The 72,089-nt window shown below is 39.0% G+C and overlaps 1 protein-coding gene across 2 annotated transcripts; it reads right to left on the bottom strand.

The window, feature by feature from the left end:
• Positions 1-41,708: 41,708 nt before the first annotated feature.
• Positions 41,709-71,659, bottom strand: TBX18 (T-box transcription factor 18). Of its 2 annotated transcripts, none has more exons than XM_057528188.1 (8): positions 70,926-71,659; positions 69,510-69,714; positions 67,234-67,335; positions 63,909-64,080; positions 55,675-55,842; positions 52,277-52,341; positions 46,560-46,654; positions 41,709-44,707 (listed from the first exon to the last, which is right to left on the bottom strand). In XM_057528188.1, exons 1-8 carry the CDS (start codon positions 71,230-71,232, stop codon positions 43,983-43,985), a joined length of 1,839 nt encoding a protein of 612 aa, XP_057384171.1. In that variant the 5' UTR covers positions 71,233-71,659; the 3' UTR covers positions 41,709-43,982. The 2 variants fall into 2 exon arrangements, with proteins under 2 accessions (XP_057384171.1, XP_057384172.1); XM_057528189.1 differs by lacking the exon at positions 41,709-44,707 and adding an exon at positions 44,730-45,478.
• Between the last annotated feature and the right edge of the window lie 430 nt (positions 71,660-72,089).

Genomic DNA, 72,089 nt, shown 5'->3' with positions numbered 1-72,089 from the left:
TTAAAAATAATTCTAAGAATTCAAGGTTTAACATGAGAAAATTTATCAAGATATTTGGCACATTACTGGAAAAAATGAGGAAGTCATATTATTTTAATAGAGAAAAACATTCAATAAAGCTTAGCATACATTTACAGTTTTTTTAAAAAAATGAAAATAGGAATAGAAAGGAATGTTTCTAACAAGACAAAGCCAATCTACCCAAAAAAGTAGATCAAACAATATAAGTAATAAGGAAGTTTTAGAAATATTTTCATTAAAGTTAAGAATAAGATATGGATAGCCATTATTATTTACTATAAAACATAGAAACAACAGAAGTCCTCACATAATATAATCAGAAAAGGAATAGTAGTTATTTGCAGATGTGTAGATATTAACTCTACACAGGGCTCCAAATAAAATCAACAGACATTAGATTTCAGTAATGTTGTCAGATATAAGATCAATTTACAAAAATTTACTTTTATATCTAGGGAATTTAAAATGCTTTCTTTATAGTAAAAAGTTTTAAGTCTATTCAAGGACATAAAAGAAATCCAAGAGTAAAGAATTCAAAGTCACTCTCATACACTGCTGATGTCATTGTAAAATGGTGCAACCCCTTTTCCATTAGTTTGGCAGTTTCAAAAAGCTACACATGCATCTACCATATGATCTGGTCACTCCATTTCTAGTTATTTACCCAAGAGAAATAAAACATATGTCTATACAAAGACTTTATTTGTAAAAACCAAAAACTGAAACAACTCAGGTGTCTTTCAACAGGCGGTTGTTTTTAATCTACACAAATGAATACTACCCAGCAATAAAAAAGGAATGAACTACTGATACACACAACAAAATGAAGGAATCCCAAAATATGCTCAGTGATTGAACACTTCAAAAAAAAAAAGAGTAGATATTGGACTTCTTTTCCATTTTTATAAAACTCTAGAAAACACAAACTAACCAATAGTGATAGAAGACAAATCAATTATCACCTGGGAGTTGGAGGGGTAGCAGGAAGCAGTGGGAGAGTGTGATTATAATGGGGCACAAGGAAACTTGGGGGAATGATGGATGTATTTATTTTGATTGGGATGATGATTTATATAAATGGCAAAATTATCAAATTGTGTACTTAAAGTATGTGCAGATATTGTAGATCAATCATATCTCAATAAAGCTGTAAAATAAGACATCATAGCTAGTTTTTTTTTTCCCCAGGGGAACGTGACAAAGTGATTCTAAAATTCATGGGAAATCTTTGAAGAAAAAGAAGAGATTCATTCAGCCAGATTATTAAAACACCTTCTGAAGTCATGGTAATAAATACAATATACTACTGGCACAGCAACAGATTAATACAAAATTAAACTCAATAAACAACTTATAAATATGTAATTCAACTTGCAGAATGATGGATGTAGCATCACAAAAAGTGGATGACTCAGTATAGATACTCTTATGAAAGCTAGATGGAGGAAAGTAAAATTGAATCTCTAGTTATTAATGGTGAGCTCCAACCAAATCAAAAAATAAATGTAAAATTTAAAAGCTATGAAGGTAATGGAAAAAACATAGAAAAATGCTTACATTGGTAAGAAGAAGGTCTCTTAAGACAAAATCTTTGAAAACATGTCATTGGAGGAAAAATCAATGTACTTTACATCAAATTTAAAACAAAAGTAACAAATCTTTAACAGACTGAGAGAAGATATTTGTACCTTCTAAAATCCACTAGGATTGATTTGTAATAAACAAGAAACGTCTACCAGTTAATAAGAAAGCAAGAAATTATTTTAAAATGGCAGAAGAAGTCTAATCTGACTGGCTAACAAATATAAGAACCTCATGTTCAATCAGAGAAATTCACATCAGAAACAACAAAATATATTTCTTCACACCCAACAGATTTGCAAAAGTCCGAAAGTCAATACCTATTGTTGGCAAGAGTATGGGGTACCAAGAAACCTTACGTTATGGTGAAATATAAACTAGAACAGCCATTCAGTTCTCAATGAAATTATCTCTGCAAATGTCCAGTGACTCAACAATCTCATTCCTGGATATACTCCTAAGAAACTCTCACAGATTCATAAGAAGACATTTATGAGGATGTACATATCATACTGTTGTTTGTGGTAACTAGTCGGTAGGAACAACCTCCACATTCATCAGTAGGTGAATTAATAAGTAAAATGCATACTATGAAATACGATGTAGTGGCTAGGAGCACTGAATTCCATATATATACAGCAACATGGGTAGACATTAAAAACATAGCCTTGATTATGAAAAGGAGAGTAAAAATATGTAGAATAACATCATGTATTAATTAAAATGATATACTCCCAGAAAACAGCGTTATATATGTTTCAAGGATGCTTGCATATCCAAGGATATATATGCTAAAGCATCTGTCAAGTAGAAAGATGGGACTAAGAGTGGATTTCATGAATGATGGGGGGAAGCTAAGATAATAAAATTAAACAAGAGAAAAGTTGCACACAGACCAATAGCAACAGTGAGCCATGAACTAAGGAGTAAGGTTAGCTCAGTTTTCTCTGCATCTGAAGTCCAAATAAAATCATTTCTATTCTGCACTGGTGAACATCATATGAATGAGTAGAGCGACTAAAAATAATAGTCCTCACTATTTTTCTTCAGTTAATGTGTTAATTTGGGAAAGCAATATCTAGAAAATAGTCTTTTAAAAAATATTGGTGATTCAGAAAGTCATTCTTAAGAAGTCCCATGAAAGCAGGGACCATGGCTATTTTCTATGACTCTTTTTAACTGCTACTAGCGCAATGACTGGCACATAATAGGTCATCTATAAATATTTGGGAATGAATAAACAGAACAAAAAGAAATGCACCTGAAGTGCTTTATGGGATATGTAATTACAGACACTGAAAGAACTCAGTCTGTTGAACATCGGAACCTGTGATGCTTGAGTCACTTTTCTGCCCCCTGGGAGATTTAAGGAATAGGAGACAGTGTGGATCAAATTCTCTTTGAGATATCTCTTTACTAGACATGGTGGGATTAACTACACACACACACACACACACACACTCACACACACACACACACACACACACACCCCTCTATGCCCCACTGCCCTATTTTTTGTTTGCTTGTTATTACTGTTGCTTTGGCATTTGTTTGTTTTCTCGAAAGGAGCTTAATCCAGATCTTAATGTGAATGGTGTCATGCAAGTCCCACTTGAGTCTGGAGCATGGTCTACCCAGGATTAATGGCGAGAAGCTGTTCTCTGCAGCACTTCACTGCGTGGAGCCTGGGAAGACCCTGCCTCTGCGCTCTTTGAAACAGGCTCAGCCTTATCATTTATTTTGTATCCTCTTAAAGCACTTAACCCAGAGTTCTACACACAGCAGGTGCTCCGAAAACGCTCTTTAACATTTTGAAGCATGAAGAACTGCAGCTGATTTTTACTACATGAACCTGATTCGGACTGCGGAACTATTGTGTCCACTTGACAAACTGCACACTGAAGATCCAATGAGCACAGACAGAGTCCAGCCTACTTCTGGAAGATGGTGCTGGGAAGGACTGCTTTGTCAATTCAACAATGTATATGGACATCAATAAGAAAGGAATACATGCATACTTTAATGAACCAGCAAAGATAAACAGAATGGGCTAGAGAGTCCTAAATGTTTAGAGAATGAAAATCGGAGTTGGAACACCTAGGCTCAAACCAACGGTACGACTTCAAACAGGGTGACCTGGAACAGACCACATCACCTGTCACAAGTTCAGTTTCATCTTTAAAATACATGTATAATACGCACACTTACACTAGTCATTCACTAGTGAATCATTCACTAGTGATTTTTTTAAAAACATAAAGCAATTTAACACAATGTATAATGTTTAATTAAATTATAGAGCTTATGACCTGATCTGAAGTAGGTCACATCATTTCTCTAAGGCTGTTTCATCTTTAAAATAAGCATATAATATATATATTCATATTCCCTCTCACTGGATTCTTAAAAGTACCATGCAATTTAATATATCTAGTACTTAATTAATGTTATAGAGTTTACAGAGCAGTTTCATATAAATTATTTCATTTTAATCCTGAAAACTTCACTGTGAGGTTCCTATTATTATTCCCATTTTTCTATTATTCACTTTCCACTAGATTGTAAGTTCCTTGGGAGCCTGGACTTTGTCCTGTGTATCACTGTATCCCCAGAACCTAATGTTCTACCTGAAACATTGTGGGCACTTCCATTAAACAAAAATAAGTAAAAATTAAGGCTCAGAGATATCATGACTTGCTCAACCTGGGACCCATGGGAAGAGCTTTTTTATTGACATATCATAGTACAGAATAATATTATGGTCTAAAGCCTTTACTTCCTAAAGAAAGTAAAACCATCTTATTTATTCCATCCAAAACTGATTTGGGTAATCTACAATCAAACAGCAAGTAGATAATGCTAGAGGCTCTATTAATATTCTTTAATGAAATCACTTTGGGAATTATACAAGGAAACAGTAATGTTTATTCAGAGATTTCTTTTTCCTCTTTAAAATGTATTTGGAACACATAGTTCCCAGGCTTAACAAACAAAGGATATCATTTTTAACAGTGTTTTGAAAGTTTAGAGTATTATTGAAAACAAAAACTCTGGTGTTTCCCTTAGGAGAGAATGAATAGAGAGAAAGTAACAAAATCTGAAAACAGAGGCTGAGTGGGGAAATTTCCTTAAATAAGTAACTGGGAAGCAATAGATCTCATAACAAGCAGGGGAAAATTGCTGAGGGAATTTTAATTTTAAAGCTTGCAAACAGCTTATGAATAATCTAAGAGTAACCTGTTTGTAGATAAGACAAAGTTCGTACTTGTTTTGTAAGATGTCTTGAGAATAAAGGAGGAAACCAGAAAAAAGTTAGTGGTTATTGTGCAAACTGAGTAAGAGTGAACACATTATGCCTAAATACTATATCTTAAAAAAAATCTTGCTGTACACTTCCTTTGTGTTTATTTCATCTCTTACCAACTTATCTAATTTGTAAGAACATAGAAACGAGCAGTTAATTTTTCTAAAAAATAACAGGGTTCATTCATATTTTTATTTCCCTTCTTAGTTGCCTTAACCAAACTGCAGCAGCTCCTTTATCCACCTGGTGGAAATGCCTGAAATTGCAGGAATAGTTTTCAGAAATGCAAACCTCTCCAGTACATAAAGGAAACCCAGATGTCCTTTCCTGTGTTCAACAAACAATTATTAGATACTAAAAAAAAATGAGATATTAGAACATAATGATGAATGTCAGTGACAACAAAGTTCTTAAAAGTTTAAAAGTACATCATATACTTGTTAGCAAAGTTTAAATGTAACTGTGAAGTACCTAGCATATATAGCACTCAGTTATTGAATTTAAAATGCTACAGTCTAATGAATGTTTACTCTGGTTGCACATCTATCAGCACTCTAATTAAAACCATGTGTTTTACAACAGGATTCCAGTTCCTGTGAGACAAATTCAGCCCAATATACATCTCACGAAGATCACTTGTCTACCCCCGATTGTACTGGGCCAGTTTGAGTACCTGTTGCAACTGAAAGTTGCCAAAAAATAAAAATGAGTAAAACTAAGAGAAAAACAATTACGTGTTCTGATGAGTAATTTAATACAGGATGAGTATTATTCATTTTTCTTGGATACTGCTCAATTTTCTCACTCCTCAGGGGGAAAAGAAAAGCCTAAATTTGCTTTATTTTGCAACAAAATCATCTAAAACACTATGACCTGTGAGCTGAAATGCCTCTTTAAAACCTGTTGAAAACTATGACTTTGCTGACTAGTTCAAAACAGTTGCAAATACATAGTATATAATTTAGGGCACTGAGCAAATTAAAACTATTTTCTAGCCTGCCCAAGGCCACAGAACTTGCTGTAATAGGCTCTGGAGTCAGTTTGCAAGGGAACTAGTAGATACATGAAAGCCTTTAAAAAATACCCATTTTCTTTTGTTTATCTCTATATCACTCAGGGATGCAGAATGAGCCGAGAGCCCATACACTCCGTCTCTTGATTAGGAGGCAAACACTTGATTCAGAGATGTTTTTCTCTCTTTGGACCCAACTCTGGTCTTGAAATAGGATGTGCATGTCTAGGTGTAGACTGCCTCCTGACTAAGGTGATGAAATGACCACACTGGAAATTCATTTCTAAGCCATCTGTTTGAACAGCTCCAGATAAACCCATCCATTATCCATATTAATTCAAAGGTTTTCATTTTTTATTCAAACATTTATTTACCAGGTACCGTATACTTTGTTGGTTTTTGGGATACAAGGAAGATGAAAATTGAGCTCAAAGAACTTACTGTCTAGTGGCCGAAAGCCTAAATTTTATTCTTGCTGAGTTTGTGAACAGTGCCTTCACTTCCCTCCAGGACTGCCCTCTGAAGCACACTTTTTAGTTAATAATTTGCTTGGCTTCCAAAGGGTATATAAAACTTAAACCCTTCAGTCAGTGGGAGAAGCTTGCTCAGGGGAAGGATTTCATTCATTCCATCCTATTCCCTGCCCACCTTTATAGAACTAGAATAGAGGGGAGGTGTTATAAGGGAAGCGTGTTGGCACCAGAATAGGGAATAGCATAGAGAAAACTCCATTCAGCAAGTCATAAAGGGGAAGAATGGCTTTGCTGAATTTTTCTCCTCTCAGGGCAAAGTGACCCCACTTTAGGAGACAAATCTCTGGGCATACATGCTCCAGGTACCTCAGTACTCAGCAAACTTTTTAACTCTATAAACCACTTCCTTGGAGCTGAAGCAGGTCTCTGGGTAAAAATGATGGGTCTTAGCCAGTGGATGAGAAAGAAGGAGAAAAATCAAGAGAAAGGAAGTAGAAAGTAATGAAGTTAAAGAGGAAATGAGAGGGAGGGGTAAAGAAAAGGAAAAAGAGCTCAAGACAAAAGACAATAGAGAGAATTCCAGTTTGGACAAAAAGAAAGAGCTTACATGTGAAAGAATGATGAACTATTATACTAACACTGCCTTGGATGCACTACTCTGACACCCACATTCAGACCACTACCCTGTGATTTATTCTTTTCATAGTGTTGGCTTGCTTTTATTGAGATAGTCTAAACATAATAGCAATTGTGATGCAAGTAGGGACTTGGAAAGCACTCGAGTTTGCCTTTTCTTCTTGCTCTTAGAACCCATAAGAAGAAGTTTGAGCTAGCCTGCTGGATGATTAGGAAAACATGATCCAATCACTACTGTTGCCTCAACCAACAAAGAGCCAAGTGTCACACATGGGCAGGAGACCGTCCTATATCTACCAGCTGACTTCAGAGGCAGGAGTGAGTTGAGCCGAGATTAGTTAAGCTACCCAGATCAGAAAAGCTGTCAAGCTGACCCACAGAAAATTTTTAAAAATCCATTTGGAAGCATTTATGTATCTTCCCTAAAGCATTCATTGCTGAGGCAATAGGAGTTGGGAAGTGTTATATGGACACAGAAGGCCAATTGTTTTCTGTTATGTCCACAGAGGAAGATCTCTCTTTCAATGGAATATGCAGGAATTTGTCACCTTGGATGAATTCCGGATCCACTCCACCCTAGTTTTTGATTCCACTAAATAAATATATTTTGAAAGGGTAACAAAAACTTTAATAGCTATTTTTAGGAATCTCCTCTCTTTTTTTTTGTGCATTTGGCTCTCAACTTCCTTTGGAACTGCCTTCTACATAATATACTTCCTATTTGTTACTTAAATGTTCTTGTTTCTTCAAACAAAATGTAAAAGTAAAGGAGTTTGATCAGCAGGGCAAAGTTGCTCTCTGCAAAAGGGCCCAAAACACAGTCTTGAAATCGGAACCTTCCAAGTCTTTTCCTCCACTGGCCCTGGAGTTAACCATTTTTTGGACCCAGCTGCCTCGGGAGGAATGAGGACTGAAGGAATCAGAGTTGGCAAGAAAAATGTCTCTCCTCTGATGCTTCCAGCTGCACATTCACTAAAGATGGGACATTTGAAGTAAGAGCATAATCTACCTGTCAGAAACACTTTCGTTTTGCTTAAACACCAGGCAAACCGACAACCACTTTTCCCATAACTGAGAAGAATCTCCTAACATGAGAGGCACTTGAAGATGTGTTAAAATTTTTGCAGCTATTAACACATTCCTAAGAAAAATACTGCTGGAGACACAAGAAAGCCAAGGATAACAACCTCCTCTTTCCCATGAAAATGTTCTGTCTGTTTGATTAAAGGAGGATAAATGAAGGGTCTAGGCAAGCTCACCTCACATTTTGTACTACAGTTTGGTTCGCCTTCAGACCAAGTGGCCTAGCTTAGGAAACATACAGTCTGTCTTCACGTCCCTGCATTCCTGGAGTGGAGGATCTCACAAGGAGCCACTTACCTTCAGCGGAAGAGCCCAACATTCCCTGGCAACCTCTGCCGGGGGAGGCGGGAGAGAGAAGGCAGAGCAGAGCCATAAATGCATGTGTCCTTACACTTATCCCTGTTTCAAGGAATTCAAAGTGAGCCGCAAATTGTCCTAAGAGAACATGACCCTCTGGACCAAGAGAGCTGAGCTCTGACCCCAGCCCTGCAATAACAGTGACTTCGGACAACACTTTTCTTGTCTCTGAGCTCCAGTGTTCTCTTCTAGTAAACAAAGGGGTTGTTCTAAAGTAGTATTTTTCAAGCTGTGAGTTGTAGCTGTTAGTGGGACATGAAATCAGTTTAGTGGATTGCAACAGGCAATTTTTAGAAAGAAAAGGATAGGATAGGATAGGATAGGATAGGATAGGATAAAAAAATTATACTGTATCACATATTGTTTCATTAGACTTTTGTTTCAGTTATTTGGTTGTGTGTGTGTGTGTGTTGTTAAATATAGTTCTCACTATGTATTGTGTTCTTTAAAAAGTTTTGACTGTTTTTTGTTGTATGCTAATCTTTATAATTGCATCCTTTTTAAAAAAAAAAAAACATTTAAAACTTAGTATTCCATGGAGGTCCAAATCTATTGTTTGTTCTTTCTACCACCTCTGCTTCGTCATGGTCTTCCTTCTAGTGTGTTTGGTAATCCTTGCATGTGACTTTATGGCTTGATTGTATTTTGTGGAACTCCTACAGCCCTAATTTGGGGAGACATTCCTTCAGAGAAAGTTTGGTTCTGCCTCAACTGGTCATCAATGAGTACCTATGGCCTGGAACTACTTCAGCCTTTCTAAGCAGTTTTAGCTCAGAGCCAGAGATCCAGTTCAACTTCTCCTCACTGCTATTCCAGTGCTTACTATCCTCACCACAGAGTTGCTGTAGTAACACAGCCTCAAAGGTATAGGGATTCTTCCCTCCAAGCTACTTGCAGGATCTGGTATACTCCCTACTGCTCTGACACCCTGTTGTTCCAATCCCCCTATTGCTTTGGCCCAAGTCCCCACCTCTGCAGTGTTGATCTTAGTCACCCATGCTCAGCCCAGCTCACCAAGTCTTCTGGCTGCCCTGAACCAAGATCAGGGATGCTCATGCCACATGTTTCAGGGAAGGCAGAGAAAGTAGCATACAAATAAAATGCATTAAATTGGGCAAAGGGCAACTCCCTCTGCCTGAAATGGTCTCCTGCCCCAGCTCCATGCCTGACTCTCATCTACTTGGAAGCTTTCAAAACTCAGCTTAAACTTCGCTTTTAGAAAGACTTTGATGACCATATTCTGTTTGTTCTCCTACCTACACCAGTAGGATTTAAGACTGAATCCTTCCTTGCTCCTAGGTGGTATCCTTTCTGTTTTTGTTTGTCTGTTTGTTTAATTTTTAATTTGTTTTAAAAGAGGAAATGCTCACAAAATTATGGGCAACTATGCCTAAGATTAATAACAAATTTGAAAAACTGCTCCCATATGCAACAAAATTACCAATATCATAAAAAGAAGTAATTGGGAATGTTAACTTCTGACCAATTCATTATTTTACTAAATATACCCTTAATTTATTTCCTACCAAATTGCTTTGGATAGAATCATCACCTACTCTCTTGTGACTCTACTGGATCCCACATGTATTTTAATCATAGCATCTTCAATCTTTTATTTCTGTATTTGTTTCCTAAAATACTAAATTATAAATTTCTTGGAGGTAGTCACCATTTACCTCTATTCCCAGCACATAGTAGAATGCTTAGTATTTATTTCTCACTTAATATGATTAAAGTAATGAATGAATTATGTCCAGAATGATCCCTTTCTGTCTAAATAAAGTATACTAACTCTGTAAGAAAATAGTATACATTTTGTACACTCTGCTTATGACATAACTTTGGGTGCATGTATTAATGTTAAGTAATTGCTTATGTATAAAAGGTCTTTGGACTATTGTGAAATGATGATCATGAAGTTTAGAATCGTGATCCTGTGTATAGTTCATAGATTTTACAAAAGAGAGCATCCAAGAAAGAGAAAGCTGGTTTCTCTTCACCCAGATTTGCCCTCTTGAGGATCACAATTCACTTAATTATTTATTATAAAAGTATCTATACCCTGCCAACTATCAGAACTTGGTGAGATGAACCTAACAGTGACTGGTCAAGTTCTAAAATGATGAAAATGAATTCTAAAGCTCAGAATTTATAGTATTTCACTTGCTTTGCTAAATCCTCCTTGAATTTATTTGTTGCCAATTTTCTTAATTGAATGCTTTTTTCGGATGGAGGGAAAAGGGAAGGCTGTCGTTTTTCCCAGAATGTACCTCAATAAATGTTTACTGAATTAATTATTATTAATCTTATTCATCTTCTTTCATATTGATTTTTTTTTAGCAACTGAATGGAACAATTTAACCTATGCATTCTATTAAAAGCCATTAAAAGCTGAACCTAATAAACAGGACTCTCCAAGTATTGTCTATCACTTCCTATAGTGATGGATTTGGATTTCTGATACTGCAAAGACTCTGTATTTTATTTCAACATCTTGATAAGCATGGTTCATGACTTTGTCTGGGTGTATTTCTTTAAAATATGTGTAACCCTTTCTACACTGAAATATCCAACTCATTGAGCAGAGGAAGCTTAATTTCATTATTATTGATCCCATTTTTAAAAATAAGTAAGGTGGTCAAATAAATTTTGAAGTAAAAACTGAAGCCATCTTAGATTATATACTAATGTTAGCAAACATGACAGAACCTTCAGATACAAATCCATTTGGGAAGCAACTGCCAAACATTTTTTCAATTCATTGATTTTCTATTTTGAAAACACAGTTTCCATTTTGATGTTATATAGTGGGGAGTAAAGTGATAAATGGTGACAGATCACCTTTCCTGGGGATTCTCAACTGGATTCAAGGGGAAGGGGTGGGAGATGATGAGGGAGGCCCTCATCAGATTGATCTGTGGAGGTTTTTTTCACAATATACCTGTTGGACCCCAAGAAAATCTGACTATGGGACATGTAAGAGAGATGGCTACCTGTGTGTATATCTCCACCTCCCATGTTTGAGAGCTGCCTATGTTCAAAATCTAAGCTATCCTGGGTAATACTTATGCACACTCCATATTTTAAAGGCCCTTTGGGAGATTGGGATTGACATATGCACACTACTATATGTAAAATAGATAACTAATAAGGACCTACTGTATAGCACAGGGAACTCTACTCAATACTCTGTAATGACCTATATGGGAAAGGAATCTAAAAAAGAGTGGATACATGTATAACTGATTCACTTTGCTGTACAGCAGAAATTAACACAACATTGTAAATCAACTATACTACAAAAAAAATTTTAATATAAATAAAGACCCAAATGAAAATTGATATGCAAAGGAATACCCCTTTACAATGAAGATACAATGGTCTCAGACATAATAGTTTCCATACTGTATATTGTATAGTTGGTATAATGTCAACTTTTCCCCCGACCAACTCTAGTTGGTCAAAAACAGCCTAGATACAGCAGAAACTAACACAACATTGTAAAGCAACCATGCTCTAGTAAAAATTAATTTAAAAAATAGCCTAGAAAACTTGATGGTCATTTTTCATGTCTAATGGCATCCAAACTTCTCCTTTATAGAAATTCTGTTGGTTGGTACATATACTTAAGTTAGTGATGCTGTGTTTACATAATGCTGATTTCGTACAGGCACTGTTCTAACTGCTTTACATATATGAGATGATTTAACCTCACAACATCTCAGTGAAGTAGACACTACTATTATCCTCTTTTTTTTATAAATTTATTTATTTATGTATTTAGTTTTGGTTGCGTTGGGTCTTTGTTGTTGCGTGCGGGCTTTCTCTAGTTGTGGCGAGCAGGGGCTACTCTTCGTTGCGGTACACGGGCTTCTCATTGTGGTGGCTTCTCTTGTTATGGAGCACGGGCTCTAGGCACGTGGGCTTCAGTAGTTGTGGCACTTGGGCTCAGTAGTTGTGGCTCGTGGGCTCTAGAGCACAGGCTCAGTTGTTTTGGCACACGGGCTTAGTTGCTCTGCGGCATGTGGGATCTTCCTGGACCAGGGATGGAACCCGTGTCCTCTGCATTGGCAGGCAGATTCTCAACCACTGCACCACCAGGGAAGTCTCTATCTCCTTTTTTACAGATAAAGAAACTCAGAGGAGCTATGGAACCTGTGCAAGGTCTCAAAGCTAGAAAGTGTAAGGACCTGAACATGCACTTGCAAATTTAGCACAAAGTCCCTTTCATAAGAATGTGATAAAGAAACCAAGTGATTTTTTCTGTACCTGTAGAACCCAAAGAACTATCCAAGAATGTCAGATGAAAAACATGATAATTGAGGTCATTTTAAAAACAGGTAAGGAAGTCAAAGCTCAGGAGAATTTAAGTTATGTGGACTATCAACTTTCCTTGATTTTCTTTCTCTTACGGGGTCTTCCATTCTCTATTTATAAGAATAGGAAAGCTGAAAGTATCCATAAAAAATTAAAAACAAAATACACATTCCCTGTTGAAAGTTGGGGTGAAATCAGGTATCTTATATCATCATTATTCTTCCCACAGAGCTATTTCAGAATGGGTCCTGAATAATTGTATGTGAATAGCATAGAGTAGTTCAGGAGCCATTAACCTAATTGTAGGTATACTTTAGGATTTTCAGAGATGAAACAATGTATCTCCATACAATTGGACAATAGCTTCCACACACCAGGTAAACCTCTGTCCCACAATAGTTTTATGCAAGAGGAAAGAGGCAGGGTGGGGATGCTTAAGAACAATTCAAATACCATCAAGATATGTTCTATATATATATACATTTTTTTTAGCCAAATATTATCATTATTATTGCTAATGTTATATTGTCTTGCCCCCTTCTTTCCTCACCCAATGTGAACATGAAATGCTTGCCACCAATAGGATTGGCTGGAAAGGAAAGGCTAAACTGATGACACAAAATTGCTCATCTTCATAAGTGTGGACCTATTCTATAGAAGCATCAATGTTGGAATATAAGAGTACAAAAATCACCTTAGAGGCAACATGTGTGACCATGCCTGGTAAACATCCTGTGATGTTGAATTTCTGTATCAGTCAATGTGTATATTCAAGATGACAAAGCTATAAAAGAAAACATGTTTATGGATCTCAGCCACAGATTGATCATGAGGGAGAGAGGAAAGGCAAACACTCTTTAGACAAGACAAAAAGTAATGAAAAAGTATTTCTAGCCTAACAATATTTTGAGGGAGTTGAGGTGGGAACTGGATTTCTGATGGACAAGGATTTGGGTCAGTCAAACAATCAACAAGACGTAATCTGGTGAGGTCACTTTGTCCTTCATTCCATTGGAGGCAAAATCGTGTTGATGTATAAATGTGTCTCCTGGCTTCCAACTGTTGTTCTCACTCAGCAGTGAGGTATGAAGCCTGGGAAACCACAGATATTTGGATCTAAGAAGGTATTTTATTTCCCTTCTCCAGGGCTGTAGAGTGGAAAATACACAAGGGTACTTTATCTTAGTCCTGTGAGTTCTCATAGACCTATAGCTCTCTTCCTCTGAGCTTCAAGGTTATTAACTTGATCTGTATGTAATTTTATTATCAAGAGGGCTCCGTGATACACACATCCCGGGCCAGGAAGAAGATGAGTGAATTTCTTCCCTCGTCAAAGGCCACACACCTTATCCTTCTAGCTTTTCAGTGCCAGAAACAAACCACTGTAAAGCAAAGTAGGAACAATCTCTTTGCCTAGTTATTTACACTCCATAGGCTTTGTCTGAGTAAGCTTCTCACTGAAAAGGAGAAAAATGGTCCTCAGCCCTCCCAACACACACACACATGTGCACACACGCACACTTCTTTTCCTGAAATCTCCATATCATCTTAATCCCTTCAGGACCTAGTCAATCCCAGTGTCTTCTATGGGAGGGGGGTGGGGGGAGTGGGCGGAGGGGAGACAGAGCAGTGGATTCAGGGCTTCCCAGCATGGTTTTTATTTTCCTGAATCCATAGAGACTTCCCTCCACAACTTTTTCCCAGCTGTACTTGGAAGCAGTAACAGATCCAGAGACCATTTTAGAACCTCATTTGTATTATCCTGACACTTAGGAATCCAGTTTCTGTTACAGGGATGTCATCAAAGTTGGTGGGCTCAAAACATGACCTACTTTTTAAAGCCCATCTGTTAGGAGCCTATAGATTTTCTTGGTTTGTTTGTTTCTGACTGTCTACAGAAAGGGCAACAAAAATGTTCTCACTTTCCAAGCCCACTCCCAAATAGCAGTCAACTAAATGAAGGAGATGAATGCCTTCCAAATATGCAGGAGGCCAAAAAAAAATCCAGAAAACAGTGATTTTCCTTAATCCGGAGGGAGAAGGGTGAGGGCAGGAAGTAGTATTCAGTTTAATTCATGCATATCTAGGCTATTTCCCATCAAAAATTTACTCCAGACCAAAGAGCAGTGTTTGAAAGTAGAGCACGAGATCTACCAGTTAGCTTGCCAAGCTTTCACCACCGTGGGGTCATGAGGTTATAGTTCCAGCTAACAGTGAGGTTCCGAACATCAGGGAGCCAAAGAAGGGAGATTTGGGGACTGTAAACTGATGTTAATGAACATAACATAACATAAACCACTAATGCCTTTGGATAGTATCTCTTCGGTGTGTCCTATCAATCGATTTTTACCCTAGGTCGATGGCTAAATGTACACATGTGTGAATACACACACACACACACACACACACACACGTGTATGTAATGAAATCTCTAAGTTCCCCAAAGTGATCATTCCTGGATTCGAATAAAGCTACAAATAAGGAGGGTGAAGAGGAAGGAGGGAGGGAGACAGAGAAGGAGGGGCAAAGCAAGAAGGAAAAACAGGACTTTCATATATAGTGACAATTCAGCTAAATTGTTCATCTCTATCTAAAAGTCAGGTTCCAGATTCTATTAACAATCAATTTTACATCAAGGGCACCCCAACCTAGTTTTAGTTAGTGATTCAGGTGTTCACCATAATATGGTTCAGGATCCTGGTTTAGAGTCTTTTGATTAAAGCCCAGTCTCCTCACGTTCCTACCTCCGACCTGCAATTCTGTAGCATCTCCCCTCTCTACAGCTGACCCTACATGCCACTTTACCCTTGTGACTCTTATGCTTAAAGCTGTCAGTGGTTCTGTCTGGCCCCCTGGGAAATGTCCACAGTTCATGGTCTGACATATAAGACCTCTGCATCTTGCTCAGATCTTCCATTTTAAACTTATTTTTAGTGTGCCTTGATTTTGATGTTCACAAAATGTATTTTCCACTTCTGTGATTATATCTGTGTTTTAAGTGAGCAGAAGAATAAAAGTTGAAGGGAATAAGAAATCAAAGGTGGCACTTGTGGCACAAAGGAAAGCAAAACTTTTTCAAGTTTTTTCAAGCACATCAATTTATATCTTATTGGCCTGAAGTCTTCACATAGTCAATAACAGCTGCAAAGGAGTCTGGCAAGGCAAATAATTCCCAAAAGAAAACTGAAGTTCTGATAGTGAGGAAGAAAGACAGAATGGTTACTGGGTAGGCAACTTGCAGTGCCTCCCAAAGAGCCCAAAGCCAATAGTGCAAAGAGGTTACAATATATTTTGGTAACGGAAATTAGACAAATACATCAATCAAGCAGGGATAAGCTCTGCATAGCAGCCTACGAAGTGACATAGGATTTTGTTATAACCAGTCAACTCTAGACAGATGGGATGTAAAGAAAATTATTACATCCAAATATAAATATTTTTACAATCTTTTTGTTCTCTTTTCTGAATTCTGAGACCAAATCATGAATTGCTAAGAAACAGAAGGTGGTATTCCCAATGAGCTAAGTTACCAGAACATTGACTACCCAACTATTCTTTCTAATTAAAAGAAACCTAGTCCAGGAATAAAAATGAATATCAAAATCACTCAGCATTGTAGCAAACAGCTTGAGCTCAGGCACATTGAGGTGATGGATATTTTTGCATTGAGCCAAGCAAAAATTGTATATTTATATAGCATCAGTCTGAAGGAAAAGAATCAGAACGACAGTAAATCAGTTTCTATATGAGAATTTGCATTAAAATGGAAAATAAATGCAAGTGTGGTATTAAAAAAAAAAGTATCCTCCATCGCTTTCAGATAGGTCAACTCTAGACGTCAGGGTGGGCAGAAGCAATCGTTTTTGTGATCTGGCCTGCAAGCTCAAGTGAGTCACATTCTCTAAGAACTCTGGTAGACGATGCTGAAATGTGACCTGGAGGAAAAAAAAAAATGGAGTTTTTTCATAACCACCTTGAACTATGTGTAAGCATTCCTTAAAGGAACTCTGGAGAAGTCTTTCCTGGGTGTGGCAACAGCAGGAAACCTTCCCATCTTTCTTCCATTCTGTCACCAGTAGCTGCTAATTTGGGCTGGGCTTTCTTGCTGGTACTCTTACTTTGGCCTCAGCACTATCTTCTCTTTAAAATATAAGCTCCCAGATGTCAGGGTTTTTTGTTTTGTTTTCATTTCAGCAAGCTTCTAAGCCAGCCCCAAAGGTAAGTGTTCAATGCCCAGATCTGAAGAAACGCAGGCACAGCCCAGGGACTCGGCTTCCAAGCTGCACTTTGCGACTGACTCACCGTGTGGGCTTCAGGCAATTCATCTCTTTCCTTCCATTCACTCATCTCTGCAGTGGGAATAATAGCAGCCGTCCTCACTTACAGCGCTGTTTCCTTTGTCATTAAATATTTATTAAGCATCCACATGCGTGACACAAAGTTGGAGCTGTACAGGCTAAACCAGACAGACTCCGTCCCTGGCTTTAAAGAGCTTTCGTGATGCAAAGCACAGGCGGAATCTGAGCACTTAAGTACAGGGCAAGAGTGTGCAGATTTGTGTGACTGTGTGTGTGTGTGCGTGCGCACGCACGCGTGCTTGTGCACTAAAGAACAGTACCTGGAGCTACATCTCATTGGCCATCTTTCTAACTCCATGTGTTTGCCTTGATTTTAGGTTATCGTTGACCATTAATATATGGAAATATATTTGAATTTCCAAAGCCCTGGATTTCACAGGAGAGAATAACCAGATTCTGCCTCCTTTTTTATTTGCCCAAAGGGCATTCACAAAGATGTTCCCAGAAGGTATTCACATAGCAAGTTCGCAAGATGACCCTCAAGGAAGAATAAGGACAGACATTCACAGCACCAATGAGATTTCTCACGTGTTGGTGTCACCTAAGTGCATATTACCACAAGGACATTATTCTGTGTGATAGATGTCAACATGAGACTGAACTATAACAGCTGTTTCTGCTAAGAAAATACTTTCTCTGGGCAGAAGTGGGCATTTAGAGGAGTGGAAACCAAGAGGGTGCAGAATGGTTGTTACTATGTTAATATGTCTCCAGCTACGAAGCTCCAGTCCTTCCCATTAACCTTGGGTCCATCTATTTTAGCAAGAGACAGTCAATTACACGAGGTACGCTATCATTCTTTTTTTAAGCGAGTAGTTGGAAGCCTTCATCCGGGCCCTAGCTGCGTTTCCCCTGTTTGCTTAATCTAGGCTTCCGCTCTTCCTGAAAGATGAAAGCCTGCCATTTTAGCCTCCATGCCTCCTAATATGTGCGTTAAACCCAGCACCGCCTCATTATTTATTAATGTCAAGTTATGATACTTGAATGGAGGATGGGAGCTGAAGCCGCAATGGTGACAGATGTTCCAACAGATCAGCTTATATAATGAGAAGTTGGGCCAAATCTGAGGAAAGGGGTGTTTTTTAAAAAAACACACTGACTTCAAAGAAATGAGTTGTGGCATCTGTAACATCTAGGGCGCAGCGCCAGCGGAGGCGAGCGGGGCTGCAGCCGGGGGGAGCAGCTCGTGCGCTGATTGGAGCTTGCGGCGGGGCTGGAACAACATCTGGGCTGCAGCACGCCGGCCAGGACGTTTTAAAAGAGCTCCTGTGGTGCCTCAAACTTTGATTTTACAGAGCTGCCAGGAAAGAAACAGGCTGCGTTCAAGAGCTCGTGTGTTTTGGCTCACACGTTTGTCCTCGGACACTGGGACGGGCAGGTCCGCTGGGGAATCAGGGACGGGCTTGGACCGTCGTTCTCTGTCCACTCTGCTTGCTCTGTGGGTCTGTGCCGGGGCCCGGGCAAGTGATCCCTGCAAAGGGTATAAAATAAGAAATACCTCTTGCCAATCCATGAAAATTACACTTATTCTTTCTCAGCAAGAAACTGCTCAAGGGATGCATTTGTGCAGGAACTTGACACCTATAGCTGGTTTTGGATAGTGCGCCAGTTGGAAACGAAATAGGGTATTGTCTGCGTGTGTGTGTAGTGAGGGAATGAAGACCGTGTCCTACAGCTGGGAATTAAGAATATCCATCCATTCCCACAGCATACCTGTATCTATTCCCAGTATCGCAATGTTCAAAAAAAACTTTTTCCCTGTCTCCTTTCTAGAATATCCATTTATTCAACACATATTACTGTGAAAACAACCCAGTGTGACATAAAGTACACAGAGTCCTGGACAGGGACAGGACCTGGGGCTGAATCGCAGCCTTGCAAACCCCCTGCTCTGTGAGCCTCAATCACTGCTCAGATGCTTTGGAAACCCTGACGTTCTCTAACATAGCACAGGTGGGGGGATAGCACGGTGATGAAAAGCATCATTTCTGGAGCCAGAGTCCTTGGGTGCAAATCCTAACTGGGTACAAAACCTACAGGTTGTGTGACCTTGGACACATTATTTGATCTCTCCTTGATACTCAGTGCACATCTATAAGATGAGGGTGACAGTAATTGTAATAACAATAACCTATTACAGAGGTTTATTCTTATGACCAAATGTGTTAATACATATGATGCATTTAGAATTTTACTTGGCACGTAGAAAGTCTTATGTAAGTGATTGCTCCTTTAAAACACACATCTGCACGCTCGTGCATGCACACACACATACACACACACGCAAAAGAAAGGTGTTATTTCAGAGCTGAAGCCATCAGATGAGAAAATCAAAACTTTCCTTTCTTGTTTCTGCATCCTTCTCTTTTCACCCCTCACTTGGCTCAATTCTATCCTAGATTTCCTGATTCCCTTGTTTTTACAACTTTGTGTGTGTCTTTTAATCAATGTAAGCTTCCTTTGCCAACTTTTTATGCATTATAAATTTTGGAAGCTTTCCATTCCCAAAACACAAGCAGGAGCAGAACCCAAAGGGCATGTTGTACGTATAAATTAGGAATGGAAAAGGAAGCACAGGAGCCTGGAGAGAAGGCAGTAGGTAGAGGAAGAGGCTGGGGCCAAGGAGACTGAAGTTTAAGACTCTCACTTGCTATTCCCTCCTACATTTAAGAACCCTTGATAAAGTGGGCTTTGGAGAGAATCAGACCTGGTATGAGTCTTGTCTTGAATATTCACTAGCTGTGTAACCTTGGTAAATTTTTTAATCTGGTTGAGTCTTAGTTTCCTCATCTGTAAAATGAGGGTAATGATATTTCCTCCCTCCTAGCACAGTTACATAGGTTATATGATATAAAGTAGTGGAAGGGCTTAAGAGAGTATCTGAAACATAGAAAGTATACAATTAAGAGCAGCTATGACTATTGCCACTGGCTACCCCTTAGTCAGGGAGGAGCGTAGGGAAGGAATTGCCTCCACCAGGAAGAAGGAAGAGAAAGGAAACCTCCCAGGTCTCTGCCTTTCTTCCTTTCAGATACTGTTAAGCAACTGAAAAAGCCTTCTCCTCATGCTTGATAGAAAAGAAATGAGCTAAGGAGAAACCCCAGGCTGTTTGCTCAGGAAAAGAGACTTACCTTTAATAGAATCAACATGAAGACCAAATTTCAAAGAACTTAGGAAGAAAATATTGTTTTTTTTTTGTTTTATTTATTTATTTATTTATTTATTTTTGGCTGTGTTGGGTCTTCGGTTCGTGCGAGGGCTTTCTCTAGTTACGGCAAGTGGGGGCCACTCTTCATCGCGGTGCAGGGACCGCTCTTCATCGCGGTGCGCGGGCCTTTCACTATCGCAGCCCCTCCCGTTGCGGGGCACGGGCTCCAGACGCGCAGGCTCAGTAGTTGTGGCTCACGGGCCCAGCTGCTCCGTGGCATGTGGGATCTTCCCAGACCAGGGCTCGAACCTGTGTCCCCTGCATTAGCAGGCAGATTCTCAACCACTGCGCCACCAGGGAAGCCCCGAAAATATTGTTTTTTAAAGGCCAGTGACCTCAGTTCTTTGTGCCTGCAACAAACAAACAAGCAAAAAACCCAAGCCAAATAGCCAATAGAGCGGCAGAGCAGGAGGAATTAAAGAATGACTTTAATAGGATCATAATCTTCATGAGCTATTGCATTTGTTCCATTCTCAGAAAGTGACACTCATCAGGGTTGCATGGTTCAGGTTCACATGCTTCAAGGACTTACAGAATCATCCCAGTGTGGAAGCCCATAAATGAGTCACTTTGGGAACAGCACATTTTTCTCTTCTTCCTACAAATTCAGCAAGAGCAGAAAGAGATCATAGTCTCTAGAAGCTACAGTGATAATCCTCCTTATCCAACCTATTTTCACTTCATGAGGAAAGATGGTGTTGAGACCCAGCAGATTTTTCTTGAAGTTTATGATGGGTCAGCTAAACAGACATAAAGTCCAGCTTCCTCTATGATAGCTGCCTTTTTTCCCTTATCTAATGCCAACTCTACTTTTTATTGGATTTCCATTACTTCAGTTTTCGTCATGGAGACTCAGCTCCTGTAACTGTTACAGCTGAGGGTATTTTAGTACTTTAAACATCATTAATTAACTCGCTGCATCGTGCAGGCTGGACACATTTCCATCAAAAGTTATCATCTTGTCCTCCAGCCTTGTCTTGGCATGGTGCCCTCTCAGAAAGCCTGGATTACATCTAAAACCATGTGGCAGAGATAGAAGCCAAAGATGGGCTATCCTGGGAAGATTCAGGCTGGGAACAAACCTCTACCGTCCAAACAATAGGGAATCAGAATCAGCCACACTCAAAACAGCTCCACTGGCCAGCCCACAAATTTCCACATTTCTCTGAGCAATTTTACTTGCTTCCATACCAACTGCCCCATCGTGACCCCCTCCACTTCTATTATAGTGGCAAATAAATCCAAAATCCAGTTTCAACTATGTTTTCTTTCCAAAATACATACCACTCTAGCATACCAGGTATACCTAACACTTGTCATAGCCAATAATCATTTTCATGGAGTATAAAAGAAATTCCTCTTTTCTGCAACAATCTTCCAATGGTTGTCTTTATGAGAATCTATCCTGAGTCACAGCCATTAGCTACCCATTGGGATAAATAAGCTTGTTTCTATCCTTTTACTGATTAAGTTATGCATGGCTACTACAATGGATATGAGAAAAGAAGTAAAGGGTGTTAACGCTTAGTAAGTACCTATTATGTGTCAGTTCCATTCTGTGACTTCAAGGATCTTACATTCATACTATTAATATAAGGCTAACAAATTCACAGTAATGGCTACTGCTTTTTAAGCCATCACTTACAGTGATCCTGTGTTCTGCTTCTATGAGTTTCTCTTTTCAGCCTTTACTTCCTAAAGAAAAGATGCCCTTTTAGCTCCAAGTCCCATTCAAGGCCTCCTGGGGATCACAATGCTCATACTTCTCATTTTTCCAATAACTTGGCTATAAGACTGCATATGTTCAAGTGTTTAATAGAATGAAATTAAATTCCCAAATCACAGAGATCTGGCTCTCACTGAAGCTTGAGGATTATGCTGTCCAATATGGTAGCCACTAAACACGTGTGACTACTGAGCACTTGAAATACTGCTCATGTAACTACAGAACTAGACTTTAAATTTTGCTCAATCTTAATTAATTTAAGCTTAAATTTAAAAACAGAAGCAATGTAAAATATTTTTCCATTAAACAAAACTTTAGTTTTGGAAGGGCTGCACTGAAAATTTAGCATCCAAATTGAGATGCACTGTTAGTGTAAAATAGATACTGGCGTTCAAAGACTTAGTCCAAAAAAACCAGAATGTAAAATGTCCCATTAATTGTTTTTATATTAATTACATTTTAAATGATAATATTTAGAATATATTGGGTTAAATAGAATGCTTAATTAAAATTAATTTCATCTGTTGATTTTTTTAATGTGGTCGCTAGAAAATTTAAATATCCACATGTGGCTCATTTTATATTTCTATTGGGTAGTGGTGTTCTGGAAAAGAATTATAAAGAGAATTGAAAGAGTAGCTTCTACACTGAAATGCAGGGGGAGAAGGATAGAGGAGGGAAAAATGAGAAACTATTAATTTAGCCCATCTAACTTTATGATAGGAAAGTAATTTTATTTGAAACACCACCACTGGCTCATAATTCCCTGTAGGGTTAATTTTCCATTCCATGTTCCTAACCAAAACCCTTCACTGGCCACTTCTGAGTGCTGAGATTGTTCTGTGTGACACTGACTAAATGCCTGGACATGACATGTCCCCTCCTCTTATCAAAGTGTTTCAAATGGTATAATAAACACACAGCTTACAGCAATGGCATGAAATGTTTCCCTACAGGGTATCTGTGTGGAGCTTGATTAGATGGAAGGATTACAGGAAAAGTTTGTGTCATAACGATTCTTTAAAGTGAAACCGTAGATCAAAGTTCACCACTGCCAAATATACAACTTGAGAACAAACTCAAGAGCTGCTATTAATCATGGTTTCTGGGGATTTGATGACACAGATTAAACTGCTGTAAAGAATACTGCTGTGCATCACGTTCTTGCAACTGTCATCAACGCTTCTGCCAAGTGTTCACAGAGCAGGAAGAAAAGCTGTTCAGCCTTTGCTGTAGGGGCCTCTCTCACTGAGATTAGTCAAAAATCGGCAGCAGGTTTAAGTTCATGACAACACCTCAAGGGTATCTGCAAAGCCTCTGCTTTCCTAGAAGGAGAGAAAAGTCTTGGACAGATTGAGAGACAAAGTGGAGGTGGAACATAGGGGGACAAATCAATTGAGATCAGATATCACATTTAATTTCACTTCCATTGAACTTCCAGTCGGATATAAGACTTTCCATAGAGATTCTATAACATGTTTTAAGTAACTTATAGTAGATCATATTTCAAAGATCTGAGGATATATAACTTTTTTTTCACATTTTTAACATCTTCCAAACAGAAATACTTCTTCGAATTGATGGCATCTTATAATCGCTGTAGCCAGGCAGCAGCTGCGATGAAATCATTGTTGCCTGCACGCCGTGTGCCCATTCAGTCATACTGGTTTTATTTTAATCACTTTCTTTGAGTTCTTTTTTTTTTAAGAATTATTTTTTAAAATATTTATTTATTTATTTGGCTGCACCAGGTCTTTGTTGAAGCGTGTGAGATGCTTCGTTGTGGCACACCGGATCTTGCAGTTGCAGCATGCAGGCTCTTAGTTCCGGCATGTGGGATCTAGTTCCCTGTCCAGGGATCGAACCCAGGCCCCCGGCATTGGGAGCACAGAGTCTTAACCACTGGACCACCAGGGAACTCCCTCTTTGAGTTCTTTGCACTGTTGGTGCAACAAGGGCTGAGTTTAACTGCAAAATAAAATGTCTCTAAGAAGATTACATAAGGATACTGTGTTGAAACAAAAGGCTATTGCAGGCCCCCGTGCCGGTTCTGCAGGCACATCAGGCCCTGGACCCTCTCCAGCTGCTCATGCCAGAGGTGCAGGAAGGACTAGGCAAAGAGCTTCAAGGTCACATCGTCACGGTCAAAGTAGAAGGCCATGGACAGAGAAGAAGATACATTCTTTGTAGGAATGTCATCTCCATGATACCTGAAACTTGCCTTGGAGCCTTCCAAAGGAGGTGGACGGGTCTATCTACACCTGCAATTTGGCAGTGACAGCTTATATAATGTTCATTTCAGAGAGTGCAGTGTGGCTGACAGGGTCTTACTGCTCCGGCTGGGTGTCAGGCCTGTGCCTCAGAGGTAAGAGAGCCGAGTACAGGATATTGGTCCACCAGAGACCTCCCGGCTCCACGTAATATCAAACTGCAAAAGCTCTCCCAGGGAATCTCCATCTTAATGCTAAGATCCAGCTCCACTCAATGACCAGCAAGCTACAGTGCTAGACACCCATTGCCAAACCACTAGCAAGACAGGAATACAAACCCACCCATTAGCAGACAGGCTGCCTAAAATCATAATAAGGTCACAGACACCCCAAAACACACCACTGGACGCAGTCCTGCCCACCAGAAAGAGAAGATCCAGACTCATCCACCAGAACACAGGCACAAGTCCCCTCCACCAGGAAGCCTACACAACCCACTGAACCAACCATACCCACTGGGGGCAGACACCAAAAACAACAGGAACTACGAACCTGCAGCCTGTGAAAAGGAGACCACAAACACAGTAAGTTAAGTAAAATGAGAGGCAGAGAAACACACAGCAGATGAAGGAGCAAGGTAAAAACCCACCAGGCCAAACAAATGAAGAGGAAATAGGCAGTCTACGTGAAAAAGAATTCAGGGTAATGTTAATAAAGTTGACCCAAAATCTTGGAAATAAAATGGAGAAAATATAAGAAACGTTTAACAAGGACCTAGAAGGACTAAAGAGCAAACAAACAGTGATGAACAACACAATAAAAGAAATTAAAAATTCTCTAGAAGGAATCAATAGCAGAATAACTGAGGCAGAAGAATGGATAAGTGACCTGGAAGATAAAATAGTGGACATAACTACTGCAGAGCAGAATAAAGAAAAAAGAATGAAAAGAATTGAGGACAGTCTCAGAGACCTCTGGGAAAACATTAAATGCACCAACATTCAAATTATAGGGGTCCAAGAAGAAGAAGAGAAAATGAAACGGACTGAGAAAATATTTGAAGAGATTATAGTTGAAAACTTCCCTAATATGGGAAAGGAAATAGCCCATCAAGTCCAGGAAGTGCAGAGAGTCCCATACAGAATTAATCCAAGGAGAAACATGCCAAGACACATATTGATCAAACTATCAAAAATTAAATACAAAGAAAAAATATTAAAAGCAGCAAGGGAAAAACAACAAATAACATACAAGGGAATCCCCAAAAGGTTAACAGCTGATCTTTCAGCAGAAACTCTGCAAGCCAGAAGGGAGTAGCAGGACATATTTAAAGTGATGAAAGGGAAAAACCTACAACCAAGATTACTCTACCGGTAAGGATCTCATTCAGATTCGACGGAGAAATTAAAACCTTTACAGACAAGCAAAAGCTAAGAGAATTCAGCACCACCAAACCAGCTCTACAACAAATGCTAAAGGAACTTTTCTAGGCAAGAAACACAAGAGAAGGAAAACACCTACAATAACAAACCCAAAACATTTAAGAAAATGGGAATAGGAACATACATATCGATAATTACCTTAAATGTAAATGGATTAAATGTTCCCACCAAAAGACACAGACTGGCTGAATGGATACAAAAACAAGACCCGTATATATGCTGTCTACAAGAGACCCACTTCAGACCTAGGGACATATACAGACTGAAAGTGAGGGGATGGAAAAAGATATTCTATGCAAATGGAAATCAAAAGAAAGCTGGAGTAGCAATTCTCATATCAGACAAAATAGACTTTAAAATAAAGACTATTACAAGAGACAAAGAAGACATTATATAATGATCAAGGGATCAATCCAAGAAGAAGATATAACAATTGTAAATATTTATGCACCCAACATAGAAGCACCTCAATACATAAGGCAAATGCTGAAAGCCATAAAAGGGGAAATCGACAGTAACAAAATCATAGTAGGGGACTTTAACACCTCACTTTCACCAATGGACAGATGATCCAAAATGATAATAAATAAGGAAACACAAGATTTAAATGATACATTAAACAAGGCTGACTTAAGTGATATTTATAGGATACTCCATCCAAAAACAACAGAATGCACTTTCTTCTCAAGTGCTCATGGAACTCTCTCCAGGATAGATCATATCTTGGGTCACAAATCAAGCCTTGGTAAATTTAAGAAAATTGAAATCATATCAAGTATCTTTTCCGACAACAACGCTCTGAGATTAGATATCAATTACAGGGAAAAATCTGTAAAAAATACAAACACATGGAGGCTAAACAATACACTACTAAATAACCAAGACATCACTGAAGAAATCAAAGAGGGAATCAAAAAATACCTAGAAACAAATGACAATGAAAACACAATGACCCAAAACTTATGGGATGCAGCAAAAGCAGTTCTAAGAGGGAAGTTTATACCAATACAATCCTATCTCAGGAAACAAGAGACATCTCAAATAAACAACCTAACCTTACACCTAAAGCAATTAGAGAAAGAAAAACAACCCCCCCCAAAAGTTAGCAGAAGGAAAGAAATCATAAAGATCAGATCAGGAATAAATGAAAAAGAAATGTGGGAAGCAATAGCAAGATCAATAAAACTAAAAGCTGGTTCTTTGAGAAGATAAACAAAATTGATAAACCATTAGCCAGACTCATCAAGAAAAAAAGGGAGAAGACTCAAATCAATAGAATTAGAAATGAAAAAGGAGAAGTAACAACTGACACTGCAGAAATACAAAGGATCATGAGAGATTGCTACAAGCAACAATAGGCCAATAAAATGGACAACCTGGAAGAATGGACAAATTCTGAGAAAAGCACAACCTTCTGATACTGAACCAGGAAGAAATAGAAAATATAAACAGACCAATCACAAGCACTGAAATTGAGACTGATTAAAAATCTTCCAACAAACAAAAGCCCAGGACCATATGGCTTCACAGGCGAATTCTACCAAACATTTAGAGAAGAGCTAACACCTATCCTTCTCAAATTCTTCCAAAATATAGCAGAGGGAGTAACACTCTGAAACTCATTCTACAAGGCCACCATCACCCTGATACCAAAACCAGACAAAGATGTCACAAAGAAAGAAAACTACAGGCCAATATCACTGATGAACATAGATGCAAAAATCCTCAACAAAATATTAGCAAACAGAATCGAACAGCTCATTAAAAGGATCATACACCCTGATCAAGTGGGGTTTACCCCAGGAATGCAAGGATTCTTCAATATACACAAATCAATCAACGTGATACACCATATAAACAAATTGAAGGAGTAAAAACATATGATCATCTCAATAGATGCAGAAAAATCTTTCAACAAAATTCAACACCGATTTATGATAAAAACCCTCCAGAAAGTAGGCATAGAGGGAACTTACCTCAACATAATAAAGGCCATATATGACAAACCCACAGCCAACAATCTTCTCAATGGTGAAAAACTGAAACCATTTCCACTAAGATCAGGAACAAGACAAGGTTGTCCACTCTCACCACTATTATTCAACATAGTTTTGGAAGTTTTAGCCACAGCAGTCAGAGAAGAAAAGAAATAAAAGGAATCCAAATCAGAAACAAAGAAGTAAAGCTATCACTGTTTGCAGATAGCATGATACTATACACAGAGAATCCTAAAGACTCTACCAGAAAACTACTAGAGCTAATCAATGAATTTGGTAAAGTAGCAGGATACAAAATTAATGCACAGAAATCTCTTGCATTCCTATACACTAATGAGGAAAAATCTGAAAGAGAAATTAAAGAAACACTCCCATTTACCATTGCAACAAAAAGAATAAAATACCAAGGAATAAACCTACCTAAGGAGACAAAAGACCTGTATGCAGAAAACTATAAGACACTGATGAAAGAAATTAAAGATGATACAAACAGATGGAGAGATATACCATGTTCTTGGATTGGAAGAATCAGCATTGTGAAACTGACTATACTACCCAAAGCAATCTACAGATTCAATGCAATCCCTATCAAACTACCACTGGCATTTTTCATAGAACTAGAACAAAAACTTCCACAATTTGTATGGAAACACAAAAGACCCCGAATAGTCAAAGCAATCTGGAGAAAGAGAAACGGAGCTGGAGGAATCAGGCTCCTGGACTTCAGACTCTACTACAAAGCTACAGTGATCAAGACAGTATGGTACTGGCACAAAAACAGAAATATAGATCAATGGAACAGGATAGAAAGCCCAGAGATAAACCCACACACATATGGTCACCTTATTTTTGATAAAGGAGGCAAGAACATACAATGGAGAAAAGACAGCCTCTTCAATAAGTGCTGCTGGGAAAGCTGGACAGCTACATGTAATAGAATGAAATTAGAACACTCCCTAACACCATACACAAAAATAAACTCAAAATGGATTAAATACCTAAATGTAAGGCCAGACACTATAAACCTCTTAGAGGAAAACATAGGCAGAACACTCTATGACATAAATCATAGCAAGATCCTTTTTGACCCACCTCCCAGAGAAATGGAAATAAAAACAAAAATAAACAAATGGGACCTAATGAAACTTAAAAGATTTTGCACAGCAAAGGAAACCATAAACAAGAGAAAAAGACAACCCTCAGGATGGGAGAAAATATTTGCAAATGAAGCAACTGACAAAAGATTAATCTCTAAAATTTACAAGCAGCTCATGCAGCTCATTGTGAAAAAAACAAAAAACCCAGTCCAAAAATGGGCAGAAGACCTAAATAGACATTTCTCCAAAGAAGATACACAGATTGCCAACAAACACATGAAAGAATGCTCAACATCACTAATCATTAGAGAAATGCAAATCAAAACTACAATGAAGTATCACTTCACACAAGTCAGAATGGCCATCATCAAAAAATCTACAAACAATAAATGCTGGAGAGGGTGTGGAGAAAAGGGAACTCTCTTGCACTGTTGGTGGGAATGTAAATTGAAGCAGCCACTATGGAGAACAGTATGGAGGTTCCTTAAAAAACTAAAGATAGAACTACCATATGACCCAGCAATCCCACTACTGGGCATATACCCTGAGAGAACCATAATTCAAAAAGAGTCATGTATCACAATGTTCATTGCAGCTCTATTTACAATAACCAGGACATGGAAGCATCCTAAGTGTTCATCAACAGATGAATGGATAAAGAACATGTGGCACATATATACAATGGACTATTACTCAGCCATAAAAAGAAACGAAATTGAGTTATTTGTAGTGAGGTGGATGGAGTGAAGTAAGTCAGAAAGAGAAAAACAAATACCATATGCTAACACATATATACAGAATCTAAAAAAAAAAAAAAAAGGTTCTGGAGAACCTAGGGGCAGGACATGAATAAAGACGCAGAAGTAGAGAGTGGACTTGAGGACGTGGGGGGGGAAGGGTAAGCTGGGACAAAGTGAGAGGGTGGCATGGACATATTTACACTACCAAATGTAAAATAGATAACTAGTGGGAAGCAGCCACATAGCACAGGGAGATTAGCTCGGTGCTTTGTCACCACCTACAGTGGTGGGATAAGGAGGGTGGGAGGGAGACGCAAGAGGGAGGAGATATGGGGATATATGTATATGTATAGCTGATTCACTTTGTTATACAGCAGGAAGTAACACACCATTGTAAAGCATTTATACTCCAATAAAGATGTTAAGAAAAAAAAAGCTATTGTGCTCATAAGAAGCATCGAGAGAGAGAGGAAGATGGGGCATAAATTGATATTAGTGAAGTCATCATTGGAGGAATGAGGTCAAGTCCACCTTCTCTTACAAAGCAACATCTAAGTGCTTTGTGGAACTCAACAAGCAGAAAAAGCCACCTTCTAGTTTGCTGGAGACATGTACAAAACAATATCCTATTGCATGCCAAACAATGCAGTGGAAGGCAGAAGAAATTGCGAAGCAACAAGAGACTGGTGTGATTGATTCATGTGTTGCCCAGGACGATGGATAATGCCTTGTGTCAAGTTGAACTGGCATCTTTTTTTCTTCCTTAGTGGTTCAAAAAAATGACGACACATGTTAGATTCCAAAAACTTCAATGTGTAAGTAAATATATAGACAGAAAGTCATGAAGAACTGTGCCCTCAGCCTATTTTGGGCCCCAGTGATACACTGCTAAGAGACATCTTTGTCTTTGGTAAATAATAAGTTGTTCCCTGTTCTCCCTTCTAATGTAGGGAATGCTTGGGTAAATTTATATATTTACTTTTTTAAATGACTGTTTTAAAATATGAATCACTTGATTTTTTATAGGTGAGCAACGTTCAATTACAGAAATGATGAAATTTTCCTGTGCCCTCTTGCCCGTAAACAAAATTAATCTTCCCTTCTTCTTTACTTAAGGTCTAATAGGAATGACCATAGAGATTTGCAAAATAATATTGATAGGCTGTTTTAATTGCCAGGAGAAACAAATGCTTGCTAGTTAGATGACAGATAAGACTCAAACACATGCCATTTGCATTTATGTATCAGGCTCATTTGTGTATCAGGCTTGTGTTTTCAATACCATACTCTGGCAGTTGCACAGGAAACAGTCCCCATTCTTTCTTAGTAAAGCAATTTCACAAATACACTTGGCTCATGGAAATGAGGAACTTGGGAAACCAGTGCCACTCATGTTATATGTGGAGCTGCAGTATAGTGTGTCCTGTACATAAATGTGTGTGTTTTTTTAACCTTAAAACTTAAAATCAAGAATCAAACATTCCTTTCTTCAATCACATTTCTCCTAGTCTATGCTCTCATAGCACCCTGGATGCCCTTTTCATGGAGAACACTTATGCCATAGTGATTTTATATTTATTTGTTATTATTTGATTATGTCTGTTTCCTCTGCTAGATCATACATGCTATGTGTGCAAGGCAGCTGTGTCTTATTCCAATACTTAGTATTCCAATGTCTAGAATGAGACCTGATTCATAAATGATGTTAAATAAATATTTGTTAAAGATTGAAAGAATGAATGCACACATGATTGTGAGATTTATTTTCTAAAAGCTACAAGGATTATTTTTAGTCTTTCTTACCGAATTAGTACAGTGCTATGAATGTACTAGCATTATGCTTTAAAATTTTTTTACTTTAGTAAAATATACATAACATAAAATATACCATTTTAAAGAGTACACTTCTACAGAATTAAATATATTCACATTGTTGTGTAACTAACACCACCGTCCATCTCCAGAACAATTTCATTTTCCCAAACTGAAACTCTGTATCATTAAACACTTACTCCCCCTTCCTCTCTCCCCCAGGCCATGGCAACCACCACTCTATTTTGTGTCTCTTTGAATTTAACTACCCTAGGTATTTCCTGTAAATGAAATCATACAAGATTTGCCTTTTTGTGTCTGCTTATTTCACTTAGCATAACGCTTTCAAGGTTCATCCATGTTGTAGCATGTACCAGAATTTCATTCCTTTTAAGGCTGAATAATATTCCATTGTATGTGTAGACCACACCTTGTTTATCTGCTCACTTGTTAATGGACACTGGGATCACTTTTGGCTTTGTGTGAATAATGCTGCTGTGAACATGGCCGTACAAATATTCATTCAAGTCCCTGCTTTCAACTCTTTCGGATATATATTTACAAGTGAGATAGCTGGATCATATGGGAATTCTATTTTTAATTTTTTAAGGAGCCACCATACTTTTTTCCACAGTGGCTGCACCACTGCCACCTGCAATGCATAAGGGTTCCAATTTCTTCGCATCCTTGCCAACCTGTTCTTTATTTAAATGATATCCATCCTGTTGGATGTGAAGTAATATCTCATTGTGATTTTCATTTGCATTTCCTAATGATTAGTGACGTTGAGTGTCTTTTCATGTGGTTATTGGACATTTGTATATCTGCTTTGGAGAAATGCCTATTCAAGTCCTTTGCCCATTTTTAAAGTAGGTTGCTTTTTTAATTTGTTGCTGTTGTTGTCAAGTTGTAGGAGTTCTTTATATATTCCAGATATTAATCCCTTATCAGATATATGATCTGCAAACATTTTCTCCCATGTTTTCACTCTGTTGATAGTGTCCTTTGATCCACAAACGTTTTAATTTTGATGAAGTCCAATTTATCTATTTCATCTTTTGTTGCCTCGCATTATGTTTTGTAACACAGGGATTACTGCGAAAACAAATCTGGGATCAGATGAATTTGAGTTCAAATCCTGATTTTGTTCCTTTCCAGCTGGGTGGCCCTGGCTAGGTCAGACCCTTATTTTGCTTCAGTTTGCTTAGTTATAAAATTGTACTAAATAATACTTGTTAGGATTTTAAAAATTAACACACGTAAAGGAGCTTTGGGATCACAACTCATGTTAAAAGATTATCAGGCAATGACACCAACCATCATAATATTTAAATTTGAAGCTGCTGCGGTTTTCCCTGAGCCAATACAGCAAGATCAGTGAACTTTGGCATGAGGTCAACTTTTCCATCAAGAAACAAGTTGATACAATTCTTCTCCACTCTATCTTCACTATCTCCACATATTTGCTCCCTTTTTTAAGAGGCGTAGAAAAAATAATTTTCTCAGATGAAGGCTTCACTTCAGAAATAATTTCCCATAGCATTTTGACATTTTGTATACCTATTTCCAGGGGGATCATAAGAGGAAAAGCTGACCATTTCATTTTTCCTCTTTTCAATCCCTTGAATTGAAGTAAACTTAAATTAATTACACAATGTGGCCATTAGACTGCTGTGGTTCTAAGGTCACCTATGTAAGCAAACCCAAATCTAAGTCTGCAAATGCTTCAAGGTTCCAAAACCAAACTCCTAGGGACAGCCAATCAAACAGTCAACTAGGCTAGGCTGTAAGCTAATAGTCAAGCAGTAATTCCCTCCCTTTGCTTTGCTTTGGAGTTTATAACAGCCTGACCCCAAGCTCCTGTCTCTGGAGTGCTCCTAACCACTTCGGTTTAGCACTGCCAGGTTAGAACTGATTTTCGCTCAAATAAACTCTTAAAACACTTAATATGCCTCAGTTTATCTTTTAACAACTCTTAATTTAACCAAGACTTTCCCACTGGCTTCGAGCCAGCTCTGAATCCCTTAGCTACCCATCCAAGGTAGGGGCTGTTCCCGGGAAGCTGGTGAAAAGAGAGAGGAAAGCTGTGCTGAAGGGTTTGTTTCGGGGATTATTCCTGCCAACCAATTGCTTCCCCTGGCAGGAGTTTCGGTCATTCGGAATCAGCAAGGAGCACTTTCTTTCCCTTTTTCTCTTCCCTTCCCTCCCAGTCAGGATTTCCCCTCAGTCTTTATTTTTGCCCCAATCTCCTTCCTTCCATGCTGTCAGACGCTCTTTAGGCATCAGCAAACAGGCTGAACCCCAGTTTGTCACCTGATGGCCCAGTGATTGTGGGCAAGTCCTTAACTTTTGTGAGCTCCAGTTTCCTCACTTATAAATTGAGGATCAAAACATCTCACAGGAGTGTTGTAAAGACTAAATGGAATAATGTATGTGATTATGCAGTATGTTCTATAAAATGCTATGCAAACGCTAGTCATTTTTTAATATCTCATATGAGGAATATTTTGCATTAATTTTCCCCCATCTTCCACTAGGAGGAATTGTCTTCTTAATTCATTTAATGGGGGTAAGGCGAGAGAAAGAATCGCATTCACTAATAAACGATTATCTGGGCTTTAATCAAGGGAAGAGGATGACAGCCTTTCATCCTGTAATTCACCAGTGGGTACTGCACGGAGAGAGTAAGGAGCAGAGCAAGGAGAAAGGGGCCAGGGCGTCCAAGTCTCCTCAGCCAGGAAGAGAACCACCGATACCAGAAACTGTCTTTCCTGCTTCAGAATTAATAACCGCTCTTCCCAAAACAAGCCTTGTCAAAGAGAATTGCAATGTGTAAATGCCCCCGAAAGGACTCTCTTGGCTTCTGCCTGATAGAAGGGAAATGACCTGAGGCCCGGCTCGTCGCCAAATGACTGTGCAACCAGCCCAGCCATGTGGAGGACAGAGGAGAACTGCATAGGTGCTCAATAAACATGTACATCATGGATGGGTCGCCAGGCAGAGTCTTGTAGCCTACTCAGTTTTCAGTGATGGTACAGTCACCGCCTACTGGTAGTAACCCTCCAGAAGTATCCTCCACACAGTGGGGTGAACTGCGTATTGAGGAAGATTTATTCTCTCCATTGCCCATTATCCACACTTCTCTTAGGACGTGCATTGCTTTCTGTTTCACAGAGTTCTCTAGAGCTTCGCTGTTCGACGTGGTAGCCACTAGCCACATGTGGTTTTTTTTAACTTAAATTCGAAATAATTAATATTCAATAAAGTTACTAATTCAGTCCCTGAATCCCTCTAGCCTCATTCTGAAGTGCTCAGTAGCCACGTGTGGCTTCCGTATTGGTTGGTGCAGATAGAGAATATTGTCACTGTTGCAGAAAGCTCTTTTGGACTATTGGAGTATTCTGTTCCAGAATACTCATTCCTCACTTCCACCAGCCTTCCCTGGCCTTTATCAAATAGTGTCTCATCTTCACGGCTTTTCTTGATCACTTCCTTGTCCCCCGTATAACCTTAATCACACCCTCCAATGTTCCCACAGCTCTTGGTACTACCTCTATTTTAACATTTACTACATTGTGTCAGGACTCTGTGTTTAACACATGGGACCCTCTGATGAGGCTCTGAGCACCCCTCCAAAGAGCACATTCTTCTTGCTAATCACGTCTCCAGCAACAGAATCTGGCATGTGGCAAGTGTTCCACAAACGCTAAATGCAGGGATGAATTAATGATTGAACCGCATGTAAATAAGCAAACACATGTATTAGGAGGGCAGGGTGTCATTCACAGCCTTCTCCCTGGGGTTCTGACAGATGCATCACCCACACAGGAAAATAGAAAAAAAGAGAAACAAAGTTCAATTTTATTACTCTGGGCAGACAGCTGGTACCCCCCAAAGCACAGCTATGATAGAAGTTACTTTGTGAACACAGTGGGGCTGCCCGCTTTGTGGATGCTCCCTTCCCCTAGTCTTTGCTTATGTCACCCCCAACCTCTTAGGTAGATCTTACTACCAGAATCTGAAGAAAAGCCAAGCCGAGTTCTCTCCTGTATACCAGAGAAAAAGGAACGGGCAGGGGGCAAGACGGGGCATGTGTGCCCCAACATGCGGTGCCTCGCTCATCTAAGCTGTTCACCCCGAAGATGGTACCAGCCTCTAGGTCAACAGTCATTGTTACGCGTTTCCTCACAGCAAAGAAGTTTTTCTCCGAGGTGTCTTGGGTCTCCACCAACAGAGAAAACATTTTTATCCTGACAGAGCACCCCCTAATCCATGTGAGCTGGAGAGATCTCTAGGTTCACTTCTGTAATTTTATTTTTTAATCTTACAAAATAGGCGCTTTTTCTAGATGAAATGATATTTATTGTAATATCAACTCACTTGCACAGATGTACAACTAATAACCTACAAATAACTCTGTTAGTAACCTCAATCCCTTTAGAGCCCCTGGGCCCATAGCTCCCAGGATACAATACATCCATCACCTGTGAAACCTGGACTTCTCTACCCATCTCACTTCAATCAACACCACATCTGTGTCCAGCTGGGTGTCCTAGGATGTAGAAAGCCCCACTTTCCTCCTGTTATTTCTAGACTAGACTCTAGGGATGCCTGCAACATAAACAGTCAGTTCCTGAAACTATAGCTTTGCCTGCTGAAGCTCCCTAGAATGAATGATCTCCATGCTGCATATAATACATTCTCCCCTTAGGAGTATTTCCCCTTTGAATTCATATAATATCCTAATAGCTTTTGAAGACAGTCATGATAAAATACATAGAATATGGGGAGGAGTATCTTATGTAGGTGTCAGGCACAATGCTAACAGGAAGGAAGGAACGAAGAAACGAAGGAAGAAACAAAGGAAGGAATGAAGGAAGGAAAGAAGGGAGAAAGTCTTTCCTTTCCTGTCCTTTTGTGAGGAACTACTGACCTCTGTGTCTCTGCTGATAATGGCAAATTGGCAGCTCACCAAGCAAAACCTCCAGACCTACCAAATTTTAGGTTCCTTTGTAGGCCTAAAAAATTTATTCAATTTTTTATTAATTTATTCACACATTTATTCATGTATCCACTGCTTCATTAATCACTTTTTTATCTTCACTGTATGCTGTGGCAAAAACAAACGAGATACAGCTCTCTCCCTTATGGATGTCCCATTGTAGCTGGGCTGGTTGGCCTATATGAAGAGCATATATTGAGGTATTTTCTTTTAAGAGAGGTATGCATGGAGTGCTGTGGTAGCATTCTAGAGGGCAAGTTTATTTCTCCTGGGGAAAGGAGTATGGAAAGAATGGAAACTGAGAAAGGCTTCACTGAAGAAAGAGTAAGTAATTCCTTAAAAATGAGAATGTAGGCTTGAAGGACATTCAGGGCTGAGGGGAAACCATGAAGAAAGACAAGGAAGCTTGAAAGTGTTTAATGTCATTGATGGAGGCTATCACTGAACTTTTCTGAATATCTTGTCTGAAGCTTGTAGATGGGTCAACATTGTTACCTCTGAAGGTCAGTTGCTTCTCCACATACAACTCTCTTACTTGACCACTCAGGCCCTTCTAGCTCTAATTATTATATTTCTGTCTCCCCATCATGCCCTCCCAAGGTAAAATTGAGTCAACAGCAGACATTTAAACATAGGCAATTGCTATTTCCTCTCTTCTCCACACACCAAGGTCATCAAATTCAGAAAAATAAAAAAATGAGCAGAAGCTACAAGGGACCTGCCATGATGTTCATTCATTCCTTAGTCCCTAAAGCCAGGGACTACTGGAACTTTGTAACATTCCTTGATAGAAATGACTTTTGAAATTGTCTTTATCATTGATGAGTAAGAGCTTCTGTTGTTTGAAAAACATACGGTTCAACTAATTTTCCCTTGAAATTCATTTAGGCAAATTAAGAAAAAGAAATCTGCAAATCTCTGCAATCCATTTCACCAAATACCTTTAAGAAAAATATGCAGGAGTTTCCCAAAACCCTAAACAAGTAAGGTTTCCCCTTCCTGTTATTAATAGGGAAATATCTTACTAAAGTTCTGTAAACAGAGCCAAACTGAAACAATTGCGTTTAAATGATGTTAGGGTTTCCAAAGAAAACCACGGAACAAACTCAGAATTAAGGCGATAATGCATCCCTGTTGTACCTTGGCATAGGAGCAAGCATTTTGCAGTGACCATCTGGAATATGTAATATCATAATAAGGGCGAGGGCACCAGTTCACAGAGAAGCCAAGAGGCAACACTTTTTTCCTGCCAACTGTGATATGTTACAGTATGAAGTTTTCTTCCCTAGGAAACCAGCATTTCAACTTTTACAGGGCATTTGAAGACACCAACATTTTTTTTCACTGCAATACCTCAAATGTCTAAAATAATGCCAATGTAGATGCTCAATAAATATTTATTGATTGAATAAATACTGAATGTGCCAGCCTTTCTCTATGGTAATAAAAACGTCATGATGCTTTGGGATCTTTTCACTTTCCTTTTAAGGCACTTAAGGATGTATAATTATTTACCCAAGGACAACATTTCAGGTATGTTGGGAGGAGGTGTAATTTATCAAGTACTATTAAATTTATACACCCGAAAAGCACGCTAAAATGCAGTTCTGTTACTACTACTTCTACTAAGAATGTGAAAAGGCAGATTTTAAAAATTCATCAAAATGTCTTGGCCCACATAACAAAAGTACAAGCAACAAAAGAAAGAATAGATAAATTGAGTCTCTTCAAAATTTAAAACTTTTGTGAGGCAAAGGACATGAACAATAAAGTTAAAACACAGCCCACCAAATGGGAGAAAATATTTGCAAGAAATATATCTGATGAGAGTTGTATCCAGAATATATAAAGAACTCTTACACCTCAATAATTAAAGGACAACCCAATTAAAGATGGGTGACGGATCTGAACAGACATTTCTGTAAAGAAGATATACAGGAAAAGATGCTCAACATCGTCAGTCATCAGGGAAATGAAAATCAAAACCACAATGAGATATCACTCACACCCACTAGGATGGCTATACTCAAAAAGACTGATAATAACAACTGTTAGTAAGGAAATGGAAAAATCAGAACCTTCACACATTGCTGGTAAAAATGTGTAATGGTGCAATGACTTGGGAAGACAGTCTGGAAGTTCCACAGAATATTACGACAGGATCCAGCAATTTCATTCCTAGGCATATACTCAACAGAAATGAAAACATATGTCCACACAAAAACATGTACGCCAGTGTTTTTACCAGCATTATTCTTAACAGCCAAAAAATGAAAACAATCCAAATGTCCATCAATGAATGGATAAATAAAACGTAGTGTATACCTACAATGGACAATTATTCAGCAAGAAAATGAAATTAAATACCAATACATGCTACAACATGAATGAACCTTGAAAGCATTATGCTACGTGAAAGAAGCCAGTCACAAATGACCACATATTGTATGATTCCATTTACGTGAGAAGCCCAAAATAGGCAAATCTATAGACAAAAAGTAGATTAGTGGTTGCCTAGGACTTTGGGTTAAAGAAAGAGTAGAGGGAAAAGGGGTGACTTAATGGGCATGGAGTTTTCTGCAGGGTGATGAAAATGCTCTAAAATTGATTGTGGTGATGGTTGCACAACTCTTATTACACTAAAAACCACTGAATTGTTCACTTTAAACAGGTGAATTGTATGGTTTGTGAATTATATCTCAATAAAGCTGTTATTTAGAAAAATGTCTTTGCTTATTATTAAGTTATTCTAGTGACCTGATTAATATAATTTTAAAAATTTAAAATTATCAAATATTTTAAAATTAATATAGTTTTAAAATATTATTTTAAAATTAATATAATTTTTTAAATGAACAAAGGATTGGTATGTTGATCCAGCCTTGTGTAAACTCAGTGAATTGCAGAGTAATCAACTTTTTTATATTTTTAATCTGAGTCTCAGCATGAATAAAACCCTTCAAAAAGACAAATTCAGGTTTTTTTCTCAGTGAAGATTTAAATGAATTTTGAATGGCTTGGAATGATCTCTAAATATTTTACTAGATGCCATAATTATTTCACTTATTTCCACAGTGAAACAATTTTATGCCATGCCATTAAGAGCATCATGAAAAGGAAATTTTATTAACATCTTCTTCTGTTCACTATAAAGTAGCAAATACATAATTAAGTGCGGCTTCCTTCAAATACTAATATACAAACGTATGTCTTATATATTATAACTAAATAAAGCACAGTTCCATTTTTTAAAAATTCTAAGTAATCCAATAAATTTAAAATAATCCTGGTGGTGTAATGTTCTTTATAAAGATAGATATATATCTAAAATAGTTTTATAAAAACATACCTTTTGAAAATATATATATGCAAATATATGTACATATCTCCCAAAGATACATTTTTTTTTTAATTTTTTTTTTTTTTTTAATTGTATAGCTACTTTATTTATTTATTTATTTATTTTTGGCTGTGTTGGGTCTTCGGTTCGTGCGAGGGCTTTCTCTAGTTGCGGCAAGTGGGGGCCACTCTTCATCGCGGTGCGGGGACCGCTCTTCATCGCGGTGCGCGGGCCTTTCACTATCGCGGCCCCTCCCGTTGCGGGGCACAGGCTCCAGACGCGCAGGCTCAGTAGTTGTGGCTCACGGGCCCAGCTGCTCCGTGGCATGTGGGATCTTCCCAGACCAGGGCTCGAACCCGTGTCCCCTGCATTAGCAGGCAGATTCTCAACCACTGCGCCACCAGGGAAGCCCCAAAGATACATTTTTATAAAGCTATTTTCCTACTATCAAGCTGAATATTATTTATGCACTAAGGTCATATGAATTTGAAACTGAAAGGAATAGTACAGATTCTCATCCCAGACACTCCTCTCACATATAAAAAAACAGATCTAAAGTGGTTACGTTTTGTCCAAAATCATGATTGGGAAACCCATTGTTTGAAACTAAGTTCCCTATTCTCAAGGAAGTGATGATCTCACCATAGCAAAATCCCAAAAAAAGAAAATTCACCATTTGAAAATCTATCAGCATGTAGATGGATACTAAGTTTATAAACATCTGTTGGATGTTTCTATACTTGAAAAAAATATATACATATATATATTTATTCATTTCCATCACTGATATTGTTTTCAAGTTTTAAGCTCCTAGAAGGCCGTAATCACATATGTCTATTTAACTGTTCACATGTTCAACTTCACCTACTGTTTATCTGAGCACATATTTTAAGGAATGATGATCAATGAGATTAAAACACAATATGGTAATAATTTAATAAAATGACTTAATTACCAATGGGAGGCTTAAGAAAATCTCCATGCAGATGAGTCAATAAACTCCCCATGAGGAAACCCAGCAGAGTTACACTTTGAAATAAAGGATTCTTTACAAACCTGTCTAATTAAAGACAGCACTGGCATAGCATCCACCAACTCTACCGTGACTCCTGAAAGAAACTCATGAAATTAAATAATGGCTGGTGTAATGACTTTACACCAGGCTTGGTTAGTGATCACTTTTCTTGCACCTTCTGCTTCGCATTCATATTTTCCCAGAACTTCCCTACTCCAAAAATTACTCCCTTCTCTTAATCAAACCTCCAGCTATCTCTAAAACTTCTGTTTATCTATTTCATACTAAGGTGTGAGTTGCTAATAGGTTTAAATCCAGGGAGTGAGGTCTCAAGAGGAATTCACATTTTAAAAGTGAGGTGCATTTTGCTCAAAATTCCACTAATATAAAGAGTGAGTGTGATCCTTTGCTATATCAGCAACACTGTGCCCCAACCTTCTCTGGGGGCCACCAAAGTCTCCTGACCCCCTACATTCCAGAAATCAGGGGTCAGCAAGTGGGTGCCCTGCTTGTGAAAAGCTGGTGACCTCTGGGAGGGAGCCTGTATGGAAGCAAGTGTTAATTTTCAAAATGTGACTGGTTGTGATACCAGCAACCTCACCTCATCACAATGTCCCTTGGAATGTTTTCTGAGTAAGGGGTCTAAAAGTGATCTGTCATCACTGGTCAGTGGTACAAGCAGCTCTTTCTTATATCCTTGCCCTTCCCCCCCGGACCCAAAACAAAACATCCCACTCTGCCCTCCTCTTCTCACATTTGAATTTTCATGTGTTCAACATTTGTCAGGTCTTCACCTTCAATGACATGGTCAAGGCACCAAGAAATTATATTTAACACATCAGAAATGAATACCAGGCCCATTTCCCCATGCCTTGTAATCATAAGCTACAAAATTTGTGTTTGGAGTATGCATGTGTGGGCCTATTCTTGGAACAACATTTATAGACACTTCAAATGATTCCCCTCCAAAGCCATAAAAGGGTTTAGTAACACACTTTAATATATAATTTCTTAAGCACTTTTTAATAAAATACAGATATATAATTATAATTATCAATGCCTGTATGTCATTTAATATAATGATAAAAGGCTAGTCTTTGAAGTGACATGATGATTAATATTTACAGTAAAACCTAAAGGAAACAGCATTTGTACAATATTGCCAAATCGAAAAGAAAAGATTAATTAAAAATTCTACTTGTATTGCGGTGTCATCTCAAATCACAAAGAGCAAAAAGGAAAATTCTCTTCTTATTAATGCATACAGGTACAGATCATTACTTTCTCTGTTTTCTCCAGATGGAAAACTCTCTTGTTCTCCTTAAATTACACCAAGCACTGAAGCTGGGATGTACTCATAATAAGGACTTTTCCCAAATCTTTGTCAAGTTATTAATGCCATACACAAACATCTTATGTAGATCTACCTATTGGATATATGTCATGTGCCTTCATGCTAATTTTAAATTTAAAGATCAATACTAATTTGACAAACTGTTAGAGAACCCATGAGGAAATTTATCAGTATATATAAACAGAGTCACATTCTGTGCAAATACTGTTTAAATAGTAATCTCCCTCAAGATGTAACAGCCATGTTGTTTTAAAGTAAAGAAGCAAACCAGGAGCTTTGCCCTAGCCCCATCTAACCTAGGGATGGGTTAAAGCCATTCTGTTTAGCACTAAAACACACTGCTTCCGCTTGGCAAATATATGAAATGTAGTGAGTCAATGGACAGACACATGATTTTAGCCTCAATAGACATATGGTAATGCTCTTCACCTTGCATTCTTAGCCTTTCCTATTCATCTCATTATGTGCTATCAAAGTTACTACATGCTTCGAAACCCTGTATACATTGTTTTAAGGGTTTTTAAAAAATAATGCTGTTTTCGTTTTTTTTTTTTTCAGTTTCAAGGTTAAAAATGATGTTGAGGTTAAAAGTTTTACAGCTCCTTTATCATAATTGGTATCTTCCTCCTTAGTCTTCCAAGAGGAACTTTATAGTAATGGGCTTTGGCCTTTGCACTGCAACCCCCAAAAGACAGATTGCTGGAGATAACCCCCTGAAATTCCTTACAGCGTTATTTAACACCATGAAGGCCTAGAATCTATCTGTTTTGAGAAAGACTCAGACAAAGGGACAAGGTTCAGGAGGGGGGAAGGTTTCAATTTGTAGGAGTTATGAGACATAAATAAGTAGCATAAATGCCTTTTTCCCTTACTTATAGACCATGGGTCAGGAATCGCAAAGCAAGATGGAAAAAAATCCTGAATTAAAAAAAAAAAACAACACTATAAAAACCTAAGGGATAGCTAACAATATTATTCTTCTTGATTTAAAAAGCTAGACATTTCTCATTGGAATCAAAGAATTTGAGGTGGATTTATTTTCTTTTTGCCATTCCAGTCATATCATATATTCCTCCCCTGGTGAAAACTGGAATTTAAAAATGTCTATAGGACATTCTTTAATAGTCTACTTGATACTAAATAAAATGAGCAAAAAATCCAAAATAACTGGAAATTTATTCTCTGCAGATGAATAAACACCTCTTACATGTCCAATAGAAAGTGAAAAAATCACAAGCCTTTCCATTTTCCTTAAGAAAGTAATTATTATGGATTATGAATTTTTATAGGACCAAAGTCACCTAATACCTGTGATAAATAAGAGCAAGTAGGAACACAAAAGCTAATCCTTCATGATTACAAATACCTCAGTACTATTACTAAGACTTCTACTGACTTAGGTTCTCACATTGTGCCCAAGAATAACAGAAATCACAAGACTCTGTGTGCTGGTTACTGCTGGTTATCAACCTTCAAGTAGGAAACTGTGTAGAGCATTTTCCTGATAAATTAAGTTATACGTCTTAGTCTGGTTAGTGTCATTGCCAAGTTTTAAGTTTGCTGTTTGGTTTTTTAAAAAGTATGAGAACTTTGGTTAAACATACTACATTTATGCCAATACTCTGTGTAACTGGGGGAAAAATAGAGGGAGGATGTGGTTTTGTAGGCTGCAAAACTCCACATGCCATATACAGTATACATATGTACCAAAGATAATTACAATCTCACCATGAGAAAGTCAAAAAAACTCAGTGAGCCTTCATTTTCTATTATATGTACATTTTACAAGCTACTGATAAGTTTCTTTTCATATTTCTTTCCAGAAAGAAAAGACAAGGAAAACGAAGAAAGAATATACATTAGCCAGATTCCAATGTAGTTTAACTTAAAGGCTTCATCAGACCATATGTGCAGACACTTGAGATGATGAGAGAGTTAAGCTTCCTAGGGTCCTAGAATCAAAGAAACTCTGTTGACCCCCGCTGCTAAGCAGGTGCACTCCTTCCACGGGGGGCAACATCTGCCGATCCGTCATGGTCCCACTCGGTGAGGACCCCAAGAAACTTCCTTGGGAAGAAACAATTTTCTCAGGACTGGCAGCCAGTTTGGGGGATGTGGAGAAGTTATATCCATACAAGGCACAGGGGCTGTGTAACCTGAACGTGTTATAGGAACCCTGGTGGGTCTGGTTAGCAGCAAAGGCGTTGCTGGGGGGTGAAGGCATGATGTACTGGAGCTGGGGGGACATCCCAGAAATCTGCATGGATAAGCTGGTCTGTGGGCAGCTGAAGGTGTCCCCATCCGTGCCGCCCATGGACATGTTCACGGAGGCGCTGCCGCTCACGCCCATGTAGGAGGGAGTCCTGGGCGGGGCGAAGGTCTCGCCCGTCTGATTGGTCAGCCTGTTGTAGGTCTCGGCTAAGGACGTGCTGTACCGGTTGAGGGTTAGGCTGGAGCGGGCGCACGCGGAGTAGTCAGCCGGGGCCAGACTACACAGCTGGCTGGTGTTGGGTCCCAGATGGAAGGCTGGAGACGAGCAAGGGGAGCCGGACAGAAGATGAGGGTGGGTGGCCGCAACGCCATTCCCAGAACCTTGGAGTAAGGTGGAGGAACCTGTATTTCCTGCAGAAGAAATTGAAATGTAAAGAGCATCTTTTCCTTTCAATTGTGTACACAGGAGCTAGACGGACTTGTGAGAAGGGGCGGGTACAAAGACGAAAAGGAGATGGTCTCCGCTCTCAGGAATTGTAATTTCGTTGAATTCAGACTGAAATATTTTAAACACAGATCTTCTCAATATTTTCAAGGAAACTATCTCCCCAAGGAGTGATTTTTTTTTTTCCAGAAGATATTAGGACACTATCACATAGAATTTTCACATTTTCTCCCTCAATTAGCTTTCTCAAAGTTTTCTCATTTTTTAATAATAAACACTACAAATACTGACTTTCCTGGTAACTTTAGAAAATATAAATTTCATCTTACTCTGTATCTTGTTCCAAAAGTTCCATCACCTCACTTCTACCCAACTTTTACTCTTTCTTTCAGCAGAGCTTCCTCTGGAGCAATATATTTTCTTGCAAGAAAAAAGAAGGAATTCAAAGAAAAGAGCCAAATTGGTCAAAGACACATCCTGCCTCAAACAAACTTGCAACTTCCCACTGCAAGCTTGTGTGCATCAATGACTGTACCACTCAGGGCTACTGAAATAAGGCAACGGTCTAGAACTTTATTTTTTTTTTTAATTGGAGTATAGTTGCTTTCCAATGTTGTGTTAGTTTCTGCTGTACGACGAAGTGAATCAGCTACATGTATACATATCATTTCCAAACAGACAACGGTTTGGTGAATCACATGCCAACACAAGAGCAGAGGTCCAGCAAATAAACAGTCCTGTGAAATAGAGAGGGGGGTTAACCCTGCATCCAATCAATAACAGTGGTGGCGGCTGACTCCCCACTCTGGATTTGCTGACAGATTGATGTTTGCAACTTGATGGAACTTAGGGAGAGAAGAGAATTCCAATGGGCTGGATAGGTTGTAAAACCTTCATTGCTCTAGTGACAGTGTTTTATATAGCTTCTCAAAATAATCTAAAAGCCCAATCTGCCCAATGATAATTATCTAAAACCCAGCAATGCTAAATTCTCAACGGGGTGCTGGGCAGGATCAGGCGTAAAATGCCTGAGTGCAGGAGGGGGCTGCGAGTCCTACCTACCAAGTAGAGAAGGAAGTGTCATCCCTTTCCGTGCTGCTCCCTCTGAGGAAACACCAGCCCTGTGCTTGTAGGAAATACTCAAAGGGGAGCTCAGGGAAGGTTGCCTCAGTGTGCCTGACCTTCTCATCATAAATACAAGAGAACGCTGCCTGGAGGCAATTCTGCTGAAGGAAGAGGAAGCTGGCAAGAAAGGGTGAACCGGGACCAGCATCAGCAATTATCTGTGAAGTACGCCTGGTACCAGGGCCAACTAGTCTACCTCTAATTTTAAGAAGAGATTTAGGGTAAAGTAAAGGTTATGAAATATATAAACAGACTAAAACATCCAAGACTTAACCTTTGACCACAACGGCCATTTTCCTGGCCCATCCCCATACCAGACAGAAAAGAAAGGGATCCTGTAATGGGAGGATGTTGGTAATGAGGTTGCCATTACAGAGGACAAGCAATGACGTGTGCATTTTTCAGTGCCTGAGCATCTAGGCAGGACCTGGCTGTATACATGACCCAGGAGACTTTTTTTTTTTCTTTCGTTTTTTGTTTTTAAGACTTTTTTTGATGTGGACCATTTTTAAAGTCTTTATTGAATTTGTTACACTATTGCTTCTGTTTTATGTTTTGGTTTTTTGGCCGGGAGGCATGTGGGATCTTAGCTCCCAGACCAGGGATCGAACCTGCACCTCCTGCATTGGAAGGTGAAGTCTTAACCACTGGACCACCAGGGAAGTCCCTGACCCAGGAGACTTTGTGATTTACCTTGCTTGGGAATTCCAGGGATATCTTCAAAGGTGAGGGTCCGTAGTGAAGGTCTCCAGAATGCATATGACTCCACAAGGGCTTCCAAACCCATTCTAAATGGAAGGGTCAGAATGGGGGTGAACACAAGAAGCCCAGTTAGGAGTGGTTGGAGTTTGCACCCATAATAAGCAGCTCAGAAAACACCACTGGTGTTGACAGTGGCCCCCCACATTTGCAGGTGAGGAGCTTGGCACAAACAGAAAAAAAAATGGTTCAGAGATGAGCTACCATTCTGTCACCAGGAGCACAAGAGGATGGAAACCACCCAGGATGTCCTGTTAACATTCTCAGAAAACTTAGCTGATCTCAGGGGATAAAAAGCTGTCCCCTTGTACTAGGAAGTTGGGGTGAAGAGAGTCCATCCTAGCTGCCGTGAGTCCAAGGCTTTGCTGTGATCTGGAGCTCATCCTCTCTCCCTGTTACACCACTCCCCCTCGGATGCGGAGAGCTCTGCCACAAAAGCACGCCCTGTAACGAGGCATTTCTATCCATCATTCGGCACCTCAGCAGCCAGCTGAGAAGAGCACTCATCCAAAGAAAACTGACTTCTCTCTCAGAGGCATGATCACCACACCCAGGGCAGCCAGGTGGGCTCTGGGGAAGAGGGGGCAGCCCTGGCTTCTCAGCCCAGCCTGCAGGATGATCACAGGAAGGTGATCTCACAGGGCGCTACAGTATACGGAGCTAGTACCAGCATCAGACATTATTTTAAAGCCCCTACATACACTTAATGAATGGACACTTAGAGAGACAGGATAACTTCATTAGGGGCTACTTACATGGATATATGTATATTTTAAAACAAGGGTGACTACTCTGAATACATAATAAATGTATGTATCTCCTACCGTAAGTGATTCAGACATCACTTCCATCCATCAGACAACTAAGTCCTCCAGGTCATAGAAATGAGGCCCTTCACTCAACTAGCACATTCTCAAGGCCTCACCACTATTTTCTCAACCATCTCAGCTAAGCAATTTGTTAATCTAGGTAACATTGTGCTTTTCATGAAAATATATAGCTCCACTGTAGGAAATGCCTGATTCCTGAGTGCCAAACAGCACACGAACATCTCTTGTGATGGTCAGATACAGTTTTATTTAATACAGATAATCTGTATTTAATGCTGATATTAAAGACAGGGTCTATCTTTAATAGCTTAGACTCCACGTGCTACTTTCCCTCCATCCCCAAGTCATGAGCTATGAGCTAAGACTAGAGAAAACCCCCCTCACAGAGTCACACCCCCTATACAACATGGCGAGAGCTCTCTAAAGACCCATGGTAAGTGACCTGTGCGTGCAGATAAAACCATCTTCCCCTGCCTGCCCTGGGCTGCCCTGAGCATGAAGGACAGAGTCTGGCTTCAGATGGAATCAGTGTGCCCCAGAGAGAGGACTGTTTTGTGGTAACGACACTGGATTGGAGATCAGGAGAACTGGGCTGTGACTACAGCCCACTAACCTTGAGTAAATGTTTGAAGCTCCCTGGACTGCAGTTTCCCACAAAGTGAGGATTGGAATACAAAGCTTTAAACCCTCTCCTAGCTCTAAAGTTGTTTACCACTAAGTGATTTTTTTTTCCAAACGAGACATGCTATCTGTGGCTGACTACAAACCAGATCCAAGACCACTCGACTCAGCAATATTTTATGTACATTAAAGTATTGATTGGGGAGAAGTCTGGCAGCCTGGTCAGTCCCAAAGCCCCACATAACCTGCAGGTTTCATTTAATACTCAACTTATGAATGCTGGGTGCTGTTTAGCTGATTACTCTATTTTTAGTTTGTACTAATACTCAATTTTTATGACTTTCTAGAAACAAGCTTTTTTAAGCTAAAGAAGTTAGGACACAGTTTTGTATAAACTGCTTTGTTAAACCACATAGATGAGTTTTCGTAATTGTAGTTTTAAATATTCAGGATACCAAAGTAGTCCTGGAGTGATCTCAAGGGGAATCTACTAAGAGGTAATTCATGAGCATCTATGGGACCTAGAAATTTATTAGCTGTGGAGATGAGAATCAGTGCATTATTTGCTTCAGCAGTGTAAACTTCATGATGCTTCAAATACAAACCCACAGACCAAATGTTTAGGGAGAAGTTATTGATCCTCCCAAATATATAACCCTAAGCTTTAAAGGGATGTTCTGAAGGTGACAGAGCTACATGTGATCTGATTTGGACCTATTGATATTTTTCTTGAAGCTGCTGTTTCACACTGCAAGTTCTAGAAAGGATTTCAGATATTTTGCAGGAAACAGTTATAAAATATTTATTAGCTGAATCTGGACTTTTTTTTTTAAAAAGCCTTCATTTTCTCCAGTAATGGAGACTTTTCCCATCTAGTTAAAGAAAAGATAAAAGACACCTCCTGCAGGAGTGTAGCCAAGACGGTAATTTATACAAGATGCTTTTGAACAATTTCCACATTTTATCACCTCGCTAATTTATGCTATCAAATGGCCAAGTTTATTTAGCAAAATGGTTATGTTTTTCCTGAAGTATTTAAAGAGAAGAAATTTTTGTACCTTCCTGAGTAAAACATTTTATAGGGTCAACCCTAAGGCCTAACTGAAGAATGAAACTATTCTCAGCACATAAATTCTCCTTCATGTAACAAATGTCTTGCAGGAGAGCTTTTAAGGGCTGAAGCTACTGATTCCTATAAAATAGGCTGCAGAACCATAAATAGCCAGGAAGGTATAATTTTTAATTAAATTGTTTTATAAAGTTTAAAAAAATCACAAGTCCAAGTTTCTTTCTTGTCCTGCATAATTTGTTTATTTCATGTCTAGGGAAAAATAAAAACAGAATGTGTATTAAAAAGCAGTAACAACAGTGCAAGAAAACTGGGGGTATTAAAGAAATATTTTGAATTTTTTCTCATGGGCTTTTTTCTCTATTAATATATGAAAACATATCACCCCTCCCCCAAGTTCTCAGAACCAACGCACCTTCCTGGTCTTACAGATAACTTTTTTTTTTTAAGGAAAATAATAAGTTAGAAATCTTTAAAGCTGACCAAATTATCTCTTTTCATTATAAGTGTCTTTTGCATTTATCAGTGGAAAATGTTAAAATCAGATTTTTTTAAAACTGGGAATACTGATTCATAGATATTTAGCATTCCAAAATGGGCACTGAAGAGCTTTCCTATGATAAGCAGGAGAAGTCATTTAAATGAGAAAAAAAGTGAAACTATTCATTTCACTAACAAGAAAGCTACATATAAGTTCAACATGTTTTTCCTATACTAAGATATTGTTTAAACATTTGGAGTAAAATAAAAATTTTTAATTTTAACAACCTTTAAAAAGTGTTAAAGCATAATTTATTATTTTTTGCATGTCCATTAAAAACTTTAAAAGGCTTAAGAGTCAGGCAATAAACAGTAGCAAGCACCATGGATGCCATGCTTATATACTCCTGAAACAGCCAAAGGGAAGAAAAAATTTCTATCATACGTAGCATTTGACCTCATGGTACCAAACAAGAGACTTAGTGGTTTATTTTCACCAATGCCTCTGAGTTTTTTTCACTGATCAAATTTTTAAAAAACTAACGTCTTTTCATTGTGCTGACTTATCTAGAATTCTTCCTGAAACCTTGTAATATGTATCCTATCATCTCACTTCTACTTATAGGCTTATCCACTATGACTACTACCCAAAATACACCTTTAAAAATATGTTTAAAGTTATTGCTTCAAAAACGAACTGACAGTAATGTGCAACATGATAAATATAATGAACACTACTGTATGTTATACAGGAAAGTTATTAAGAGAGGAAATCTTAATTAAGAGTTCTCATCACAAGGAAAAAAATTGTTTTTCTATTTCTTTAATTTTGTATCTATATGAGATGATGGATTCACTAAATTCACTAAACTTGTCATCATTTCATGATGTGTGTCACATCATTATGCAGTACACCTTAAACTTAGGCATGCTGTATGTCAATTGCATCTCAATAAAAGTGGAAGAAAAAAAAAAAGACTGTGTACAAGCCATGTGACCCCCCAATGTCAACAGCAGTGAGGTCTTTGCCAGAGCCATCCTACAGGAGAGCCTGGACTTAGTTCCTGGCTGTATAGTCTCAAGCTTAAATGCTGCCCTCCTGGAGTTTCAGTGAGTTTTAATAAATTTATTCTCTGCTTAAAAAAAAAAAAAGAACTGAAAGAAATGCAAGGGTCATAAATAGATAAATACTCTTCTGCTATAACCAAAACCACAAGAAGATTCCATCAAAGTATTTGGCAAGGTAGAAAAGGAGTCATCCCAGGGGCTTCCTTCAGTCACCTTACCAGTGACCACCCCAGTTACTAGATTATTCAACTTTCAGAAACTCCTCTGAAAAACAAAGTTAACCAGGAGCTAATGCAACATAACAAAAGCCAAACAAAGTTTTCCTGCACATGGAAAGAGACATCTAAAATGACAGAATAATCTCAATACAGCAGACAGTGTATAGTAGGAATACCTGCAAATCTTCCTACAGAGTGAAGCCCTGTTATTAGTCAGTCTTGTTGATCTGCCTGCGCTAAGTTAAAGGCTACTCCACTCTCATACATTTTAGCCCTCACATTGCACGGTGTTTAAATGAATCATTGCATATGAAGATGAAATCAAGTCTTTCTGCAAGCATTTGAGTTTATTCTGAGAAAAGGTCTCTGTCTACACTACCTTGCCCAGCTAATCAGCTGAAAGAACTAAAAGTCTGCACTACTGCTTGACTGTTTTCTCTCTACAATTTTAAGCGAAATTGTTCCTAAAATAAGATAATCAGGGATTTTGACCTCATGTAGACACCGCCTATCAATACCAAGTTTTCAAGAAGTATTTCTGGAGTAAAGTGATAAAAAATGTCTCAAATATTTTTTAAAAACACAGTGCTTTTAAAAACATTTAAGTCAAAGTCTTACCCTGAAAGGGCATCTGGAGAACGTTAGTCTATTATTACTATCAACAGTTATTTTAGAAAATCTTGCACCGAACTGTATTGAGATAGAATCATATCAATAAATTCAAAAACTCTTGGCACACAGACTAGGGTGGTCTGCTTTTTGATAAAAAGTAATAGAGTAGAATTCATTATTGTAGCTCTCCCACTTAGTACAAACACCATAAAACACGACACAGAAAAAATAAACAAGTGTGTGTCTGTCAGTAGAGCCAAGACAAATTTGGAAACCAAAGAACATCAGCTGTCTTGGCAGTGAGGAGTAGTCTCATATTCTAGTTGGAAATCTGAGTGAACAAGAGTCTCTGTCCTATTTCGAAGACAGATCAATACATAGTTGTGACATCACTAAGCAAATTCTAAACCAAGAGCAGATGCAGAGGGTATTTTGATTTGGGATATTAAAGCCCCTGGATCTTGAGGGCCAGGTTTCCACAAGGCCCCTTCAGAGGCAGCATGTACTGTACACCCTGAGAACTTCCGTTTTCACCCCAGCATTTCACATCAACATTAACCTTAGAAATGGGCAAAATGCCACACCGAAAATAAGTTACATCCAAGGCTCAATGATATTAGTAAATTTAAATCCTCATCAGAAGTGATTTCAAAACCATGTCAGTAAATTTAACTGTTTACTTTGTAATGGAAAATTCACAATAAAAAATCAAATATATTTATCACAGCCAGAATGTTTTTCACTAAGACTCACCTGTTACGCCCAGAGTCTCGGAAGCCTTTGGCAAAGGGATTCCTATCTATCTTCAGGCGAGTAATCTGCAGAGCAGAAAAAAAAATCACATCAAGTCTTATTATAAATGTCAAGGAAGGTTATTAAAAATGGAAATGATGGAAGAACTATAAGTAACTCCAAAATTAACTGTCAGAGGATGTACTGTGTTCTTCCCTATTTCTCAGGTATTTTATTATATTAGTAGCAAAGCTACATGAAAATTTCAGAAATCATCTAGACATTCATTTGCTATGAAAAGGACATTCCCCCACCTCTATTCAAGCTCTGTAATAAAGTTTGCTTTGCTTTTAATATCCCTGGAGAAGGAGATTCTGAATCGTCTGTTGATAATTTGCCCTTTGTTTGACAATCTCTCTAAACTAAAGTTCTTCCCTTTATTAACTCTGTGACATGTGTCTGTTTCTCTTGCAGTAGTGGTGATGGGGAACAGCTAATATCCAGCTTCTATTTAACAGCCATTTATACGCTTGAATGTTCTTCAGAAATAGGCAATATACATTCCTTTAACTTTGTCTCTCCTTGAATCATCTTTATGGCTCTCATCGCCTCTTTTATATGTGGAGTCGTGACCTGGTCAGAGCACTACAGTGAATGTCTAACCAGAGGTAACCATGACTTGAAGGTTCTAATGGGATTCAATCTTATATATGTAGGAGAAATAAATAATGGCTTCATTTTAACTACAGTTGTAATTTGTTGACTTACAACAAGATTTTTGCCCAGGAAGACCCCAAGATTTGAGGGAAACATTTTTGCAAGTGGTCTAATCCTCTCCATTCAAAACAACTTTTTTTAGTTATACCATCCTGAAATTGACACTAATAAACAACATCCCATTTGTTTCTTACCAGATCTCCACTTTGCCCAAAGGAGTTAACAGCCTATTTTCTAAAAAGCACATCATGCTTTGTTTTCTGTGTTCCCTGGTTTAGTGGAATCTCCAAAGTTAATGAACATCCTTGTTTCTTATTGTGCCATTTTGGCCAAGGACAAATGAACACTGCTGGACGACACTAAGGCAAAGAAAGGCACCCTTGGAAAGTCGTCTGCAATCCCCCTGTATTATGCTGTGTATGCTCTCAACCATCTGCCAATCAGCCGTGCAACACCTGGGGTAGGTGTACTCCATATGCTACTGTCTCAGTTTGTGGATAAAACTGCATTATAAATGAGATAATGTAAGAGTCTGCTAAGTAATTCACCATGTCTGCCACTCTGCCATTGAAAGAATTCTTTATAATTCATTATAGCTCAATTATCTGTTCATTTAAATCATGTTTAAAGAACATTTAATAACTTAAGTGCTCATTTAAAATAGTATTTTAAAAAAGAGTACAGATTTATATAATGGTGCCTTGTCTAAATACAGGTTTATCACAATTACTATTATAATGATTTTTATTACTGACATCACATCTGTTGAGTGCATACCATGTATGCTGTAATATGAGTTTTGTGCATATTATTTTATTGAATTCTCATAGCAACTTAGATGTAGTTATTATCCTAATTTTATGTTTCTTTTATACTGGGTTAAGTTTCCTATGATCATAAGGTTAACTGGCCATAGAACTGGGCTAGCACCCCAGGCTTTAGAGCCCACGCTGGTAGCTACCAAGCATGGGCTGCTTACCAATTTTCCAAAAGTTCTTCAAAATAGCAGCCAGGAAGTTTAAAAAAATGAACATGGTTTTTCATTATCAATTTTCTTTTCTTCTAATTTTTCCATCCTCTTAATTGATTTGTCAACATTTGTGAATTGGTGTTAGTCACCAACGTGTACCAAAAGCCCAGTGTAGCTCGTTTATTGTATCACAGAGGCTAGTAGAAAATACATTTTTATTTATTTATTTATTTTTGGCTGTGTTGGGTCTTCGGTTCGTGCAAGGGCTTTCTCTGGTTACGGCAAGTGGGGGCCACTCTTCATCGCGGTGCGCGGGCCTTTCACTATCGCGGCCCCTCCCGTTGCGGGGCACAGGCTGCAGACGCGCAGGCTCAGTAGTTGTGGCTCACGGGCCCAGCTGCTCCGTGGCATGTGGGATCTTCCCAGACCAGGGCTCGAACCCGTGTCCCCTGCATTAGCAGGCAGATTCTCAACCACTGCGCCACCAGGGAAGCCCGAAAATACATTTTTAATACAGTTAATTGGGTGTGTTGGAGAGAGACTGATAGATAGACAGGCAGACAGAGAAAAAAGATGAACTGGGTAACAAATGCCTCTGCTCTTTTCTCCCCATGCATTATATATTTTTCCTTTAAAAAGAAACTCATTTTCTACACCTGACATATTTTAAGAATATCTTCCTAATTATCTCCAGCCCTTTTAAAGGTTAATTTCATGTTCCCTCCCAAAAGCCTGTATAGAAGTGTGACAACGTGAGTATGAGAGGACAGGACAGCCTGGGCTGTGGGACAGGTGTCGCCACACGGACGAGAACAGATGAGCCTCTCAGCCCTAAAGGAGGACGCGTAGGACAGGGTCCGAATCTCCTACGAAGCTTTAAAACAACAGAAAACACAACAGAGAGTTTATAAAGCCTAAAATTGTTAACTGAGATGTATATAAATGTAAAGAGAAGTGGAAACCTAAAATAATTCTGCTGACCATTGAAATTTTAAAAAAATCTACCACAGACCACATCAGCCTCAACTCCATCGCTATTTCTTATGAAAACTGGCCAGAATTGCATGGATCAAATAATTGCCTCAATTCAATTCTCCACCAGCTTGACACAGCCTTAAAGAAGTACATATACTTATTCATATAGAAAAGAAGTATTTCACTTCTCAAATTATTTCTAATTTTATGGAAGGATTACTCCATAATCGCTCATCTCTCAGACTATAAGCATATGCATCACCCTCTATCACAATTAAAGCATATCTTGAAAGAAATAGCCCTTTTGTATATATATACTAAAATGACGGCATAGGATGAATGCTTCTGAAATATTTCCCATAATATATGGATGGTAGCTTTAAAATAAAGTGAGCTGTCAAATCCCATGCCCTGTGACACAACTCACTTTCATATCCTATGTGTCTATTTCCTAGTCAATACACATGCTTTCTAATTTTAATTATGACATCAGGATTCAATGTCTCAAAATGGAGAGTAAACCTACACTGCCAGTCATGAGACACACTCTGGTCTAAAGAAATCCTCACTAGAGTAGCTTTACATGGGGAATAATGCATAAATAATTGTTATTACAATACATATATATTCTGGATGTCATACATGGCAAATGCTTTATGAAAATTCATAACATTTAGCTACAGTGAAAAGAAGTGCTAGCTTTCAATCTGTACATGAAATTAAACGTCTAGAAAGATCCCAATTCTGAGAACAGTACCTGCTGATTCTGATAGGCGGTGACAGTGGTGAAAACAGTTTCTGGAAAGGAGAATGCCTTCACTCCCTCCCCAGATGGAACAGGCTTGATGGGAGAAAGATCATCCCCACAGTCTTTACGGATGACATGGACTCGTGGTTGGTATTTGTGCATAGAATGAAGAATAATCTATGTCAAGGAAAGAAAAGCCAAATTTGTCAGCAACTTCTGCCTTGACTAAATATTTAACGTGCAAAATGAATCCCAGTTGGAAATAAAAATATCCAAGGCTCTGAAAGTGCTAATTTAATAACGTATATCAAAATTGGACTGAGACTGCTAGGAAGCTGTTTGCAAAGTGTGCATAAAAATACAAACGAAAAAAAGTAATCACTATTTTGGCAGAACCCTGTGTATAACCGTACGAATGTAACATCAAATTTTCTGTTTCTGAAAACACAAGAATAAATTCATAAGCCTTTTATTTATAATGAGCCTAATGGAACACAGAGCCCAAAACAATAAAACTAAAAATGAGATTGAAATGATTATTTGAATTCTACCACACCCATCCCCTAAAAATAAGTGTCTGCACACCAAGGTTTTCTTCAGAAACATTTTTCCCTTGTTGGTGACCACAACATGTCTATTCAAGGGCAAAGGGATTTTAAGGATACCCCAGGGTGTGACTTATGCGTGGCTCACAAAGTCTCTGGTTTGCCTGGAGAGCCCAGCGTCCGTGCTCCCATCATAACAAGGCTTTCAAAACCCAGATGCCTGGCGATGCAAAAGCTCTCAGACTCAGCTAGGGGAATCTGATGATATGGTTCAACTGCCTTCTGCCCAAAGACTCCACTTCTGAGAATTTATCCTAAGGAAATATTCCAAATCCAGAAAAGCGTTTCATATACAAAGATGTGCGGCGCACCATTTATAACAGTGGAAAAACTATAAACCACTGACATGAGTAGATTGGTTAGGTAAATGAAAGTCCACACAGTGGGATACAGCATTATTCAGCCATTACTAATGCTTTTAGGACATTTTTAACCACATAATGAAACGCTTCTTTTTAAATCTTAAATTAGAATAAAGGATCCAAGTTGGTTTTCAACTTACCATAACTACATAAAAGTAGACAGTAAAAAGGACCCATACAAAGATATGAAGAGTGGTCACAGCTCTGGATGATGGAATTGTGCGTGAATGTTTTCTTCTTCTTTATATGTTTTATGCTGTCAAGCTTAAGGAGGCGGGGTAAAGAAATAGCCCTAACCCTCTATGCCTACTTTCTGGAGATCAGCTCGGTGCTTTGTGACCACCTAGAGGGGTGTGATAGGGAGGGTGGGAGGGAGATGCAAGAGGGAGGGGATATGGGTATATATGTATACATTTAGCTGATTCACTTTGTTATGCAGCAGAAACTAACACAACATTGTAAAGCAATTATACTCCAATAAAGACATTAATAAATAAATAAATAAATGCAATGTGTGATTCTGGATTGGAACCCAGACAGGAAAAAACATTACTAAAAAGACATTATTGTGACAGTTGGAAAATTTTGAATATGGACTGTATATTAAAAATAGTATATGTCGATGATTAAAAAAAGAAAGAAAGAAATAGACCTATCCAATGGGATTTTCTATTTGCTGCCAGGAATCCAAATTAAGGTATTTGCTAATGAGTTTAGTTAATGAATCTATATCTTTCCTGAACTATACAATTTGAATTCAGGTTTTGAGGAGTTAGGAGTTTGGAGAAATGCTTAAACAAAGGTCTGGGGAAAACACAGTGGTTGGTTGACCTGCCTCATGTTTTTCAGGATGTGCACAGTTTAGTAAGCCAAATTCAGAATCACTGGTCAGCCCAAACACAAATAGCCCTCTACCTGTAGAGTGTGTTTGCTGCCCCAAAAGGATGTCTTTACACTCTGTTATTAACCAACAGTTTTGGGGGTTTTTAAACCCTAAAATTTTCTTTCTATCAGTGGAGGAAATGCCTGGATAGCAGATCTAATGATGGTACCCACCAGACGTTCTTGATGGAACGACAGCATGAGTCTGAGGAAAGGACAAGAGGGGACAATAGCCTTCATCATCACCCAGGGACACACAATGCAAATCAGCAACCTCTGGAAAAGTCTTTTTCCAGGTTTAAAAAAGGACAGAATTTCAACTAACTCATTCATGGCTCACAAAATCAGTTTAGAGTGTTGCAACTGGAAATTTTTTAAATAAGTAAAATTAGAAAATAAAGCAGAAAAATAGAGTGTGCTGCTTGTAGTAAGGATGGGTACTGTTTTCCAAAACACTGTCTGTTTTCTGTGTGTGTGTGTGTGTGTGTGTGTGTGTGTGTGTGTGTGTATACTAAGTCTAACATGAAATGTATGTCTGGCTGTGAGTCAGGTAAAAAGTATGAAAAAGCAAGATTTAATTCTAATGATTCTAATGATTAGCAAATTCCAGAGCAGACGAAAAATTGGAAAAAGCCACTTTACATTAAACAAACAAAAATAAAGTGCATAGCCAAGAAGACGAGAGTGAACTGGCTTGTAGTGAAGGAAACAAAAATTCATTTGGGTTTCTGTTTACTAGTCTATGAAAAGTGGGTTCTTGTTTTATGAAGTCTTTGTTCTCTCAAGCAGATTTCTCTATATAGCTATATACACTTTAATTTCATTTATTTGTTTATATCCTTACGGAATCTCCAAAATGACTTAAGGTGGGGTATACTGGGGTAGGGGACAGAAATAGCTGAGGCATGCCTATATTTGCACATTAAAGGGTAACTGCCAATAGTAACCTGAAAATTATTCAAGAAAAATAATATACTTTCAATATGATCTATAGGAATGTAGTATATCCCTGTAAATTTTAAGAGAACGCTAAACAAGCCCTAGTTATTCTCATAAAATAGCATTATTTGCTTTTTAATGGACTATCAAAGTTATAATGACAAGTGTTCAAGAATATTTTGCTTATTTAATAGAACAAGTAGAACGAGGAGAGCCACTGGCCTTATAAACAAGGAGACCACAATGATAATGCCCATTTCTGAAACTCAAGTAATTATATCTGATCTGCATGTTCCACGCTCTCTGTTCTGTTCAGATGGAGGATGTTTTTTTCTTTGGGGCATTACCTAGTAGCACAGATAGTCATATAGACCTCTGTCCATAAACACGGGGTGCTTTCCCATGTGAAGGTTAATACAGTTTTTTCCCACATTAAAGATACTAGGTTTGAGTCAAAAGAAGCACGATGTTACGTATTTCTGATCTGATGGGCCTAAAGTGCCTGTAGTTTGACAGATACACCACCTGTCCCTTACAAAACAGCTCAATAGGGAAACACTACCTGCTGACTCTGGAAATTTTCTACATGACCTAAATGCCAGTGTTGGAACAAGTCAAGCAAAGGACCAAGAAGGAGCAGATAACAAAAACCTGGCTCCCTGCATTTTTGGTGATACCAGATGCGGACTTGCTTTCAATGGTAGGGGTCAGGGTAGTTACACAGGGTCGCAAGCTCCATAGCAAAGTGGCCTGGGTTTTGTTTCAAGTGCGACGTTGTGTATGAAGCACTCCTTACAAATATGGACTTTCAAATTCATCAGCTCATTTGAGTCACTCAGAATTCTCTGGTTCCAATATAACCCATGAGAGAACCAAGGCCCAGAGAATCAAAGTTTTTTGCTTATGAACCTTAGACCTCTAAGCCATGGCAAGTTCCTTCCATCAGGGAGATCTAGCAATCTCCTCTGTGACCTCTTGCTTCCCCATCTGATTCTCTAGCAGAAATGGGAAGAGGGTGAGGACAAACTCAGAGCTAGGGTGACTGTATCAGTGAATCCTCAGCAGCTGGAAGAACAGTCCCTCCGACAAGTTTCCTGGCTGTGGACGCCTGACTGTGCTCCTTCCCAAGTACACCAGCACTGTGGGTACAAGTCCTGCCCCAGTTTAAGGTGCACCATTACCTGTTAAATATCTTCTAATTCTGAAGGGAAATGTTCACCTAAATGTTTCCCTCCAGGCAGCAAATTCCAAGTGAAACATGCACATGATGAGAAGGAAATACCCCACCCAAGCATGCTGACCATCTGCCCCCAGGTAACCCAAGGACCAGTCTTGGTTTGTATACAATCCAAGACAAAGCTGACTATGGTCTCCCCAAAGGGCAAGTAGGGATTATAAAGTCTTCACAACATTCAAGATTAGCTGTGGAGCGTGAAGTAAGTCAGAAAGAGAAAAACAAATACCGTATGTTAACACATATATATGGAATCTAAAAAAAAAAAAAGGTCTGAAGAACCTAGAGGCAGGACAGGAATAAAGACGCAGACATAGAGAATGGACTTGAGGACACGGGTAGGGGGAAGGGTAAGCTGGGATGAAGTGAGAGAGTGGCATGGACATATATACACTACCAAATGTAAAATAGATAGCTAGTGGGAAGCAGCCGCATAGCACAGGGAGATCAGCTCGGTGCTTTGTGACCACCTAGAGGGGTGGGATAGGGAGGGTGGGAGGGAGACACAAGAGGGAGGAGATATGGGGATATATGTATATGTATAGCTTTGTCATAGAGCAGAAACTAACACACCATTGTAAAGCAATTATACTCCAATAAAGATGTTAAAAAGACATACATGTGTAGTCCTAAAAATTATAAGATTAATTTTTCTTAACTTTAATAAAAAGTTGACATGCTAAACAGAAAAAAAAAAAAGATTAGCTGTGGAGTGGTGGGACGTTTCTACATCTCTAGATTCTCACCAATATTCCTCTCTAAACAATTCTTGGTGTTTGGAAAGATGAAAAATCACTTTGGGGAAAATCACAATGGCACATAATCTCATGTTTTGTGCAGCCCTAGGTCCACTCACAGCCCCGTGACAATTTGTTTCCTCCAATCTCTCTGTGTTTAATAAAAGTCCCAGGTCTACATGGAGTTCTCAAGTCACCATGTTGAACACTTGTACATCTTTAGCAGAATAAAACTGGGAACTGAGAGGACAAAAAGTAGGAAACTAATTTAGAAAGCAAATTAGAAAATTACCTCGCATTTGAATCTACAGCTTGATTGGTTAGAGATTAGTGTCACTTCCTTTAGAATTAGGGGGCGGGGAGGCTCGACTGTATGAGGGCAGAGAGGTGAGAGTCCCTGAGAGGTCTCTGCATCAGGAAAGGGACTGCTGAGTTAGTCCCATCACAATGGTACTGCTGTCTTCTCAGGCGCTGAATCACATCAGCAATAGAATAAGAAATGACTTCCTAATCTCTAATCTAACCTTATTTAGGGTCATCAACTGAGCAAAGAAACACAACAGACACCTTCTTCACGGAGCCTTCCCAATCTCTCCTGGCTGGAACAATGTGGCAGCTGCACTGCTCTGACATCACGATCACCTGTGCGCCTGTCTTCTCTCCCCATCTAGGCTAGAAGATCACTGAAGGCAGAGACTATGGCTTCTTATCTCTTACTACATTTTACAAAGTCTTCGAAACTTTGTTTTTAAATAAAGAACAGAAAAGAGCATTTTCCCTCCTACCTTCTCCTCTAGTATCAAGCAATAGGTACATTTTTACTATTTGCAAAGGCAATTTCCTTGCTTCCAAAATGCACAGGTACATATTATTCTCTCCCTATTCCCTGTGCACACTAATTACTTTTCTTTATTATTAAAGTATTACATCCTGTCACAACCTTAAAAGAATTTTACTAGAAGATGACACACTTCTATAGATTTTATCTGTTTTCTGCTATGTTTTTATTTTTTTTAAGAGTGAAATGTTATAATTATTTAGGTATAAACAATTGTGGCTCAAGTTGCAATCTATTCTTTAGTATTTTAAACAAATGCTGTGTGATATTTAACGATATGTGTCAACTTGGCTAGACCATGGTACCTAGATGTTTGGCCAAACACCAGTCCGGATGTCATTGTGAAGGTACTTTTCAGTTGAGATTAACATTTAAATCAGTAGAGTAAAGCAGATACCCCCCATTATGTGGGTGGGCCTTACCCAATCAGTTGAAAGACTTAAGAGAAAAAAGGTGGAGGTCCCCTGAGGAAGAGGAAATTCTGCTTCGAGGCTCAAGCTGCAACATCATCTCTTCCCTGGGTCTTCAGCCTGCCCACCCACCCTGCAAATTTCACACCTACCAGCCGCCACAATTGTGTGAGCCAGTTCCCTAAAATAAATCCCTCCTCTATCTCTATCTCTATTTCTATCTATATCTATATATATATCTATATATATATATCTATAATTATATCTATACAGTCTATTGGTTCTGTTTCTCTAGAGAATGCTGTTTTAAATAAAGTCTAGTGAAATTATGAAGTTAAAATCAGATAGATGGATAAATTACTAGATCTATATCTAATTTTGTAGATGTGGTAGATATTAGATATAAAGCCAGTAATTTGATCTGAAAGAATTTGAATTATAGAATGACTATATTTATTTAAATTATTTAAAGGAGTTTGTCCCTTATATATGACAGTGTATAGTTTTTAGACCCACTTATCTCTTTAAAAGATATATTCTCAAACTATAGAACTCAGAAAAGCAGGGTATGTTTAAGCTTTGAAAACAGGTAACACTTAGTGCCATTTATTTTTTTTTATTTTTTATTTTTTTAAAGATTTATTTATTGATTGATTGATTGCTATGTTGGGTCTTCGTTTCTGTGCTAGGGCTCTCTCCAGTTGCGGCAAGCGGGGGCCACTCTTCATCGTGGTGCGCGGGCCTCTCACTATCGCGGCCTCTCCCGTTGCGGAGCACAGGCTCCAGACGCGCAGGCTCAGCAGTTGTGGCTCACGGGCCTAGCTGCTCCGCGGCACGCGGGATCCTCCCAGACCAGGGCTCGAACCCGTGTCCCCTGCATTAGCAGGCAGACTCTCAACCACTGCGCCACCACGGAAGCCCCCAGTGCCATTTATTTTTAAAATTTTTACTGTAAAAAAAAATTAAAGACTCCTCAATGGATGCACTGGCAAAATTTCACAGTTGGCTCCCTCAATGAGACAGAAGAAACTAGTGTTCTTTCATTGAAATCAAATGAAAAATAACTGTTACAACCTGACTGTGTACATACAGAAAAAAAAAGAAGAGAAGCAAAGTAATGCACTAAAGTACAGGGCATGAAGTTGGATTCAGAAATAAACTGTACACTGTTACTTTTCTGATTCTGGTTTAGAATATGAAAGGCAACAAATAAACAAAAGCACTGGCAGTTTTAGAGAGATGAATAAGTCTTAAAAATCCAGATGCTGCATCTGTACCACAATGAAATTTGTACTTGAATGTCTTCATTAAGGTCAATTTGCTTAAGATATTATCTAGCAACTTACAAATCACATCCTGTCATCACTGTATTACTAGCTTATGACACTTTGCATTTTTGTTTGAAAAGATTGGCCCATAAATATGCTATCTTCATGTCACCCCTTTGAGAAATGAACTAGTTGGTATTCCTTTTATGTACGATATATGCTCTTAAAAAGGCATTTCAATCCTGCTTCAGTCAAAACCCTCTCAAATAACAGAAACCTAATAGAAATGCTAGCATTGAGTGGAAATCAGCATGTATTCAGAGTTACTTATTTATTAAAATAATAAGGGTAGTCTTGCCTAGGAACAATACTGTGTAAAAATTAATAAGGTGTTAAAAATGACTATATTATTGAAATGGCTGGCTTTAGCATATATATCATTTTTCAGCAGTTTTAAGACGAAAAGGAATTATTACAACGTATTTGACACCTTAGATGTCATTACAAAACAACTGGGAGCTTGCAGGTGGAACACGCAAACAGCATAAGCCTGGGCCGTTATTGAGAAGCATGAGCTTCTGCGGGAGAAAGAACTGGATGCAGGCAGGACACAATAAATTATTATCACTGTTCACCCAACTGCCAAGAATTCATATTCAGAGTATAACAATTGGCACCTAACGGGATTTCAAACAAATGTTTTGGCTAAAAATGGCTGCCTGAGGTTCTTCCATTCCAATACAAATGCAGTATCTAGTTTTCCCTATTAAATGCTTCATAGAATACTCCGGCCACAGGCATAATCTCTGATGCAACTATAACCTAGATTTTGCACAGACTGTGCTCAGGCTAGTCAACCAGGAGAGGAATTTCATGATCTTAGAAGAGTTCATTTCCTTCAGGCAGGCACAGTACAGATATGGCCCACGCCACCCAATGGAGGCAAATTAGGGAGGCCATGTACTCACGTGGCCTTGGTCATCCAGTTCGTTGTTGGTGAGCTTCAGCTTGTCGAAACTGATCACTTGTCTCATCCAAGTCTCCCCTGAGGCAGGCGAGTCCGGATGAATGTACACCCGGGGTGGCACAGGGGAATCAGCGTTGCCCGCCACCATCCATTTAGAGCTGTGGTAAACATACCTAGAAGGCAATGACAAGGCTCAGTTTGTGAACTGCTGCTTTCTTGGAATTTCCAACTCAGTAGACTCAGACAAAATGTGTACTCTTTAAAAAGTCTAAAATTCGACGATTTGCTCTTTACATTCAATGCATATAAAATAAGAATTCAAGCACTTTTTTAAAACTCTCTGAAGCAGTGGTAACCTACTGACCACTCAAAGTGGTATGTTAAGGATTTAGTGAAAAATATGCACACTATTCCCACCATAAATGCAAGTATTTTAATTTGGATGAATCACACTTAAACACATTAGACATTCTGTCTGTATTCTGATGTTTTCCATTTTTCATCTGGATGTTCAATTGACATGAAGAAACTATTGAGTTGTCAATCTCCCCTTTAAGGAAATCTCAGAAATACTTGAGAGTTATATCTTAAAGTGTCCCACTTTCTTTATCACTTCCCATTTTATGCTTATGTTCAAACTGATGAGATAGATGGTAGAAAGGCAAGGGGAAATTGTCAGAACTTTCAGTAAATTTATTTTCATAGGGAAAAAAGTTCCATCTATTATCATTTATAATTATTTTTTCTAACTCTATTACACTATAAACTGAGGATATTCCGTTTAATTTTAAAAGTTTGTAAAATCATAAAACATAGGCCTTTATCTCCTATATTTCTCTTTTTTTTGACTATTGTAAGAAAATTCTTTAAATTTTTTTATACCACTAATTAAAATACACATCAAACTTTAAAAAGTATGATATATCTAATTAGCATTACCTTTCTAAGAGACAAAACATCTTATTCTATTTGTTTGTGTATGTCAACTATATTGACTCTGTAAAAATAATCATTTAAATAACAATGTTTCAAGTAGTATACAAGATAATAATGTTTAATCTTATATTCAGACCATCATTTATTAATGTTAATTTAAAATACACTAATTCAAAAACTAGAAACTAGTATATTGATGATTGACTTAGAAAAGGGTAGAAAATGAAATTATATACTTGGATGTTTTTCTTCCATTTCTTTTAAAATATGGCATACAATTTAAAGCAACAATTTACAAATAGTCTCAGAGAATTCTACCAGTATATTTGCAAATTTCTTTTTAAAATAGCATGAAACAATTTCATAATATCTCCGGTAAGGCTCACTGTTTCAATACGGTCACACATTTCATTCTCTATTGAGTCCAATATGCCTTCTATTCTTTAATTCCTTTTCTTGGGAAAAAATACATTATCACAAAATTAATAAAAACAATTCCCCTTAATTGATATAATGCAATTTCAATAAATAAGCTCCTAAATGCATGGCCTTTTATGAATATTAATTTTACATTCTAATAAATCACAATCACCTTTCATTTCACCAAATACCATTCTTTGATAGCAGAGAATAAGCCAAAAATATTTGTTTCTACCATTGTTGAAAAAGTTGGAAAATAAAATGCAAATCTTAGAAATGCAAGAAAAGCAGCACAATGGATATAGAGCTATTGCCAAAATAAATAGAGTAATATGCTCTGTCAAAACCTTGAAAAAGTATGCATATTGAATAGTTCAAAAATCCACACCCACTAAGAGAATAAATGCTACATGCTACATATTCTTTGTGAAACATTCTCAACACAAATGCTAAAAACAATTTTTTTCTTGAGAAGCAATATAAGTGAAACCAAATTTATGTTTTATAATTTGATCTTTTATAATATGGCATCTTAATACTAATACTTGAAATTTTTCTTGCTTTATGTGGGAATAATAAGAATCAGTTAAGAAAAATAAACCATCCAAAATATATGGAAGAGATTTGGAGAAAGAAATAGAAGACAAACTTAGAAGAAAAAGGAATAATTTCTAAGCTCATTAGAAGTACATTGTCTTCCTAAGCGCAAAACCCAAATTAGAATATGGATTTTAAACCAAGTATATTTAAAGAATAAACTTCAATGTCTTCTAGCTTCTATCATGTAGTAGATAATTTTAGCAAAGCTCCCTGATGAATTATTTAATTAAAATAAGGGATACAACTTATACACAAAACACAAATAATAAAACTGTCCTTTTTATTACCCATATTTTTAGTATCCCATATGTGCCTGTACTAATTAAATCTGTACACTTTTGACACCATAAACCTGTTTCAAAAAAGCGACTCCCTAAATCTTAAAGAGTAATAAAAACCAAATCTGATTTCATTTAAAAACTTACTAAATGCTCTAGCTGTTTATTTAAAAGACAGAAACAAAGAAATTTAAAGAAGCATCTTCCGATTTTCCACTCAGAATTTCCGTTTTTAAATGTTAGCATTTTTTTTAAACATCTTTATTGGAGTATAATTGCTTTACAATGGTGTGTTAGTTTCTGCTTTATAACAAAGTGAATCAGTTCAGCTCCTCAGGAAAATAAAAAGAATTGCCATTGACGACTATTGATTTGCTTACTTGCAGAAGGAAAAGCAAAGGTTGGTTTGATACTGAAGAAAGTATCTTTTCCAACTTTACTTGATATCTAGATAAATATAGTCTCTCAAAATCCAAACACTACAAAACTTTTTAAAAATTACTGTGTTAACTACCAGCCAAAAAAACAACAGTAAGGTAACAAATTCATTGCCAGCTTAAAGATGTCTTAATATAGTAATGAATTGAGATTTTTTTTTCTAAATTGTAAAAAATCTTCAATAATTTTCTCAAATTAAAGGGAAAAAAGCCTGTGAAGAGTTATGATTTTGTATGTAACACAATAAAGGGAATTTATTTAAATGTCCAAAAATTTGCGAAGAAAATGGAACAATTTGTTAACTATTATGTATATCTACAAACTTGACTCAACATTTCGTCTCAAAATCCTAATCAAAATGTGAATCAACATTAAAGTCACATTTAGTTTAGCAACACTAAACTGACCCCTTATTAAAATTCCTCAACACTTAAAGACATTTCTGTATCTACTAAAAGCAAAACAAATTTTTTTTTCACATTTATTGCAAGAGAAGGCACCATCTAGACTACTGGAAGTGACAGGGTTTGGATTATGGACCTGATAATTCTGCAGGCTTCTGGAAACAAATATCATAATCAGCACAGATTAAATAGGCGTATCCTGTAAAATCCCAGGGTTTTCTTATCCTCTGTACCCATCTGATCACTGTACCTGTATCTTTTGTTGTCCACTGGCACAATATCCATGGCAATGTAATATTGCTGGTGAGGATCTAATCCTGATATCTTCACTCTCATTGCTGGAAACATGCGCCTATGTATAAGGGAGGGGAGGAAAGACGGTTTGGGTTCTGTTTTTGTTTATGATTACGCTTGGAGAATGAATAAGCAAAGAAAACTCTTGAATCTGTATTTTTCACATGGAAAAACTTATAACATTCACTTTGGTAATGTAATTCAAAGAATCTGAACACAGGATTTATCAAAACTGAGTCATTTAAATGTAATTTGTTGTACCCTGTACCTGCATTCCATGTTTACTGAAATGTCAGTATAGCTAAAAGCAAAAAAGAAAAATTGTACACTGAAGAAATAATGGCACAGAAAGCACTTTATTTTTTAAACAAAAATCGGTAAGCAGATAGACTTTAATAATACAAATAATAAAGTGTTCCAAATGGTAGAAATAGAAAATTTGAATTTCTAAAAGTGATAAAATATATTATAATGTGAAATTTTAAAAGGGTTATAAAAAAAAGCACAAGGAGCCAATGTGCCATGCCATAACCAAACAATATGTTCTTTATTGAGACAGGACTTCCTGTCTGCAGCATGGTAAAGGTGAAGTGCAAAAGTTGCTCTAAATTTGAAAGGTATAGTAAAACTTCTTTATTGAAAGCAGAAACTAAACACAGTGTATATTTACCAAATCATTCCTTCCCCCACCATACCCTGAAAATACTTTCTTATTTAACCACACTTACTCAAAACGTTGCTAATTAAAACAAATGAAAATCCACATTTCTCTTGGCTTCCCAGAGATGCATATAAAAGGAGATGCTAAAATAAACGCATCTATCTTTTAAAAAGGGCACAGTAGCAAGGAATACAACAGCAAATTATTGTATATAAAAAAACAAATAAAGCAGTTCTCCTTAAAAAAAAAACAAAAAACTTTCATCTAATGATTTATGTCTAGGACCCTTCCGGTTATTCTAATTTTTGCTAATTTTACCTTATAACACAAATTTTAGTACTGTTATTTACCAGAAATGTTTCCTATAACAATAAAGCCATTAAAGACCACTTCCAGAGAAAAGAAAGTCCATTATTCCTAACTAGGCATGAGAACAGTTTAATACGCTGGCTGTTTTAGTGTTATTTCAGTGCACCTGTAAGATAAGAGTAAAGGTCTTTAACTCCATCCTTTATAAGACAACTGTTGCTTTGTGTTGTTGAAGACTGAATTTGGATCATTAATAAAAAGCTCTGTGAAAATGTAGAAGGTAGCATATGGATTCAATAAAATATGTTTTTGTAATTTCTAATAAGTTTGGATACTTTTATGCTATCCAGATTTTTGCCATGTGTACTCCCTGAAAGAGTTGTGTGTGCTTTTTAAAGTTTCTTTTAAGGAAGATAGTATTCACCGATTTCACTGCACTAAATGAACTGAAAACTTTAAAACGCAAATATTTCTGTCCCTCCCTCACATTAACATGATCTGTGCAACAAATCAATTTATTTTACTAACTGACGGATGTGCAAATTTCACACTTTCAAAAAAATAGATATAACTTACAAATTTTTTTGGTATTCCTCAGCAAATTTAGGCTAATTTGTTGGATTTCATTTAGAAAAAAAAGTAACCACGTAACTGTGAATCTATAAAAAGAATGGTTTTTTAAAAATCGGGGCAATTGTTTTTGCAGGGATTAAGCATGTATTACTGGTGATTCCACTAATTTTCATCCTAATCTAATATCAAAATAGCATAACACATCACATTCTCATACTGCCAGCAAATCTTTTGATAAAGAACCAACTGGAAGTTTCGGATCTAAAAAAGCAAATGATAGTTTGCTAAAGAGTAAACTGCGTTTTCTTAAAAACGGGAGGGGGATAATCTGTTCCTTAATTTCAGAAACATAACTAAAGCCTAAACAAATGCCTGAACAGATATTAAGTATGATCACGAATCTATAGCTACCCTGCGTGCGGATTATCAACAGTAACCGTTACCGCCTCCGCGGCGACAGTGATTTTCTCCTTAGCATCCAACGAGAGGACGGCCGGGCTGTGCCCCTCGCCGACTGCACTCCGGGTTAGGTAGGCAAAGCCAGTCTCAAAAATGAACCACTACCCGGGGCCTTGTCTGCAGAAACTGCTAACGAGAGACCCCACCGCTCTGGCAGGTCCTTCTTCCCAACCCACCAAGAGGTGGGGTGAGGCCAGATCCGGGGCCGTTCGCGCCAGCGTGCCCTTTACCTGCCGGCCTTGGTGATGATCATCTCCGTGCCGATCTCGTGAAAGCGCTTCCAGAGCTCAGCTCCCTGAAGATCCACCCGCGGGGCCTGCGGCGACGGCAGCGGGGTCCCGGGCCGGGCCAGGGTGGGCACCGGGGACCCCTTCGGGGAGTCTCCTGGGGATGCCAGTGGGGAAGCGCCCTGCAGGAAGCCGTCCTCACAGCCGCCTGGGCAGCAAAGGGCAGAGAGGGGTAACCGGTGAGGGCTCGAAATGGGAAGCCTGGTGGGGAGATGAACCCCCGAGGGCGGCTGGGGAGAGGAAAAGGACCGCGAGGAAAGGGGAAGCTTTCTTGCCATCCGGCCCTTACAACAAACAGGCCCATGGGTGGGTAAATAGGCGCTCCGCCAGCCAAAGGGACGGACACTCGACGCTCAAGTAGGGCCCTCTCGGCCCCCAAGTCTCAAGTCCCGCAGAGGCGTGCGGCCAGCGTCCACCCCACCCTCCCTGCTTCCGCCCGGTCAAGGCCCCAAAATAAGTTTTGTGCCGCAGCCAGAGTCTGGGATGCATGCCCAGCGGAGCCTGAGATGGGTCCCCGAGTCCAGATCCGCAGTGCAGGCCCCGACACACCCCACGCCATGGAGAGCACGGAGCAAAAACGCCCGGTGCCCCGGCTCTTGGTCCCAAGCGCTTGGGCCTCCCTTCGCAATAGGCGTCCTAGGCGCCTTGCTCCGGGCCCGGCCGGAGGCATCCTCTAGAAAGCTCTTCAAACACCGCTCTCGCCAAACTCCCCGGCCGCCCGGAGCTTCTTAGCAAAGCAGCTAGCGGGAAGAGAAGAGCACGAAAAACAAGCCCACGATCGCCGTCGGCCTTGGCAGCGGGAATCAAGAGAGGAAGGCAAGGGAACCTCTCAGCTACCCCTCGGGAAACCACGTTTGCAAATACGCCACCCTCTTCCTGGTTTGCCCAAACCTTTTAGGCATTCGTTTCGGTTTCGGAGGGGTGGGGGTATGCCGTCGCTCCCCCCACTCCCATGCTTTTAAAAGTTGGGAAAGAAAAAAGAGCACCCAGGGGCTGGAAGCCCAAGGGAGGCAGATGCGGAAAGCACAGATCTGCACCGCCGAGCGCCGCAAACTGCTGAGGGCGCGGCGTGAGTGGGCGGCGGCGGCAGCAGCAGCCTGAGAAACCAGGCTGAAAGCGGCATTTTACTGTCTGGAGGGTGACCCGAGTTGCGCGGCGAGAGAGTCCAGGGCAGCGCGAGCTTTGCGCCCTGACACCTAGGCTAGCGCGCTGATGGCTGAGTTGCCCCGGGCGCACAGGGACACCGCGCGCGCGCACGCCCACAACTCGCAGTAGTTCAGGTTCTCCGCGGCGGTACTGGCTCGCGGGACTGGGAGAGGACGTCTAAGGAAGAAGTTAGGCGGGAAGGGGCCGACTCACCCGCGGCTCCGCGGGAGCCGCAGCTCCGCTCCAGGTCTGCGCAGCTCCGGATGGGCCCGGATGCCGCCCCAGCCGGCGGCGACAGCGCAGTGCCTTCGTCTCCCTCAGAGGAGCCCTTTTCTCCGGCGCCGCCGCCGCGGCTGCAGCCTCCGTCATCTAAGGCCCCGGCCGCCTCCTCCGCGCCCAGCTTTCGCCTCTTCTTCTGAAGCTGTTGCTGCTTCTCGGCGCCGATCAGTGCCTCCACGGAGAAGGCGTGCGCCTTAAGGCTTAGCATGCTGCACGGCGAGCCCCTCCGCTTCTCGGCCATCCCCGCCGCCCGGCGCCCGCCCCTCGCTCATATACACACGCGCAGGCACACGCACACACTCGCTCTCCTTCCCCCACCAAAATCTGAACGACTCTCGGGGCCTCCCGCAGGCCCAGATCTGCCCTCTTCCCCGCCCGGGCAAAAACAAATTTGGCGTTTCCTCTCTCGCGCTTGTGTTGGGATCCCAGGAACCAGCGACGCGCCCGCCAAGTTTCCTTCCCTCGGTCTCTCGCGCGCTCTCTCAGTGATGGACTCTTTCGCTCCCACCCCCTCCACCTCTTCCTGCAGCTCCAAGATCTGCCTCGACTGATGCGCCAGAGAGGACTAACATGGGTAAAAAACACTCTGCGGACACAAATTAGGGATTGTAATTGAAATTTGTTGCCTTGATCTGTCAGCACTTCCAGGCAGGAGAGCGGTGGGAAGAACTTGCTCATTAGTGTCAATAAAGGGGCGGGGGCGGAGTCCGGGGCCCTGTCAATCACCGAGACGGCCAGCCAATCAAGAGGCGCCGACTCCGCTCCGCCCGCGCCCACTTCCTTACAAGGTCGCAAAAAACCTAGAGTGGAAAGCGCCGCCGTCTGGCTTGGAAGTGCCAGCCCGGGCCCTGAACGGGGTCAGTCTCCCTGCCTCCCACAGCCAGTACATCCCGGGAGCCTCCAGCTTTCCCCACCGGGACCTGGAAAGGCTGAGGCTCCTGGCTTTAAATCGAAATGATCACCACATTAGAATATCAAGAATCTTTCAAGAAACCTTAAGTTCCAGTCCCATTCCCTTATCACTTAATATTGCTACAACTCAGAACATTTTGAGGAGTGGGGAGAATTCACAGCCACCAGGCCCGTCTTTTCTCATGG

The sequence above is a fragment of the Balaenoptera acutorostrata genome, chromosome 14, assembly GCF_949987535.1.
Source record: "Balaenoptera acutorostrata chromosome 14, mBalAcu1.1, whole genome shotgun sequence".
Lineage (NCBI taxonomy): Eukaryota > Metazoa > Chordata > Mammalia > Artiodactyla > Balaenopteridae > Balaenoptera > Balaenoptera acutorostrata.
Note: the sequence above shows the minus strand (reverse complement) of the source record. Positions and strands in the feature narration are given on the sequence as shown.

Coding starts and splice junctions, on each gene's coding strand:
- TBX18 (XM_057528188.1), bottom strand. CDS start 71,232: ATGGCCGAGAAGCGGAGGGGCTCGCCGTGCAGCATGCTAAGCCTTAAG. Junction 64,081..67,233: donor GTGGACAACAAAAGATACAG/GTACAGTGATCA, acceptor ATTGCCTTCTAG/GTATGTTTACCACAGCTCTA. Junction 46,655..52,276: donor CGAGACTCTGGGCGTAACAG/GTGAGTCTTAGT, acceptor CCTTCCATTTAG/AATGGGTTTGGAAGCCCTTG.